General features: G+C 47.1%; 1 long non-coding RNA gene across 1 annotated transcript; it reads right to left on the minus strand.

The window, feature by feature from the left end:
• Window positions 1–36491: 36491 nt before the first annotated feature.
• LOC143768927 (uncharacterized) lies at window positions 36492–50558 on the minus strand. Its single transcript, XR_013214124.1, has 6 exons — window positions 50427–50558; window positions 37438–37524; window positions 37248–37334; window positions 37055–37141; window positions 36796–36930; window positions 36492–36601 (listed from the first exon to the last, which is right to left on the minus strand). It is a non-coding gene; the product is annotated as an uncharacterized LOC143768927 (long non-coding RNA).
• Between the last annotated feature and the right edge of the window lie 21531 nt (window positions 50559–72089).

Raw genomic sequence — 72089 nt, forward strand, 5'->3', positions numbered from 1 at the left:
GGAATTTTAAAAAAATTTTAAGACGTTCGGAGTTACAAAGATATTGACTATATTAAGATTTTTTTTATTTTGTCAGATATTGATGTTTCACTACTTCCACGCCCTTCACCCTCTTTTTTACTTCTCCCACACTTTCTTCATCATCATCAGCATCTTTGACATCAAGTTCTTCTTCACCTTATTCATCTTCTTCTTCATCTTCTACCTATAATTTTTTTTTGTTACATTGTTCATATTCTTTTTATTTAACAATTATTCTTCTTCATATTCAACTTCTTCATCATATTCTTATTTGTGACAGGCATTCCCGTAGTTGTTATCTATAAAAGTTATTATTATTATTATTTATTGTTATAGCGCCATTTATTCCATGGCGCTTTACAAGTGAGGAGGGGTATACATAATAAAAACAAGTACAATAATCTTGAACAATACAAGTCATAACTGGTACAGGAGGAGTGAGGACCCTGCCCGCGAGGGCTCACAATCTACAAGGGATGGGTGAGAATACAGTAGGTGAGGATAGAGCTGATCGTGCAGCGGTTGGTTACACCTTTGAAGATTACACCTTCCGTTCTGCCTGTCACAAAACAGATTTGTCCGCGTTCTGTTTGGCCTGCAGCATCAGGCTTTATCCAGGGGCACCACGAGGAGGAACGGACTCACCCCCATACACTGCTTAGTCTTCTTCTGCTTATAATTTAGATAATATCTTTTGCTCTGATGTTTAGTGTTATGCTTAATGTTCTTCTGCTCTTTGTTCTGCAGCCTCTTGTTCTTCTGCTTCTCAGTCTCCCATGTCGTCGTCGTCTCCAGGGTCGTCGTCTCCGGGGTCGTCGTCATCGGGTTGGTCTTCAGGGTCATCGTCTCCAGGATCGTAGTCATCTCAGTGGTTGTCGTCTCTGGTGTCGTCGTCATCTTAGGGGTGGTCTTCCGGGTCATCGTCTTTAGGGTCTTGAACTTGGAAATGTAGCAGAAGGTACAAGAAGGCTGAGAAAATGCTGAGAAACAGCTGATGGAACTGGAACTCAGATGGCTACCCGAAGGTCCACGAGCCAATGGAACTACCGAGGACCAGCTGACGTTACTTAAACCCGGTTACTAAGCAGGAGGTACCCGTGCCTGAAAGCACTACCAAGGACCACCTGACGTTGGTGGAACTTGGATACCCAGAGGGAGGCACCTAAGCCAAAGGCTCTGCCCGGAACCAGCTGACGGTACTGGAACCAGGATGGGGAGCAGAAGGTAAAAGAGCAAAAGACACTGCCAAGAACCAGCTGACGGTACTGGAACCCGGATGGGTAGTCAAAGGTCCAAGAGCCAATGGAACTACCGAGGACCAGCTGACGTTACTGGAACCCGGTTACTAAGCAGGAGGTACCCGTGCCTGAATGCACTACCAAGGACCACCTGACATTGGTGGAACTTGGATACCCAGAGGGAGGCACCTAAGCCAAAGGCTCTGACCGGAACCAACTGACGGTACTGGAACCAGGATGGGGACCTATTCAAGCTTGTATTCTTACAGCCCCAACTAGTGGGGTTGGAGCAAAGGGTCAGCAGGGGGAGCAGAGTGTAGGCCGAAGCCTGCACTGGAGGCATTTGGAGGTCTGTTGTGTCTGCGTGGCATTTGCAGGACACGTTGCCAGCTGCACAGCAGGGGAACAGCTGGCGGTGCTGAACCCCACTGACAGAGTGGCGGGTGTTTTGCTCTGTGCAGCTAGCACTTTCAGGCGCCAACTGGCGGTGTTAGAGCCCAGGGTCAGCAGGAGGAGAGGGAGCAGAGTGTAGGCCGAAGCCTGCACTGGTGGCAGCTTTGTGTCTGCGTGGCTTTTGCAGGACACGTTGCCGGCTACACAGCAGGGGAACAGCTGGCGGTGCTGAACCCCTGACAGAGTGGCGGGTGTTTTTCTCTGTGCAGCCAGCACTTCCGGTCACCAACTGGCAGTGTTAGAGCCCAGGGACAGCAGGAGGAGAGGGAGCAGAGTGTAGGCCGAAGCCTAATTGATCCAATTTTAAAGGTAACCTTTAACCCCCCCTCAAGTGTTACAAACTAGAAGAGCCACACCTTGGGCAGCAGTAATGCTGCCCAAGTCAAAGGTTGCTCTTTTAATTTTGTTCCTTGCACATGCTGAATGAAACACGTACCACATTTAGGCCCTTATACAGTCAAAACTGTCTTGGAGGAGGGATTTCCCTTCTTAATGAGACGCAGCACAGCTGGCAAAAATACCACCTTGGTGCTTGGCGCGGCCTCCTGAGCATCGCATTTTGCTGTACAGGAGTCTGCGCTGTTGCGTTATCCCTTGGCCATGCGCTGTCCTTCTTCTGACATCATTTGATGTCGGCTGGTGCGGTTCGCGATGCCCATGAATCCCAGCCCAGCAGTGTTTTTACATTGTTTCACACTGCGGGGCTGGGATTCATGGCCTTGCGCAGTACATATGTTCACCTCTCACTCGGGTCCTTACACCTGCTTCAGACTGTGCGGCGTCAGCTGATCCCTTATCGCATGCCACGGCCATGAAGCCGCACAATCTGAAGAAGGCGGAAGGAGATGAGTGACAGGCGAACATATGCACTGCTCATGCCCATCAATCACACCCTCGCAGTCAAAATAAATAAGACACCGAGGGGAGTTGTGTCGGGCAGGGCGGCCGCAGAGGCGCAGCCAGCCAAACAATGATGTCAGAAGACGGGCAGCGCTACCAAGGGGGGTGCAGCGTGTCATTACAAAGGAAAGTCACACCTGAGGGACGTTTTAATGGTCTCAGGGGACACATTTTAGACGTGTTCAGTTCCACGTGTGCAAGGAGAATAAGTTTATGAGCCACCTTGCACAAATGCAGCATGACTGCTGTACAAGGTGGCTGTAATACATACAAACGCCTGGGGGGGACAGGTTCCCTTCAATTTCAATTCTTGTGTCTGCGTTGCTTTTGCAGGACATGTTGCCAGCTACACAGCAGGGGAACAGCTGGCGGTGCTGAACCCCAGTGACACATTGGCTGGTGTTTTTCTCTGTGTAGCCAGCACTTCCGGGCGCCAACTGGCGGTGTTAGAGCCCAGGGTCAGCAGGAGGAGAGGGAGCAGAGTGTAGGCCGAAGCCTGCACTGTTGGCAGCTTTGTGTCTGCGTGGCTTTTGCAGGACACGTTGTCAGCTACACAGCAGGGGAACAGCTGGCGGTGCTGAACCCCAGTGACAGAGTGGCGGGTGTTTTGCTCTGTGCAGCTAGCACTTTCAGGCACCAACTGGCAGTGTTAGAGCCCAGGGTCAGCAGGAGCAGAGGGAGCAGAGTGTAGGCCGAAGCCTGCACTGGTGGCAGCTTTGTGTCTGCGTGGCTTTTGCAGGACACGTTGCCGGCTACACAGCAGGGGAACAGCTGGCGGTACTGAACCCCACTGACAGAGTGGCGGTTGTTTTGTTCTGTGCAGCCAGCACGTCCGGGCACCAACTGGCAGTGTTAGAGCCCAGGGACAGCAGGAGGAGAGGGAGCAGAGTGTAGGGCGAAGCTAAATTGAACCAATTTTAAAGGTAACCTTTAACCCCCCACAGGTGTTACAAACTAGAAGAGCCACACCTTGGGCAGCCGTAATGCTGCCCAAGTCAAAGGTTGCTCTTTTAATTTTGTTCCTTGCACACGCTGAATGAAACACGTACCACATTTAGGCCCTTGTACTGTCAAAACTGTCTTGGAGGAGGGAGTTCCCTTCTTAATGAGACGCAGCACAGCTGGCAAAAATACCACCTTGGTGCTTGGCGCGGCCTCCTGAGCATTGCATTTTGCTGTACAGGAGTCTGCGCTGTTGCGTTATCCCTTGTCCATGCGCTGTCCGTCTCCTGACATCATTTGATGTCGGCTGGTGCGGTTTGCGATGCCCATGAATCCCAGCCCAGCAGTGTCTTTACATTGTTTCACACTGCGGGGCTGGGATTCATGGCCTTGCGCAGTACATATGTTCGCCTCTCACTCGGGTCCTTACACCTGCTTCAGACTGTGCAGCGTCAGCTGATCCCTTATCGCATGCCACGGCCATGAAGCCGCACAGTCTAAAGAAGGCGGAAGGAGATGAGTGACAGGCGAACATATGCACTGCTCATGCCCATCAATCACACCCTCGCAGTCAAAATAAATAAGACACCGAGGGGAGTTGTGTCGGGCAGGGCGGCCGCAGAGGCGCAGCCAGCCAAACAATGATGTCAGAAGACGGGCAGCGCTACCAAGGGGGGTGCAGCGTGTCATTACAAAGGAAAGTCAAACCTGAGGGACGTTTTAATTGTCTCAGGGGACACATTTTAGATGTGTTCAGTTCCACGTGTGCAAGGAGAATAAGTTTATGAGCCACCTTGCACTTCCGGGCGCCAACTGGCAGTGTTAGAGCCCAGGGTCAGCAGGAGCAGAGGGAGCAGAGTGTAGGCCGAAGCCTGCACTGGTGGCAGCTTTGTGTCTGCGTGGCTTTTGCAGGACACGTTGCCGGCTACACAGCAGGGGAACAGCTGGCGGTATTGAACCCCACTGACAGAGTGGCGGGTGTTTTGCTTTGTGCAGCCAGCACGTCCGGGCACCAACTGGCAGTGTTAGAGCCCAGGGACAGCAGGAGGAGAGGGAGCAGAGTGTAGGCCGAAGCTAAATTGAACCAATTTTAAAGGTAACCTAACCTTTAACCCCCCCCCAGGTGTTACAAACTAGAAGAGCCACACCTTGGGCAGCCGTAATGCTGCCCAAGTCAAAGGTTGCTCTTTTAATTTTGTTCCTTGCACACGCTGAATGAAACACGTACCACATTTAGGCCCTTATACTGTCAAAACTGTCTTGGAGGAGGGAGTTCCCTTCTTAATGAGACGCAGCACAGCTGGCAAAAATACCACCTTGGTGCTTGGCGCGGCCTCCTGAGCATCGCATTTTGCTGTACAGGAGTCTGCGCTGTTGCGTTATCCCTTGTCCATGCGCTGTCCATCTCCTGACATCATTTGATGTCGGCTGGTGCGGTTCGCGATGCCCATGAATCCCAGCCCAGCAGTGTCTTTACATTGTTTCACACTGCGGGGCTGGGATTCATGGCCTTGCGCAGTACATATGTTCACCTCTCACTCGGGTCCTTACACCTGCTTCAGACTGTGCGGCGTCAGCTGATCCCTTATCGCATGCCACGGCCATGAAGCCGCACAGTCTGAAGAAGGCGGAAGGAGATGAGTGACAGGCGAACATATGCACTGCTCATGCCCATCAATCACACCCTCGCAGTCAAAATAAATAAGACACCGAGGGGAGTTGTGTCGGGCAGGGCGGCCGCAGAGGCGCAGCCAGCCAAACAATGATGTCAGAAGACGGGCAGCGCTACCAAGGGGGGTGCAGCGTGTCATTACAAAGGAAAGTCACACCTGAGGGACGTTTTAATGGTCTCAGGGGACACATTTTAGATGTGTTCAGTTCCACGTGTGCAAGGAGAATAAGTTTATGAGCCACCTTGCACTTCCGGGCGCCAACTGGCAGTGTTAGAGCCCAGGGTCAGCAGGAGGAGAGGGAGCAGAGTGTAGGCCGAAGCCTGCACTGGCGGCAGCTTTGTGTCTGCGTGGCGTTTGCAGGACACGTTGCCGGCTACACAGCAGGGTAACAGCTGGCGGTGCTGAACCCCACTGACACCTTGGCGGGTGTTTTTCTCTGTGCAGCTAGCACTTCCGGGCGCCAACTGGCAGTGTTAGAGCCCAGGGTCAGCAGGAGGAGAAGAGGGAGCAGAGTGTAGGCCGAAGCCTGCACTGGAGGCAGTTTTAGGTCTGTTGTGTGTGCGTGGCGTTTGCAGGACATGATGCTGGCTACACAGCAGGGGAACAGCTGGCGTTGCTGAACCCCACTGACACATTCGCGAGGTGTTTGGCTCTGTGCAGCCAGCACTTCCGGGCGCCAACTGGTGGTGTTAGAGCCCGGGGTCAGCAGGAGGAGCAGAATGTAGGCTGAAGCCTGCACTGGAGAAAGTTGAAAAGGAACCTTTAACCCCCACCCCAGGCGTTTGTTGCTGAAAGAGCCATCTTGTACAGCACTAATGATGCAAAAGGAAAAGGTGGCTCTTTTAATTATGCTCCTTTCAAAGGCTGAACTACACACTTATGAAATGTGTCCCCTCACACCGTTAAACCGTCCCGGAGGTGGGACTTTCCTTTGTAATGTGACGCAGCACAGCCGTCATTCCTACCCCCTTGGCGCCGTGCGCCGCCTCCTCAGCGACACCACGCTGACACAACAACTGAAATGTAAGGGAAACCTGTCCCCCCCCAGGCGTTTCTTACTGAAATAGCCACCTTGTGCAGCAGTTATGCTGCACAAGGAAAAGGTAACTATTTTTGTTTAACTCCTTGCACACGCAGGACTTAACACTTTTAAAGTGTGTCCACTGATACCGTAAAACCATCCCAGAGGTGGGACTTTCCTTTGTAATGTGACGCAGCACACCCGTCATTCCTACCCCCTTGGCGACGTGCGCCACCTCCTCCGCGTTGTTTAATTCTGTCCCGGAGCCTGCGCTGTTATGTTATCCCTTGGCCAGGCACACTTAGCGCTGCCCATCTTCTGACATCATTTGGTGTCAGGCTGGCTGCGCCTGTGCGGCTGCGCTGGCCGAGATCCCGCCTCGCAGTGTCGTCTAATGTAATCCCACCGCGGGCCTGGGATCCGTGGCCATGCGCAGTGCATATCCTCGCCTCTCACTCCCCTCCCTCCGGCTTCTTCAGACTGTGCGGTGTCACGGCCGTGGCATGCTATTAGGGATCAGCTGACGGCGCACAGTGTTGTGAATTTGCTTTTTGCTCCCTCTAGTGGTTACTAGTTTTTTGACTCTGGTTTTTCTGTCATTCCTTTTATCCGCACCTGGGTCGTTAGTTAGGGGTGTTGCTATATAAGCTCCCTGGACCTTCAGTTCTATGCCTGGCAACGTAGTTATCAGAGCTAGTCTGCTGTGCTCTTGTCTACTGATCCTGGTTCCAGTTATATCAGCTAAGTCTGCCTTTTGCTTTTTGCTATTTGTTTTGGTTTTGTATTTTTGTCCAGCTTGTTCCAAATCTATATCCTGACCTTTGCTGGAAGCTCTAGGGGGCTGGTGTTCTCCCCCCGGACCGTTAGACGGTTCGGGGGTTCTTGAATTTCCAGTGTGGATTTTGATAGGGTTTTTGTTGACCATATAAGTTACCTTTCTTTATTCTGCTATCAGTAAGCGGGCCTCTCTGTGCTAAACCTGGTTCATTTCTGTGTTTGTCATTTCCTCTTACCTCACCGTTATTATTTGTGGGGGGCTTCTATCCAGCTTTGGGGTCCCCTTCTCTGGAGGCAAGAAAGGTCTTTTGTTTTCCTCTACTAGGGGTAGCTAGATTCTCCGGCTGGAGCGTGTCATCTAGAATCAACGTAGGAATGATCCCCGGCTACTTCTAGTGTTGGCGTTAGGAGTAGATATATGGTCAACCCAGTTACCACTGCCCTATGAGCTGGATTTTTGTATTCTGCAGACTTCCACGTACCTCTGAGACCCTCGCCATTGGGGTCATAACAGTTTGCCAGGCCAGTATTAAATGTTTAATGCATTGCAGAAGAGGGATTATAAGAAAGAAGATTCTGAGTTTTTTTTTTTTTTTTTTTCTTCTTCCCCTTTACCTCAGAGTGGCTATGCTTGCTGCAGACATGAATGTCCAGACCTTGATTACAAGTGTGGACCAGCTGGCTACTCGTGTGCAGGGCATACAAGACTATGTTATCAGAAATCCTAGGTCAGAACCTAAAATACCGATTCCTGAACTGTTTTCCGGAGACAGGTTTAAGTTTAGGAATTTCATGAATAATTGTAAATTGTTTTTGTCCCTGAGACCCTGTTCATCTGGAGACTCTGCTCAGCAAGTAAAAATTGTTATTTCGTTCTTACGGGGCGACCCTCAGGATTGGGCTTTTTCGCTGGCGCCAGGAGATCCGGCATTGGCTGATATTAATGCGTTTTTTCTGGCGCTCGGTTTACTTTATGAGGAACCCAATCTTGAGATTCAGGCAGAAAAGGCCTTGCTGGCTATGTCTCAGGGGCAGGACGAGGCTGAAGTGTATTGCCAAAAATTTCGGAAATGGTCCGTGCTGACACATTGGAACGAGTGTGCACTGGCCGCTAATTTTAGAAATGGCCTTTCTGAAGCCATTAAGAATGTTATGGTGGGTTTTCCCATTCCCACAGGTCTGAATGATACTATGGCACTGGCTATTCAAATTGACCGGCGGTTGCGGGAGCGCAAAACCGCAAATTCCCTCATGGTGTTGTCTGAACAGACACCTAATTCGGTGCAATGTGATAGAAAAACCGCAAATTCCCTCATGGTGTTGTCTGAACAGACACCTGATTTAATGCAATGTGATAGAATCCTGACTAGAAATGAGCGGAAAATTCATAGACGCCGGAATGGCTTGTGCTACTACTGTGGTGATTCTACACATGTTATCTCAGCATGCTCTAAACGTATAGCTAAGGTTGTTAGTCCTGTCACCGTTGGTAATTTGCAACCTAAATTTATTCTGTCTGTAACTTTGATTTGCTCACTGTCGTCTTATCCTGTCATGGCGTTTGTAGATTCAGGTGCTGCCCTGAGTCTTATGGATCTGTCATTTGCTAAGCACTGTGGTTTTACTCTTGAACCATTAGAAAATCCTATTCCTCTTAGGGGTATTGATGCTACGCCATTGGCAGCAAATAAACCGCAGTATTGGACACAGGTTACCATGTGCATGACTCCTGAACACCGCGAGGTGATACGTTTCCTGGTTTTACATAAAATGCATGATTTGGTTGTTTTAGGGCTGCCATGGTTACAGACCCATAATCCAGTCCTGGACTGGAAGGCTATGTCAGTCTCAAGTTGGGGCTGTCGGGGTATTCATGGGGATTCCCTGCCTGTGTCTATTGCTTCTTCTACGCCTTCGGAAGTTCCGGAGTATTTGTCTGATTATCAGGATGTCTTCAGTGAGTCTGAGTCCAGTGCACTGCCTCCTCATAGGGACTGTGACTGTGCTATAGATTTGATCCCAGGCAGTAAATTTCCTAAGGGAAGACTGTTTAATCTGTCGGTACCTGAACATACCGCTATGCGTTCATATATCAAGGAGTCTCTGGAGAAAGGACATATTCGTCCGTCTTCTTCCCCTCTTGGTGCGGGATTCTTTTTTGTGGCAAAAAAGGACGGATCTTTGAGACCTTGTATTGATTATCGGCTTTTAAATAAGATCACTGTCAAATTTCAGTATCCTTTACCGCTGTTGTCTGACTTGTTTGCCCGGATTAAAGGTGCCAAGTGGTTCACCAAGATAGACCTTCGTGGTGCGTACAACCTTGTGCGCATTAAGCAAGGTGATGAATGGAAAACCGCATTCAATACGCCCGAAGGTCATTTTGAGTACTTGGTGATGCCTTTTGGGCTCTCCAATGCGCCTTCAGTTTTTCAGTCCTTTATGCATGACATTTTCCGGAAGTATCTGGATAAATTTTTGATTGTTTATCTGGATGATATTTTGGTTTTTTCTGATAATTGGGATTCGCATGTGGAGCAGGTCAGGTTGGTCTTTAAAATTTTGCGTGAAAATTCTTTGTTTGTCAAGGGCTCAAAGTGTCTCTTTGGTGTACAGAAGGTTCCCTTTTTGGGGTTCATTTTTTCCCCTTCTGCTGTGGAGATGGACCCAGTCAAGGTCCGAGCTATTCTTGATTGGACTCAGCCCTCGTCAGTTAAGAGTCTTCAGAAGTTCTTGGGTTTCGCTAACTTCTACCGTCGTTTTATCGCTAATTTTTCTAGCATTGTGAAACCTTTGACGGATATGACCAAGAAGGGCTCCGATGTAGCTAACTGGGCTCCTGCTGCCGTGGAGGCTTTCCAGGAGTTGAAACGCCGGTTTACTTCGGCGCCTGTTTTGTGCCAGCCCGATGTCTCACTTCCCTTTCAGGTTGAGGTGGATGCCTCAGAGATTGGAGCAGGGGCCGTTTTGTCGCAGAGAGGCCCTGGTTGCTCTGTTATGAAACCTTGTGCCTTTTTCTCTAGGAAGTTTTCGCTTGCCGAGCGAAATTATGATGTGGGCAATCGGGAGTTGTTGGCCATGAAATGGGCATTTGAGGAGTGGCGTCATTGGCTCGAGGGTGCTAAGCATCGTGTGGTGGTCTTGACTGATCACAAAAATCTGATGTATCTCGAGTCTGCTAAACGCCTTAATCCGAGACAGGCCCGCTGGTCATTGTTTTTCTCCCGCTTTGATTTTGTTGTCTCGTATTTACCAGGTTCAAAGAATGTGAAGGCCGATGCTCTTTCTAGGAGCTTTGTGCCTGATGCTCCTGGAGTCGCTGATCCTGTTGGTATTCTTAAAGATGGAGTTATCTTGTCAGCTATTTCTCCGGATCTGCGACGTGTGTTGCAGAGATTTCAGGCTGATAGGCCTGAGTCTTGTCCACCTGACAGACTGTTTGTCCCGGATAAGTGGACCAGCAGAGTCATTTCCGAGGTTCATTCCTCGGTGTTGGCAGGTCACCCGGGAATTTTTGGCACCAGAGATCTGGTGGCCAGGTCCTTTTGGTGGCCTTCCTTGTCAAGGGATGTGCGGTCATTTGTGCAGTCCTGTGGGACTTGTGCTCGAGCTAAGCCTTGCTGTTCTCGTGCAAGCGGTTTGCTCTTGCCCTTGCCTGTCCCGAAGAGACCTTGGACACATATCTCCATGGATTTCATTTCTGATCTTCCGCTATCTCAGGGCATGTCCGTTATCTGGGTGATATGTGATCGCTTCTCAAAGATGGTCCATTTGGTTCCTTTGCCTAAGCTGCCTTCCTCTTCCGATCTGGTTCCTGTGTTTTTCCAGAACGTGGTTCGTTTGCACGGCATCCCTGAGAATATTGTGTCAGACAGAGGATCCCAGTTCGTTTCCAGGTTCTGGCGATCCTTTTGTAGTAGGATGGGCATTGATTTGTCGTTTTCGTCTGCTTTCCATCCTCAGACTAATGGACAGACGGAGCGAACCAATCAGACTTTGGAGGCTTATTTGAGGTGTTTTGTCTCTGCTGATCAGGACGATTGGGTGACATTCTTGCCGTTGGCTGAGTTTGCCCTTAATAATCGGGCTAGTTCCGCCACCTTGGTTTCGCCTTTTTTCTGCAACTCTGGTTTCCATCCTCGCTTTTCTTCGGGTCATGTGGAGCCTTCTGACTGTCCTGGGGTGGATTCTGTGGTGGATAGGTTGCAGCGGATCTGGAACCATGTGGTGGACAACTTGAAGTTGTCACAGGAGAGGGCTCAGCGCTTTGCCAACCGCCGCCGCGGTGTGGGTCCCCGACTACGCGTTGGGGATTTGGTATGGCTTTCTTCCCGCTTTGTTCCTATGAAGGTCTCCTCTCCCAAATTTAAACCTCGTTTTATTGGGCCTTACAAGATATTGGAAATCCTTAATCCTGTATCTTTTCGTCTGGATCTTCCTGTGTCGTTTGCTATTCACAATGTATTTCATAGGTCCTTGTTGCGGCGGTACATTGTGCCTGTAGTTCCTTCTGCTGAGCCTCCTCCTCCGGTGTTGGTTGAGGGCGAGTTGGAGTACGTGGTGGAGAAGATCTTGGATTCTCGCCTCTCCAGGCGGAGACTTCAGTACCTGGTCAAGTGGAAGGGCTATGGTCAGGAGGATAATTCCTGGGTGGTCGCCTCTGATGTTCATGCGGCCGATTTAGTTCGTGCCTTTCATGCCGCTCATCCTGATCGCCCTGGTGGTCGTGGTGAGGGTTCGGTGACCCCTCACTAAGGGGGGGGTACTGTTGTGAATTTGCTTTTTGCTCCCTCTAGTGGTTACTAGTTTTTTGACTCTGGTTTTTCTGTCATTCCTTTTATCCGCACCTGGGTCGTTAGTTAGGGGTGTTGCTATATAAGCTCCCTGGACCTTCAGTTCTATGCCTGGCAACGTAGTTATCAGAGCTAGTCTGCTGTGCTCTTGTCTACTGATCCTGGTTCCAGTTATATCAGCTAAGTCTGCCTTTTGCTTTTTGCTATTTGTTTTGGTTTTGTATTTTTGTCCAGCTTGTTCCAAATCTATATCCTGACCTTTGCTGGAAGCTCTAGGGGGCTGGTGTTCTCCCCCCGGACCGTTAGACGGTTCGGGGGTTCTTGAATTTCCAGTGTGGATTTTGATAGGGTTTTTGTTGACCATATAAGTTACCTTTCTTTATTCTGCTATCAGTAAGCGGGCCTCTCTGTGCTAAACCTGGTTCATTTCTGTGTTTGTCATTTCCTCTTACCTCACCGTTATTATTTGTGGGGGGCTTCTATCCAGCTTTGGGGTCCCCTTCTCTGGAGGCAAGAAAGGTCTTTTGTTTTCCTCTACTAGGGGTAGCTAGATTCTCCGGCTGGAGCGTGTCATCTAGAATCAACGTAGGAATGATCCCCGGCTACTTCTAGTGTTGGCGTTAGGAGTAGATATATGGTCAACCCAGTTACCACTGCCCTATGAGCTGGATTTTTGTATTCTGCAGACTTCCACGTACCTCTGAGACCCTCGCCATTGGGGTCATAACAGCACAGTCTGAAGAAGGTGGAGGGAGATGAGTGAGAGGCGGAGGTGAAGATATGCACTGTGCATGCCCATGGATCCCAGGCCCGCAGTGTGATTAAATCAGAAGACACTGTGAGGCGGGATCTCGGCCAGCGTGGCCGCACAGGCGCAGCCAGCCTGACACGAAATTATGTCAGAAGACGGGCACCGCAAAGTGTGCCTGGCCAAGCGATAACATAACAGCGCTGGCTCCGAGACAGAATTAAACAACGCGGAGGAGGTGGCGCACGTCGCCAAGGGGGTAGGAATGACGGGTGTGCTGCGTCACATTACAAAGGAAAGTCCCACCTCTGGGATGGTTTTACGGTATCAGTGGACACACTTTAAAAGTGTTAAGTTCTGCGTGTGCAAGGAGCTAAACAAAAATAGTTACCTTTTCCTTGTGCAGCATAACTGCTGCACAAGGTGGCTATTTCAGTAAGAAACGCCTGGGGGGGGGGACAGGTTCCCTTACATTTCAGTTGTTGTGTCAGCGTGGCGGTCGCAGGACACATTGCCGGCTACGCAGCTGGGGATCAGCTGACGTTACTGACACCCAATAACACTGGGTCGTATGTTTTGACTGTGCAGATGGCACTTCTGAGCCTCAACTGGCGGTGTTGGAGCCCAGGAATTACAGTTCAGGTGGTAGAATGATGAACACAACAGGAGACCTGGATACTGTAGACAGTCACCCAATTTTTTAATCAGGAAGAGGAGTGGCAAATTCCTGCGAGATCTAGGCCTGGTTCATTTTCAGGAAAGTAAGCCGGTCAACGTTATCGGAGGATAGTCGCATGCGACGGTCAGTTAGTACACCACCTGCAGCACCAAAGACGTGTTCCGATAATACACTAGCTGCAGGGCAAGCCAGCACCTCCAATGCATACTGGCTTAGCTCTGGCCATGTATCCAGCTTAGAGACCCAGAACTTGAAAGGGGAAGAGCCGTCTGGGAGTACAGCAAGAAGGCAAGACATGTAGTCTGTCACCATCTGACGGAACCGTTGCCTCCTGCTGACTGGAGCCGTCTGTGATGGTGTAGACATTTGTGGCGGACACAAAAAACTGTGCCACCGTTGGGCCATACTGGTCTTGCCTTGGGCAGAGGCACTGCTTCTGCTCCCTCTTTGTGCAGAGCCTCCTCCACTGCCTGGACGCACTGAGCTGCTTTGTAAAGCACTAGCAGCACTTCTCTCAGTTGGACTGGAGAAGATGATGGAATTCACCAGTGTGTCTTGGTACTCCTGCATTGTACGCTCCCGGTTCAACGGTGTGATGAGGCTTTGTACGTTGTCCCGGTAGCGAGGATCGAGGAGGGTGAACACCCAATAATCAGACATGTTGAGAATGTGGGCGATGCGGCGGTCGTTTCTCAGGCACTGCAGCATGTAATCAACCATGTGCTGCAGACTGCCAACTGGCCAAGAAACGCTGTCCCCTGCTTGAGGCGTGATCTCTGCCCGCTCGTCATCACCCCACCCTCGCTGTACACACTGACTACTGGACAATTGTGTAACTCCCTCCTCTGGACGGATGTCTTCCTCCTCCATTGACTCCTCCTCATCCTCCTCACACAGTGTCCGCTGCCTACGCATTTGTGAGGAACCACGTGGCGCTGACTGTCCAGAAGATGATGGAAATGGTGAATCCTCATCCTCCACCTCTTCCACAACATCATCCCTTAGCGCTTGCAGTGATTTTTCAAGCAGGCAGATAAGGGGGACAGTCATGCTGACTAGTGCATCATCTGCACTCGCCATCCGTGTGGAATAATCGAAGGGATGCAAAACCTGGCAGACGTCCTTCATAGTGGCCCACTCTGTGGTTGTGAAGTCTGAACGGCGCGGAGTGCGACTTCTTTGCGCCTGATGCAGCTGGTACTCCATTACTGCTTGCTGCTGCTCACACAACCGCTCCAACATATGTAACGTGGATTTCCACCTGGTAGGTAGGTCACATATGATGCGATGTTCCGGAAGGCGGAATTCGGCGCTGCAGAGCCGCAATGCGCGATTTTGCCGAACTCCGCAAGTGAGCACACTCTAGGCGGACCTGGTGCAGCAGTGCATCAAGATCCGGAGAGTCCCTCAAAAAACTTTGCACGACCAAGTTGAGCAGATGTGCCAGACATGGGATGTGAGTGAGGTTGCCGAGGCCCAGAGCTGCCACCAGATTTCGGCCATTATCACACACTACCATGCCTGGCTGGAGATTCGCTGCCACAAACCACACATCGCTCTCCTGCTTGATGGCATTCCTGAGCTCCTGCGCTGTGTGGCTTCGATTCCCCAAATAAATTAATTTCAAGACGACCTGTTGACGTTTGGCCACGGCTGTGCTCATGTCGGTTGTAACAGGTAAACATTCACGGGTCCATGTGGAGGTGGACTGTGACGGCTCCTGCAGCGATGATTCTGAGGAAATTGTGTAAGAGGAGGAGTCAATGCATACAGACTGGATTCCTGCAATCCTTGGAGTGGGGAGGACACGTCCTGCGCCACTCGCATGATCTGTACCCATCTCAACAACATTAACCCAATGGGCAGTGAGGGAAAGGTATCGCCCCTGTCCATGTTGACTGGTCCACGCATCGGTGGTGAGGTGGACCTTGCTACTGACGGCATTCAGTAGCACGTGTTTTATGTGTCCCTCCACATGCTTGTGCAGGGGAAGGGACAGCTTGCCCGCTGAAATAAAAGCAGCTGGGCACATTGTACTGTGGGACTGCCAATGACATCAAGTCACGGAAGCTGTCAGTCTCCACCAGCCTGAATGACAGCATTTCCAGTGACAGAAGTTTGGCAATGCATGCAGTCAGAGCCTGTGCTCGTGGGTGGTTTGCCGAGAAAGGCCGCCTTTTCTCCCATGCCTGTACTACCGATGGCTGTAGACTGGGCTGGGAGTGTGAGGATGACTGGGAACGTGGTGCTGCGGGTGGAATTACAGTGGGTCTCTGGACAACAGTGCCAGAGGTTCTTCCATGGCGATCCTGGGAGGGAGCCGAACCAGCTGTGTGTGAGCTGGAGGAAGAGGCAACACGAGCTGAAGAGGTGGTAGCTGCCGCTGTTGGTTGGCCTAGCTCTTCAGTGTGTTTCTGTAACTCTGCCGCGTGCCTGGTCCGCACATGTTTCCACATGTTGGAGGTATTGAGGTTGCTGACATTTCTCCCTCTTTTGACCTTGTGATGACACACCTTGCATTTGACATAGCAAATGTCATCTGCAACTGTGTCAAAAAAGGACCAGGCACTGCAAGTCTTGGGAGTGCCCTTTTTGGCTTTTGGAAGAGACACGCTACTAACGGGTGCCAAAGTGGAGGCTACAGGATCCGCAGTCTTCCCCCTCCCTCTCCCTCTTTGGCCCATTCGGGGAATCTCTTCCTCAGAGCTGCTCCCACGACCTTCCTGTCCCTCACGCCACGATGGGCCAAGGACCTCATCATCTACACTACCCTCTGCCACCAACTGCTCCTCCTGGGTAGTCTCAGCAGCAGAGCACGCACCAGAAAGTGGCACCTGTGTGTCATCAGCGGATGCGTTCTGCGGTGTAGTGACCGGAGGCACTGGCCCACCCGCCTCTTCAGACTCAGAGAGAAAAAGCTGTTGGACATCACTGCACACTGCCTCTTCTTCCATTTCTCCAATGCTGCTTGGCTGGCCCCCTGTTTCCAAGCCAAGAGATTCAGAGAAGAGAAGTAGAGACGGCTCCTGTCCTGGGCTCTCTGTCTGCCTGGGCAATTTGGCAGGTGGCGAAGAGACAGATGGGTGCTCTCCAGTGCTCTGTGTCTGAGAGGATGTGGCACTAATTGAAGTCGATGCGTTAGCTGCCATTCATCCGACAACGGCTTCAATTTGGTCTTCACTCAGCAGCGGTGTACGGCGCTCTCTGACAAAGCTGCGCATGAAGGACTGTTCCCTGCTGAAACTGGGTGATGATGAGTCACTGGTGCCCGCAGCAGGCACAGAATCCCCACATCCTCTCCCTGCTCCACGCCCACGCCCACGTGCCTTACTCCCTGCCTTCTTCATCTTGGTTGACTGATAAAGATAAGCAAAAAAGTATTAACGGCTTAGTGTGCTTATTCCTGAACAGCTCCTAACAGGTATAAGAAACAGTAATTTTCTAAAGTGTGGCCTACACAACTGTAAAGTTGTGTGTTTGGTGAACTTTATTCTTTATTTATTTTTTGGGGGATGAACTGACAACAGGGAGAGCTGCACTCACACGGATACCGTGCAGACAGCCGTAAATGGCGCTGCAAGGCCCCAAAAACCTCCTCTACGTTATCCTATGTAGTGTTTTTCCACAATTTAGCTGGATACGGGTGGAAAGCCACTAATAGGAATTATTTGAAAAAATGTGCAGCGGGCTGCACTATTTGCAAAAAAGGACAATGGAATGGATAGAACTGTATGAGTCAGTGAACCACCCTGAGCTGGATACAACCGGCTGTGGCTGCATACAGACTACAGGGCGAGCTGCACTCACACGGATACCGTGCAGACAGCCGTAAACGGCGCTGCAAGGCCCAAAAAAACTACTCTAGGTTATCCTATGTAGTGTTTTTCCACAATTTAGCTGGATACGGATGGAAAGCCACTAATAGGAATTATTTGAAAAAATGTGCAGCGGGCTGCACTATTTGCAAAAAAGGACAATGGAATGGATAGAACTGTATGAGGCAGTAAACCACCCTGACCTGAATACAACCGGCTATGGCTGCACACAGACACACACAGAGACCTTGCAGATCGCTGTGAAAACAGCGCTGCAAGGCAAAAGCAAGGTGAACACACAGCGGTTGCTAAATTAGCCTGGGAAAAGCACAAAGAAGCAAATCGCTATCTCAACTGGCCCTCAGTCAGAACACAGCGTCCTGTCACTAACTGAATTCACAGCAGAGTGAGCCAGAAAGGGCGGCAGCGTTTTTTATAGTGCATCATGACATCATTTCAGCAGCCAATCACAGCCTTGCCAGTAGTTACATGCCCACCATGCTGAACAGGATGTGCCCACACTTGGAATCATTCCTCATTGGCTGAATTCGTGCAGTTTGAATCCTGGGAACTTCCGATTCCGGTATCCGATATGCGGCAAGTATCGGATCTCGGTATCGGAATTCCGATACCGCAAATATCGGCCAATACCTGATACTTGCGGTATCGGAATGCTCAACACTATTTGTGAGGGAAAGAATAACACAGAGTAGAGTCTGTGAGGGAGAGAATAACATGAAGGACAGTGTGTGAAGGAGAGAATAACATGCACAGTCTGTGAGGGAGAGACTAACATGAAGGACAGTGTGTGAAAGAGAGAATAACATGGAGGACAGTCTGTGAGGGAGAGAATAACATAAAGGACAGTCTGTGAGGGAGAGAATAATATGGACGATCTGTGAGGGTGAGAATAACATGGACAGTCTGTGAGGGAGAGAATACCATGAAGGACAGTGTGTGAAGGAGAGAATAACATGGACAGTCTGTGAGGGAGAGAATACCATGAAGGACAGTGTGTTAAGGAGTGCATAACATGGACAGTCTGTGAGGGAGAGAATAATATGGAGGATAGTGTGTGAGGGTGAGAATAACATAAAGGACAGTCTGTGAGGGAGAGAATAAAATGGAGAATAGTCTGTGGGGGAGAAAATAACATGGAGGTCAGTCGGTGAGGGTGAGAACAACATTGAGGACCGTATGTGAGGGAGAGAATAACATGAAGGACAGTGTGTGAAGGAGAGAATAACATGGATGACAGTCTGTGAGAGCGAGAATAACATGGAGGACAGTCTGTGAGGGAGAAAATAACATGAAGGACAGCGTGTGAAGGAGAGAATAACATGAAGTACAGTCTGTGAGGGAGAGAATAACATGAAGAAAAGTCTGTGAGTGAGAGGATAATATAGAGGACAGTCTGAAGGAGAGAATAACAAGGAGGACAGTCTGTGGGGAGAGTATAACATGGAGGTCAGTCTGTGAGGGCGAGAATAACATGGACAGTCTGTAAGGGAGAGAATAACATGAAGTACAGTGTGTGAAGGAGAGAATAACATGGAGGAAAGTCTGTGAGGGCGAGAATAACATGAAGGACAGTTTGTGTGGGAGAGAATAAAATGGAGGACAGTCCGTGATGGAGAGAATAACATGGCTGACAGTCTGTGAGGGAGAGAATAACATGGAGGCCAGTCTGTGAGGGATTGAATAACATGGAGGACAGTCTGTGAGGGAGAGTATAACATGGAGGTCAGTCTGTGAGGGCGAGAATAACATGGACAGTCTGTAACGGAGAGAATAACATGAAGGACAGTGTGTGAAAGAGAGAATAACATGGAGGACAGTCTGTGAGGGAGAGAATAACATAAAGGACAGTCTGTGAGGGAGAGAATAATATGGACGATCTGTGAGGGTGAGAATAACATGGACAGTCTGTGAGGGAGAGAATACCATGAAGGACAGTGTGTGAAGGAGAGAATAACATGGACAGTCTGTGAGGGAGAGAATACCATGAAGGACAGTGTGTTAAGGAGTGCATAACATGGACAGTCTGTGAGGGAGAGAATAACATGGAGGATAGTGTGTGAGGGTGAGAATAACATAAAGGACAGTCTGTGAGGGAGAGAATAAAATGGAGAATAGTCTGTGGGGGAGAAAATAACATGGAGGTCAGTCGGTGAGGGTGAGAACAACATTGAGGACCGTATGTGAGGGAGAGAATAACATGAAGGACAGTGTGTGAAGGAGAGAATAACATGGATGACAGTCTGTGAGAGCGAGAATAACATGGAGGACAGTCTGTGAGGGAGAAAATAACATGAAGGACAGCGTGTGAAGGAGAGAATAACATGAAGTACAGTCTGTGAGGGAGAGAATAACATGAAGAAAAGTCTGTGAGTGAGAGGATAATATAGAGGACAGTCTGAAGGAGAGAATAACAAGGAGGACAGTCTGTGGGGAGAGTATAACATGGAGGTCAGTCTGTGAGGGCGAGAATAACATGGACAGTCTGTAAGGGAGAGAATAACATGAAGTACAGTGTGTGAAGGAGAGAATAACATGGAGGAAAGTCTGTGAGGGCGAGAATAACATGAAGGACAGTTTGTGTGGGAGAGAATAAAATGGAGGACAGTCCGTGATGGAGAGAATAACATGGCTGACAGTCTGTGAGGGAGAGAATAACATGGAGGCCAGTCTGTGAGGGATTGAATAACATGGAGGACAGTCTGTGAGGGAGAGTATAACATGGAGGTCAGTCTGTGAGGGCGAGAATAACATGGACAGTCTGTAACGGAGAGAATAACATGAAGGACAGTGTGTGAAGGAGAGAATAACATGGAGGAAAGTCTGTGAGGGCAAGAATAACATGAAGGACAGTTTGTGTGGGAGAGAATAAAATGGAGGACAGTCTGTGACGGAGAGAATAACATGGCTGACAGTCTGTGAGGGAGAGAATAACATGGAGGACAGCGTGTGAAGGCGAGAATAACATGAAGTACAGTCTGTGAGGGAGAGAATAACATGAAGAAAAGTCTGTGAGTGAGAGGATAATATAGAGGACAGTCTGTGAAGGAGAGAATAACATGGAGGACAGTCTGTGTGGGAGAGTATAACATGGAGGTCAGTCTGTGAGGGCGAGAATAACATGGACAGTCTGTAAGGGAGAGAATAACATGAAGGACAGTGTGTGAAGGAGAGAATAACATGGAGGAAAGTCTGTGAGGGCGAGAATAACATGAAGGACAGTTTGTGTGGGAGAGAATAAAATGGAGGACAGTCTGTGACGGAGAGAATAACATGGCTGACAGTCTGTGAGGGAGAGAATAACATGGAGGCCAGTCTGTGAGGGATTGAATAACATGGAGGACAGTCTGTGAGGGAGAGTATAACATGGAGGTCAGTCTGTGAGGGCGAGAATAACATGGACAGTCTGTAAGGGAGAGAATAACATGAAGGACAGTGTGTGAAGGAGAGAATAACATGGAGGACAGTCTGTGAGGGCGAGAATAACATGAAGGGCAGTCTGTGAGGGAGAGAGTAACATAGAGGACAGTCTTTGAGGGAGATAATAACTTGGAGGTCAGTCTGTGAGGGTGAGTATAACATGGAGGACAGTCTGTGAGGGAGAGAATATCAAGGAGGGGGCAGGAATAGGCGGAGCTGAATGTAGGCCCCCCATGACTGTGCTTGGGCATGGGCTCTTTTTTAAATAAAATTGAGGGAATTTTATTGGCCGTTAGGAGGTGTGGGAGGGGTTGTGAGTGGGGGTGGTGGGGGGGCTATATTAAGAAAAGTGTGGGAAAATATGGCACACTGGCAGTTAGGAAAGTACTGGAGAGTGACAGTGCAGCACACCCCTCCATACGGCGTTACCTCAAGAGCATGGAATCGGTTGATTCATTAGTGGGTCGTCTCAGGGAGGCAGCCAGGTCCAGGAGAGGCGGTTGGCTGGAGGAGCAGCTGGCGGCGCTGCTCGGTACAGCCGGAACACAGGAGACAAGCAGCAGGAGAGGCCGGCGCATGAGGCCCCCGCAACGACTCTCACCTGAGGTCAGCGCGCGGTCGGCGCAGGCCTAGGAGACCCTCCGGGGACCCTGCGGAGGCTGGGTGCAGCGGTGCGGTGTCTACCCCGCTGCGTCCCCTCCGGCAGGAATCCTCCATGCCGGCCGGCTGGCGCTTGTAGCAGGAGTGGAGCGCAGCGTGGTAGAGCGGCGACGGATGTTGTTCCTGCAGCGGCGCGGTCCACGGCACAGAGGACCAGAAAATCAGCGGCGGCAGGACCGGAGCCCAGGAATACCATGGCGACCGGGGCAGGTGGGAGCGCTTCTGAGGCAGCAGGCTCCAGCGGTATGGAGGATCGTTCCAAGAGCAGTGGACGGGGGACGGCAGGAGCAGGACTGTCCAGAGGGCGCACAGGACGTCGGCTGGCGGTGGAAGCTGAGGTATAGGCTGCGTCTGAGCTGAGGACAACGGCAGACGAACAGCGGACAGGAAGAGCGGCAGGCAGTGGGGCCCCACTGCCTGGCAGGAGGAGCAGTCGGGTGACAGAGGGGGAGCAGAGGCCTTCAGGACAAGTACGGTCCAAGTCCGGGAGAAGGTCGGTCGAGCGCGGTGCAGCTGACGCTCCGGTCCCCCCTGGTGACGTGGAGGCCAGGGGCGCGGGCCGGGAGCAGCACGACAGTGCTGAAGAATCTCTTTCTGACGGCGAGCAGGATGTTGGGGATGAGCGGCAGGATGCAGGACGCATGGCTGGCAGGGACACAGCACCTGTGCAGCTCGGCGAGTATCACTCTATGTCTAGTTTGTAGCCCAGAGGGCTTTTGGTGGGGAGGTTATAGCTGATCAGGCGTCGGGGGGGCGGGCGTCTGATATCAGGGGGAGCGGTGGTTTGTCGGAGCCCGCACTGCGGGATGTATTGGCGAGTGTTTCGCAACTTTTGAGCAGTTTGCAGAGCGGGGCGGGAAGAGAGGCGGGGGTATTACCAGCCAGGGCATGGATCCCTGGGTCTGGGGTTTTGGGGCCATCTATAATTGATACGGGGAGTTTGTTAACGGGCGAGCAGTCGCCATTGGTGCCTGGTGTGTCCGTATCCATGCAAACGGAGAAGAATAAAGGGGACACGGTGAAGTTGGATGATAGAGCTAAAGGCGAGGTGTACATCTGTTTTGAAGGGCCATTGGGGGCTCATTTGAAGAAGGAGGTTAAAGAAAACATCTGGCGCGATGATTATGTGGAGATATTTTCATTACTCCCGCTAGAAAAATTTAATCTTGATAAAGGGAAAAAGGATGATAGTAAAAAAGAGGAAGAGGAGAAGAGGAGGTGGCGACTTACAGCGCAGACGTTTGTTAACTGGTTGCAAGCGTTTGCGATACTAGCGAGTGTAATAGGTGAGAAGGCCCCTGAGAATTTTTCCGGCTTATTTTGTTATCTGGATGTGATTGGTGAGGCGCAACGTACATATGGCGGAGAGGCATGGTTGCGCTATGATGAACAGTTCAGGCAGAGGAAGGCGGTTCGGCCTGAGATACGTTGGCATCAAAAGGACATAGGGCTCTGGTTAAAAGTGATGGCTCCAAGCAGGTACTGGCAGTCCTTTCATGGGAGCGGAAGCAATGCTGGCCAGCAGGCAGGACATAGCAGCAGTGGTCAAGGAGGACAGGGATCTAAAGAGAAAACGGGAAAGTGCTGGCAATTTAATGAGAGCCAGTGTAAATTCGGGAACACCTGCAAATTTAAACATGTGTGTTCCCATTGCAATGGAGGTTCACACGGGGCTTCCAAATGCTTCAAGAAAGCAAGAGGTAAACCGGCAGTGGGTGCCGGTCAAGGGGATGACTCCGGTGAGGTTGGAAAAGATGGCCCCCTTTCTAAGTAGGTATGCGGATCGGGAGAAGGCTAGTGTGATTACCCAGGGTTTTGCGGACGGTTTTCGTATCCCTCCCCCTGAACATGTTGTTCCGTTTGCGATTAAAAATTTGAGGTCGGCTGTGGTTCATGCAGGTGTGGTGAGTGACAAGTTGAAAAAGGAGGTGGAGTTAGGGCGAATGGCTGGGCCGTTTCCTTGTTTACCGATTGATGGGATGATCATTTCCCCGTTGGGGGTGGTCCCCAAAAAAGAGCCGAATAAATTTTGTCTGATTCATCACTTGTCATACCCAAAGGGGTTGTCTGTGAATGATGGCATTTCGCAGGAGTTGTGTTTAGTTGTTTATACGTCATTTGATATGGCAGTTCACTGGGAGCGTTTTTATGGGCCGGGAGCTCTGTTGGCAAAGACGGACGTGGAGTCTGCTTTTCGTTTGCTTCCTATTCATCCGGACAGTATATCGTTGTTGGGTATGTTTTGGAATTATGGTTATTACATGGATAGATGTCTACCGATGGGTTGTGCCATTTCGTTTTCCTTGTTCGAGACGTTCAGTACCTTTCTGGAATGGGTTGTTAGAGAGGTAGCTGGTGTTTCATCTGTCATTCATTATTTGGATGATTTTTTGTTCATAGGTCCTCCTGATTCAAATGTGTGTAAGAATTTGTTGGCGGCTATGGAGTGGGTGGCGGATCATTTTGGGGTTCCCATTGCTAGGGAAAAAACCGAGGGCCCTTGTACGGTCTTGAGTTTTCTTGGGATCTTGATAGACTCAGAAAACATGGAATGCCGGTTGCCTGATGATAAATTGTTGGCTCTGAAGCAAGAGGTGGGTCGCGTGGTCAGGCTCAAGAAGGTCACATTAAAAGAGTTGCAGTCTTTGCTTGGTCGGCTGAACTTTGCGTGTAGGATTATGCCCATGGGACGTATATTTTGTCAGAGTTTGTCCAGGGCGACGGCGGGGGTGCGTGCTCCGCATCATTTCATTCGACTTGGTCAGGAGCATAAGGATGACTTGATGGTATGGCATAATTTTTTGGTGCACTATAACGGTCGCTCTTTGATGCAGCAGCAGGTCGTTAACAATTTTGACAGCGAAATTTACACGGATGCAGCAGGCAGTGTAGGTTATGGGGCCTATTGCGCTGGTCAGTGGAGTTTTGGAGCTTGGCCGGACTTCTGGCACGTGAGCGGTTTCACAAAGAATCTTGCTTTGTTGGAGTTGTTTCCCATTGTGGTGGCAGTGTTCATTTGGGGGGACGCGTTTGCTAATCGCAGGATTAGATTCCATTGTGACAACATGAGTGTGGTGTCGGTGATCAATTCGCTATCGGCATCGTCTCCGCCGGTTATAAAGTTGGTAAGAGAACTTGTTTTAAGATGTTTGAGGATCAATACTTGGATTTCAGCGGTGCATGTTCCGGGCGTTCAAAATTCGTTAGCGGATGCATTATCTCGTTTACAGTGGGAGCGTTTCCGGGAGCTGGCACCAGAAGCGGACGCGGCAGGAGCGGTATGCCCTTCGCACTTGTGGCGGATTCCTATGGAGGAGCGGGACGGTTGATTCGGGCCTCGGTTACGAGTCAGACTTGGGCGGCATATGAAGCTTCCTGGCAGGTTTGGCGGAGTTCGGTTTTGGAAAGGTGGGACTTGGAGTCCGAGGAGGACAAGTTGTTAGCCGTTTTGTTTTTGGTCGGTAGAGCAGCTGAGGCAGGTTGGTCGGTTTCTAAAGTTACATAGTTACATAGTTACATAGTTATTAAGGTTGAAGGAAGACTGTAAGTCCATCTAGTTCAACCCATAGCCTAACCTAAAATGCCCTAACATGTTGATCCAGAGGAAGGCAAAAAAAACCCATGTGGCAAAGAGTAACCACCATGGGGAAAAAAGTTCCTTCCCGACTCCACATACGGCAATCAGACTAGTTCCCTGGATCAACGCCTTATCAAGGAATCTAGTGTATATACCCTGTAACATTATACTTTTCCAGAAAGGTATCCAGTCCCCTCTTAAATTTAATTAATGAATCACTCATTACAACATCATACGGCAGAGAGTTCCATAGTCTCACTGCTCTTACAGTAAAGAATCCGCGTCTGTTATTATGCTTAAACCTTCTTTCCTCCAGACGTAGAGGATGCCCCCTTGTCCCTGTCTCAGGTCTATGATTAAAAAGATCATCAGAAAGGTCTTTGTACTGTCCCCTCATATATTTATACATTAAAATAAGATCACCCCTTAGTCTCCGTTTTTTCAAACTAAATAGCCCCAAGTGTAATAACCTATCTTGGTATTGCAGACCCCCCAGTCCTCTAATAACCTTGGTCGCTCTTCTCTGCACCCGCTCCAGTTCAGCTATGTCTTTCTTATACACCGGAGACCAGAACTGTGCACAGTATTCTAAGTGTGGTCGAACTAGTGACTTGTATAGAGGTAAAATTATGTTCTCCTCATGAGCATCTATGCCTCTTTTAATACATCCCATTATTTTATTTGCCTTTGTAGCAGCTGCCTGACACTGGCCACTGAATATGAGTTTGTCATCCACCCATATACCCAGGTCTTTTTCATTGACGGTTTTGCCCAGAGTTTTAGAATTAAGCACATAGTTATACATCTTATTACTTCTACCCAAGTGCATGACCTTACATTTATTCCCATTAAAGCTCATTTGCCATTTATCAGCCCAAGCTTCTAGTTTACATAAATCATCCTGTAATATAAAATTGTCCTCCCCTGTATTGATTACCCTGCAGAGTTTAGTGTCATCTGCAAATATTGAAATTCTACTCTGAATTCCCCCTACAAGGTCATTAATAAATATGTTAAAAAGAAGAGGGCCCAATACTGACCCCTGTGGCACCCCACTGCTAACCGCAACCCAGTCCGAGTGTGCTCCATTAATAACCACCCTTTGTTTCCTATCCCTGAGCCAGCTCTCAACCCACTTACACATATTTTCCCCTATCCCCATTACTCTCATTTTATGTAACAACCTTTTGTGTGGCACCATATCAAAAGCTTTGGAAAAGTCCATATACACTACGTCCACTGGGTTCCCTTGGTCCAGTCCGGAACTTACCTCTTCATAGAAGCTGATCAAATTAGTCTGACATGAACGGTCCCTAGTAAACCCGTGCAGATACTGGGTCATCAGGTTATTCCTCTTCAGATACTCCAGTATAGTATCCCTTAGAATGCCCTCCAGGATTTTACCCACAGTAGAGGTTAAGCTTACTGGCCTATAATTACCGAGTTCAATTTTTGCCCCTTTTTTGAATATTGGCACCACATTTGCTATACGCCAGTCCTGTGGTACAGACCCTGTTATTATGGAGTCTTTAAAGATTAAAAATAATGGTCTATCAATGACTGTACTTAGTTCCTGCAGTACTTGGGGGTGTATCCCATCCGGGCCCGGAGATTTGTCAATTTTAGTTATTTTTAGACGCCGCTGTACTTCCTGCTGGGTTAAGCAGGTGACATTTAATGGGGAATTTTTATCACTAGTCATTTTGTCTGCCATTGGATTTTCTTTTGTAAATACTGATGAAAAAAAGTCATTTAGCATATTGGCTTTTTCCTCATCCTCATCCACCATTTCCCCCAGATTATTTTTAAGGGGGCCAACACTGTCATTTTTTAGTTTCTTACTATTTATATAGTTAAAGAATATTTTGGGATTATTTTTACTCTCTCTGGCAATGAGTCTCTCTGTCTCAATCTTTGCTGCCTTGATTTGCTTTTTACAGAATTTATTTAATTTTCTGTATTTATTTAATGCCTCCTCACTACCTACTTCCTTTAATTCTCTAAATGCTTTCTTTTTGTCCCTTATTGCGCCCCTTACAGCTCTATTTAGCCATATTGGTTTCCTCCTATTTCTAGTATGTTTATTCCCATACGGTATATACTGTGCACAGGTCCTATCCAGGATGCTAATAAACGTCTCCCAAGTTAATAAGTTTGTGACTGGGTTAGCGTTTGGTTTTAAGCTGGAGGGCTCTGTAGACGTGACGAAGAATTTTCTGGTGCGGCAAGCATTAAAAGGTTACCGTAGGGATATTAGAATGGTTGATGGGCGCAGGCCTATATCGTTTCAGGTCCTTGAACGTTTGGGTGGTGTTTTGGTTGATTTGTGCTGCTCTCATTTCGAAGCGGTGTTGTTTCGGTTGGCCTTTTCCCTGGCCTTTTTCGGGGCATTACGAGTTGGGGAGTTGGTGTCACGCAGCAGGGTTAATGCGGGTGATTTATGGGCTCAGAATGTTGATTTTTGGACGGGAGGCATCGTATTTTGGATCCGGCGTTCCAAGACGAATCAAATGGGGGTTGGTAAAAGGGTGGTGTTAGGAAAAGTTACGGGGTCAATTATGTGCCCTGAACAATGTTTACGGGTGTATTGGAGTTTATGGGCTGGTCGTGTGGGCCCACTGTTGTGCCATCAGGAAGGGGTTTTCTTGTCCCATTTCCAATTCATTGCAATTATGCATAGATGCTTGAGGGCCTTAGGTTTTTCGCGGGACGAATTTGGATCGCATTCCTTTAGGATAGGGGCTGCGTCGGAGGCTGATAGCCTAGGATTGTGGCCTGGTGTCATAAAGCGTATTGGATGCTGGAGTTCACGCCGTTATTTGTCTTATATTCGGCACTAAGGCCATGTTCACACGCTGCGGTTTTTGCTGCGGATCCGCAGCGGAATTGCAGCTGCGGATCCGCATCCTTTTTCCATGCAGGTTACAGTACAATGTAACCCAATGGAAAACAAAACCTGCTGTGCCGACGATCCTTTTTTCCCCTGGAAAATCCGCGCGGATTTTCTGCGGAAAAAAAGAAGTACCATGTCAATTCTTGCTGCGGATTCCGCTCCTGTTTTCAACATGCACCAATAGGAAAGTGCTGTTGAAAACCCGCAGAGGAATCCGCAGAAGAAACAGTTGGAAAATCAGCAGTGCAGTTTTGCACTGCGGATTTTCCAAAACAGGACCTGAAAAAAAAAGGATCCAAAAAAGGATCGTGTGAACATAGCCTAAAGGTGTGGTTTTGTCACTGGCTTTATTTTAACGGTTACTGTTATTGTATGTTGCAGGTCTGGATCTATATCTTGTCTGGATTTTTGGACATTCCTTTGTTTATTGGGGGGTGCTTCGGGCGGACGCCAGGCCTGATGGTAGGCAATTGGGTTTCAGCCGTAAGGAAGCTTTAGTTTCGGTGGCTCGGTTTTCCGGGTATGGTTTGGAACAGGGCGATGCATTATTTTTCCCGTGCTGCCCGTTTGGATAAAGCAATGGATATTGTGGTGTTTCACCTGGGAGGGAAAGATTTAGGTGCCAAAGCGGTGAAGGATTTCATACGGGATATTCGTTCCGATTTTCTCCGGTTGTGGGTGTCCTTCCCTGGGGTACTAACGGTATGGTCGGATATTGTCCCTCGTAAAAAATGGAGGGGTGCACGATCCGTAAAGGGGATCAACAGGACTCATGTGAAGTTAAATAGAGCAATTAGCAAGTTTGTATCCAGAAATGGAGGTATAAGTGTTCGGCGTTTCGATTTGGAGTCAGGCGTTGGTGAATTTTGGAAGGAAGATGGGGTGCACCTGAACGAGATTGGCATTGATTTATGGGCCTTGTCCATTCAGGAAGAAATTGAAAAAGCGTTGGTGGCTTTGGGGCACTCACAGGCCTGAGGTGTTCAGGGCTGCGAGTTTGTGGCGGGGGGTGGGGTTCTTGGAGTTTATGCGGATTCAGCGGTGAAGGAATTTGAAGGAAATTCCGGACAGTCAAACGGGTTTGGTGTTCTGGCATTTTGGTTACAGGCTCTGGACGGGGTGTTTACCCTGGGAGCTGGTGGTGGTTAATTTTTCCCAAAACAGGAATTATGGTGCCCTCGAGCTGGTGGTATGGCTGGGGGTAAAATTGAGGTGTTTTATGTTTTTTGGTTTTGCCAAAATAATTTAAGCCAGAATTTTTCCCGGTGGGCTCCAAGAACCCTCCCCTCTAATTTGCATAAATTATGCTAATGTTGAATAAAATGTTTTTGTTTGTTTGTTAATAAACTGGCTGCTGTGGCCATAATTATCCAAAAGAATTTGGTGTCACGTTTTTATTTGTATTGTGTTTGGTTTATCACAATTGGTGGGTGGGGGATGGATAATAAGGGGAGCCATATTGGCCATACACGGTCAAGGAGGGGGCAGGAATAGGCAGAGCTGAATGTAGGCCCCCCATGACTGTGCTTGGGCATGGGCTCTTTTTTAAATAAAATTGAGGGAATTTTATTGGCCGTTAGGAGGTGTGGGAGGGGTTGTGAGTGGGGGTGGTGGGGGGGCTATATAAAGAAAAGTGCAGGAAAATGTGGCACACTGGCAGTTAGGAAAGTACTGGAGAGTGACCCACCCGCCCTCCCCCTTTTTTGGGGTTTTTTGTTGTAGGCGGTTTGTTGTAGTTGGGGTTGTCGGGATAGATTTATTGAGAGCGAGGATTATTAGTTCACGTGTAAGGGTTAATATTATTTTGTCACAGTGGCTGGGGCGGGGGGTGTGGTTCTTGGAGTTTATGCGGATTCAGCGGTGAAGGAATTTGAAGGAAATTCCGGACAGTCAAACGGGTTTGGTGTTCTGGCATTTTGGTTACAGGCTCTGGACAAGGTGTTTACCTTGGGAGCTCGTGGTGGTTAAATTTTCCCTAAACGGGAATTATGGTGCCCTCGAGCTGATGGTATGGCTGGGGGTAAAATTGAGGTGTTATGTTTTTTGGTTTTGCCAAAATTATTTAAGCCAGAATTTTTCCCGGTGGGCTCCAAGAACCCTCCCCTCTAATTTGCATAAATTATGCTAATGTTGAAAAAAATGTTTTTGTTTGTTTGTTAATAAACTGGCCTCTGTGGCCATAATTATCCCAAAAAAATTTGGTGTCACGTTTTTATTTGTATTGTGTTTGGTTTATCACAATTGGTGGGTGGAGGTTGGATAATAAGGGGAGCCATATTGGCCATACACGGTCATGGAGGACATTGTGTGAGGGAAAGAATAACATGGAGGACAGTGTGTGAGGGAGAGAATAACAAGGAGTACAGTCTGGGAGGGAGAGAATAACATGAAGGACAGTGTGTGAAGGAGAGAATAACTTGGACAGTCTGTGAGGGAGAGATTAACATGAAGGATAGTGTGTGAAGGAGAGAATAACATGGTGGATAGTCTGTGAGGGCGAGAATAACATGAAGGACAGTCTGTGAGGGAGAGAATAACATGGAGGACAGTTTGTGAGGGAGAGAATAACATGGAGGTCAGTCTGTAAGTGCGAGAATAACATGGACAGTCTGTGAGGGAGAAAATAACATGAAGGACAGTGTGTGAAGGAGAGAATAACATGAAGTACAGTCTGTGAGGGAGAGAATAACATGAAGAAAAGTCTGTGAGTGAGAGAATAATATGGAGGACAGTCTGTGAAGGAGAGAATAACATGGAGGACAGTCTGTGAGGGAGAGAATAACATGAAGGACAGTGTGTGAAGGAGAGAATAACATGGAGGTCAGTCTGTGAGGTTGAGAATAACATGGACAGTCTGTGAGGGAAAGAATAACATGGAGGACAGTGTGTGAGGGACAGAATAACATGGAGTACAGTCTGGGAGGGAGAGAATAACATGAAGGACAGTGTGTGAAGGAGTGAATAACATGGACAGACTGTGAGGGAGAGAATAACATGAAGGACAGTGTGTGAAGGAGAGAATAACATGGAGGATAGTCTGTGAGGGCGAGAATAACATGGAGGACAGTCTGTGAGGGAGAGAATAACATGGAGGTCAGTCAGTGAGGGTAAGAACAACATTGAGGACAGTCTGTGAGGGAGAGAATAAAATGGAGGACAGTTTGTGAGGGAGAGAATAACACGGAGGTCAGTCTGTAAGTGCGAGAATAAGGCCGGCCTCACACTTGGCGTAAGACAATACACCACGTATTATACATCCGTACTACGGCCGTAATACAGAGAAATGTTCCCAAAATATTGATCCGTAGTCAGGGTGTGTCAGCGTATTTTGCGCATGGCATCCTCCTTATGTAATCCGTATGGCATCCGTACTGCGAGATTTTCGCGCAGGCTTGCAAAACCGACATCTAATGGATTTATGTGCTCAAATGTTCGGGAAAACATATATACAGTATATATATATATATATATATATATATATATATATGTTATTGAGACACATATATATATCTTCTGTATTTATATTTCATTCAGCGCGATATCTGTGAACAGCCGGTAATTCAATTGCCGGCTTTTCATTTCTCCTGCACAAACCCGACAGGATATGAGACATGGTTTACATATAGTAAACCATCTCATATCCCCCTTTTTTTGCATATTCCACACTACTAATGTTAGTAGTGTGTATGTGCAAAATTTCAGCGCTGTAGCTGCTGAAATAAAGGGTTAAATGGCGGAAAAAATTGGCGTGGGCTCCCGCGCAATTTTCTCCGCCAGAATGGTAAAGCCAGTGACTGAGGGCAGATATTAATAGCCAGGAGAGGGTCCATGGTTATTGGCCCCCCCCCGTGGCTAAAAACATCTGCCCCCAGCCACCCCAGAAAAGGCACATCTGGAAGATGCGCCTATTCTGGCACTTGGCCACTCTCTTCCCACTCCCTGTAGCGGTGGGATATGGGGTAATGAAGGGTTAATGCTACCTTGCTATTGGAAGGTGACATTAAGCCAGATTAATAATGGAGAGGCGTCAATTATGTCACCTATCCATTATTAATCCAATTGTTGGAAAGGGTTAAAAAACACACACACACATGATTAAAAAGTATTTTAATGCAATAAACACAGCGGTTGTTGTAATAATTTATTGTTCTCTCAATCCATCAGGAACACCCTTGGAAAAATAATAAACGCACAAGATACATACCTTCTGGTGAACCGTCTCGTCCCACGAAGTAATCCATCTGAAGGGGTTAACTAATATTACAGGCACGAGCCCTGCTAAATGCAGCGGTGCTCGTGCTTGTAATTCCCCGGCGAATGAAGGAAATGTAGGTCATTGACCTACATTTCCTTCAGTCGCGGTGATGCGCCCCCTGGTGGATGTCCTCATATGACCTGGAGCGTGGGAAAATGTTCCCAGGCTGCAGTTCATGAGAACATCCACCAGAGGGCGCCTCACCGCGACTGAAGGAAATGTAGGTCAATGACATACATTTCATTCATTCGCCGGGGATTACAGGCACGGAGCACAGCTGCATTTAGCAGGGCTCGTGCCTGTAATATTAGTTAACCCCTTCAGATGGATTACTTCGTGGGACGAGACGGTTCACCAGATGGTATGTATCTTGTGCGTTTATTATTTTTCCAAGCGAGGGTGTTCCTGATGGATTGAGAGAACAATAAATTATTACAACAACCGCTGTGTATATTGCATTAAAATACTTTTTAATCATGTGTGTGTGTGTTTTTTAACCCTTTCCAACAATTGGATTAATATTGGATAGGTGACATAATTGACGCCTCTCCATTATTAATCTGGCTTAATGTCACCTTCCAATAGCAAGGTGGCATTAACCCTTCATTACCCCATATCCCACCGCTACAGGGAGTGGGAAGAGAGTGGCCAAGTGCCAGAATAGGCGCATCTTCCAGATGTGCCTTTTCTGGGGTGGCTGGGGGCAGATGTTTTTAGCCACGGGGGGGCCAATAACCATGGACCCTCTCCTGGCTATTAATATCTGCCCTCAGTCACTGGCTTTACCAGTCTGGCGGAGAAAATTGCGCGGGAGCCCACGCCAATTTTTTCCGCCATTTAACCCTTTATTTTAACAGCTACAGCGCTGAAATTTTGCACATACACACTACTATCATTAGTAGTGTGGAATATGCAAAAAAAAAGGGGATATGAGATGGTTTACTGTATGTAAACCATGTCTCATATCCTGTCGGGTTTGTGCAGGAGAAATGAAAAGCCGGCAATTGAATTACCGACTTTTCACTAACAGCGCTGCGTATTTCTCGCAAGTCACACTGCAGGTCCGTGTGGAATCCGTATTTTTCTCGCCCCCATAGACTTTCATTAGCGATTTTTTTGCGCAATACGCTGACAAACGCAGCATGCTGCGATTATGGCCGTAGAAAGCCGTATAATACTGAACCGTAATATACGGCTAATAGGAGCAGCCCCATTAAGAATAATTGTGCCGTTTATTTTGCGAGTTTTACGGACGTAATTTCTGTGCTCTTACGTCCGTAAAACTCGCTAGTGTGAGGCCGGCCTAACATGGACAGTCTGTGAGGGAGAAAATAACATGAAGGACAGCGTGTGAAGTAGAGAATAACATGAAGTACAATCTGTGAGGGTGAGAATAACATGAAGAAAAGTCTGTGAGTGAGAGAATAATATGGAGGACAGTCTGTGAAGGAGAGAATAACATGGAGGACAGTCTGTGAGGGAGAGAATAACATGGATGACAGTCTGTGAGGGAGAGAATAACATGGAGGTCAGTCTGTGAGGGCGAGAATAAGGGTACCGTCTCACAGTGGCACTTTGGTCGCTACGACGGCACGATCCGTGACATTCCAGCGTCGCTTGATTATCGCTCCAGCGTCGTAGACTGCGGTCACACTTTGCAATGCACGGTGCCGGAGCGATAATTTCATGACGTTTTTGCGATGTAGAAGTCGTACGGGACAGTCGTACAGTCATGTCACACAGGAGGTGCTCTCACAATTCAGAGCACATTTTGCATAATCAATGCGTGACGTTGTTCATGAGGGGCGTGTTGTGCTGCTAGCTAACTACACCTGTAGTGTGCTGATTGGTCATTGGTTACTGTGCACACATTGGTTGGAAAAATTGTCACCTGAGCGCTATTGTTCCCGACGCCACCTCAGCTTTCAATTACCTTCTTCACTTTGTACTTGGACACTTGGTGGACCTGGACGTCTGATTTTGTATTTCCCAGTCTATTCCACGATTTGCACCGCTGCTTCGAGGTATGTAAAAGCGCTTGGGCGTGGTGGATGGAACGATGTATGGTCGGCATGAGTGCTTTGTGCCGCCGCTGTAGTGAAGCGGATGGTACGCTGTTGTGGGTTATGGTGGGCTGGGGCGTGGTGGATGGGATTATCCATGATTTGCACCGCTGCTTGTATGTATGTGGTGGTACGCTGTTTTGGGTTATGGTGGGCTGGGGCGTGGTAGATGGGACTAGCCACGATTTGCACCGCTGCTTCGAGGTATGTAAAGCGCTTGGGTGTGGTATATGGAACTATGTATGGTCGGCATGAGCGCTTTGTGCCGCCGCTATAGTGAAGCGGATGGTACGCTGTTTTGGGTTATGGTGGGCTAGGGAGTGGCAGATGGAACGGCATGTATGGTCGGCATGAGCGCTTTGTGCCGCCGCTGTAGTGAAACGGGTGGTACGCTGTTTTGGGTTATGGTGGGCTAGGGCGTGGCAGAATAATCTATGTATGGTTGGCATGAGCGCTTTGTGCCGCCGCTGTAGTGAAGCGGGTGGTACGCTGTTTTGGGTTATGGTGGGCTAGGGCGTGGCAGATAGAACGATGTATGGTCGGCATGAGCGATTTGTGCCGCCGCTGTAGTGAAGCGGGTGGTACACTGTTTTGGGTTATGGTGGGCTAGGGCGTGGCAGATGGAACGATGTATGGTTGGCATGAGCGCTTTGTGCCGCCGCTGTAGTGAAGCGGGTGGTACGCTGTTTTGGGTTATGGTGGGCTAGGGCGTGGCGGATGGAAAAATGACTGCTGTTTTTGGAGTGGCGTTTTTTTTTGTTTTGTTTTGTTTTTGTCCCCCTTTCGCTGTTGCTGTTTTAATGTACTCTTTGTCAAACGCCTAAATTTTTTTTTGTTGTTATTTTTCAGATGTCTAATCGTTTAGAGTTTATCCGTGAGTTCATTGAGATATACCAGTCTTTTCCCTGCCTCTGGAAGATACAATCTCCAGAGTTTTCCAACAGGGAAAAGAGGAAGGACGGATATTCTAAGCTAATTGAATTTTACCATCTCCATGCACCTGAAGAGCAAGCCACCGAAGCTGTCGGTAAGAAGAAAATTCAGGCGCTGCGCACGGTGTGGAGGAAGGAGCTCAATAAGGTCCTGCACACTTCCAAGTCCGGGGCTTCAACGGAAGAGGTATACGTGCCGAAGCTCTGGTACTTTGAGCATCTGAATTTTCTTCGGGACCAAGAGGTGCCACGGTCATCTACGTGTTTGCGCTCTTTCGCACCTGTGGAACCGACATTATCTCAGAACCTCATCGAGCTGGACTCCCAAGGGCAACAAGTAAGTACCTCTTTGCACCACTGGTTCACCAATGTGTCCTATAATTATACGTAATTTGTCTGCATTTTCTGTTTTATCCATCAGATTATACCATCAATTAGAAGTTTTAACATTTTCCTGTACAGATAAGTAACCCTGTCGCAGAAAAGTATTAAATGGCGACCTTCATAACCCATACTATCTAAACTAATTAAAAATAGTATCGCTTCCAGCTACAGATAAGTATATTTCGACCCTAAATTGGTAATCAGGTTCCCCTACTAGTCTGAACAGTGGAGTGCAAAGTAATAAATAAATGTGAATGTTAAATATTACTAATATAATAATATATAACAACATTTTCGCATGTATACAAATATATAGTTTGAATGCGGTTAGAGTGGTGTAAATCGTTTTCTTTTTTATTCTCCCCAGGAGGACAGTGCACAGGACAGTGCACAGGACAGTGCACAGGACAGTGCACAGGACAGTGCACAGGACAGTGCACAGGACTGCTCCACGAGTCAAATAGTGGAGGCTGCACCTGCCCGGACTCAATGGAGGCAAGGTTCAAGGAAGCGTAAATCCACCTCTGACGTCTCCCTTGAACTTTTGACCCTGGCCAAAAAGGCGTTGACGAACAATGTCAGCCCAGCGTTGGAGGGGTTTGGACACTACATTGTAGACAAACTTTCCAAAATGGACGAGAGGCAAAGAACTCTAACGGAGCGTCTTATTATTGATGCAGTTAATAAGGGTTCGGATGGCACTTTGGATGAGCACACGCGCTTGGTTTGTTCCCGGCCAATGGAGCGGCCAGAGTCGGCATATTTTCATGCTTGGCCACAAACACCAATACGCCCCAATGTTCCCGTGTCCCACTTCGGCCCGTCACCCCCTAACTCCTACCCGACCATTCCGTCTCACATGGCTTCGCCCATCAGGCACCTTAATGTTAGAAATGAAGATTTGGTGTATCACGAATTGTGATACTTTGGCTTCTTACAGTTTTTTATTTTGTAATCTTGTTAATAATGTGTTTTTCATAAAAACTTTTTCTTGAACTTCAATCTCGACAGCTTGATTGGTGGGTCTCGATCACAGAGACAAAATGGGTCCACAGCACAGTATGACGGCAGAAATGAACTTTACAAAGAAATGTACTATACAAAAAACAAAACATTGAGAATGGAATAAAAGTCTATCTATATATTTTTTAATTAACAACATAAACTTTACAAACAGGCACTTGTTTTTATTTTTGCCCCGCCTCCAACAGTTGGCACATGTCCCTAAGCTTCTGCAGCTCCCCCATTGCCACATTCTGCTTCTCCTGAATCCGCGCCATAGTGTCTATCAGCCTTTAAATTCCGGCTTCTAGATCCTCCATGGTCACACTGCCGGCTGCTGTGGGTCAAAAAGCATAACATTAATAACACTGTAGTCTCCCAATAGTGGGCTGGGATCACATCCCCACAATAGCGTTTAGGATGAATGAAACCTCTCTGTGGCGGGGGAGTCTCTGAAACTGCCCTTGCTGTCCCGGGTTACATAGAGAGAGGCAGTGAGTGACAATCTTAAGCGTGTTTAAAAAAACTTACGTGGCAAGACCTCTTCTGGGGACATATTCTCCGAAGGAGAGAAGACCGGAAGTGAATGAGGGGGCAAGTACTGTGTGGACTCAGGGGTGGTTCCACAGGGACTCCCATCATGCCTCCGTCCGTGACTATGTTCAGCTATAACATGAAGATGAAAAAAAAATATTATTATTATTATTTCTTATGTAATTCTTGACATTTGAAATGTTGGTAAAAAAAAATAAACTTATCATGAACAATACAATTAACATGGCAAACCTACTAGAATGTTGAGGCATTGACCCGGAGGGCACAGCTAGATCAGAGGCGGTGTGGGATGCCTCGTGGTGGCGGCACTGTGTCTTTGCCTCTTTGAATGAAAAAAAACAGGTGCTGTCAGCATACATGGCAACAGTGACTGCGGGGGGGGGGCGTACCTGAAACCAAATCCCAATCACATTATTGTGTAAACCTACTAGGATGTTGAGGCGTTGACTCGGAGGGCACAGCTGGATCAGAGGCGGTGTGGGATGCCTCGTGGTGGTGGCGCTTTGTCTTTGCCTCTTTGAATGAAAAAAAACAGGTGCTGTCAGCATACCTGGCAACAGTGACTGCAGGGGGGCATACCTGCAATCAAATCCCAATCACATTATTGTGGAAACCTACTAGGATGTTGAGGCGTTGACTCGGAGGGCACAGCTGGATCAGAGGCGGTGTGGGATGCCTCGTGGTGGCGGCGCTTTGTCTTTGCCTCTTTGAATGAAAAAAACAGGTGCTGTCACTATACCTGGCAACAGTGACTGCGGGGGGCATACCTGCAACCAAATCCCAATCACATTATTGTGGAAACCTACTAGGATGTTGAGGCGTTGACCCGGAGGGCACAGCTGGATCAGAGGCAGTGTGGGATGCCTCGTGGCCCAAAAAATAGGTATATTTAACCGTTATGTTGTGTGCTGTATTAATTAAATAGTGGAGCAGGCCAGGGCCAGCCAAGCCAAGGCAGTCACAGAAGAGTAGGTTTACCTTTCCATATAGTGTGCGCACAAAATGGCAGCCATAGCAAAAGAGTTTGGAAACCGCATCCTAAAGTGCCTCCATTTTGTGCGTCCGCTTGCCAGATGCACAAGATGGCTGCCAGAGATGTTTTATACATCATTTTACCTAGTGCATAGATAAGCATTGCTGCATAGCCATACACTATATACAGAAGAAACAAACAACAACTCAAAGATGTCATACCATTGATGAGCTACAAAACGGGAACGCTGAAGGTGCATTTCTGGAGCCGGCGGCACAACCGCGATGCTGTGCATACCTGCGTCACAACCGCGACGCTGTGCATAAACAGAGACGCTATAGCGATGCGGATCGCGCAGGAGCACGGCTGAGTCAAGGACCTCCTCTGGGCATTGTTAGGCGGTGCCATACAGCGTCTTTCCAGCTAAAATGTCGGCGAGACAATGATATGCTCCTCTGGGGCAGACCAAGCTCCGCTTTTTAGTGAGCCAAATGGATGCCCTGGATTACGAGGGCCTGGAGACTCGCCCTGCCCACCGGAACATCCACAAGCAGGAGGTGCTGCGTCGCATTGGCCACATGATGGAGAGGAGGTTCGGTGTCCGCCGCAGTGTGCTGCAGCTGTGGAGAAAATGGGCTGACCTCCGTTACAAAAATCCAAAACTTCTGGCAGAGTTGCGTGCGAAGACAAGGCGAGACAAGTACCAGTATGGGGGAATTGGGAGACGCACGCTGCCGGGAGGGGGGAATTGGGAGACTCGCGCTCATGGTTGCCAAGTTGTCCTGGAATTCCTGTAAAAACATGACACTTTTTTATAATACCAAACCAAACCACAAGGATTCCTAAAATATAACTTTTAATGTATAAAGTTAAAACCACACAGTTCTAAAATTGAGGACAAAATAATGAAAATTGAATAAATAACTACCTATTTGCGGAGGTTGGCACCCTAAGTTACTGCGGTTGGCGCCCCCGCTCCACGAAGGCTGGCCCTGATGGCCCTACAAATTCCCTATAGTCCCTAATAGGTAGTGATACAAATACCAATAGCCCAAAATCCAAAAGTAATATAAAAAATTAGCAAAACAGTTTGTATAAAGAAATAGAAAAAATTAGAAAAAACAAACTGAACAAAAAAACTCAAAAGTAGTTATATAGCCAACAGGCTGAAAACCCTAAATAGGGTACTTATAAACAGTGTACCATTTTTTGGGTATAGAAAAAGGGGAAATATCAATATCCCAATTATACAAACCAACTCAATTAAGGAGACCACTCAAATAACAAAAATACTGACATAGACTTATCCCGCAATAGTGAAGTCAGCCATAGAATCATAGAGTGGAAACCCCAGTGACACACATGATAGTTTAAGTGGCATACCAATGTACCCCCAAAAAAACAAAATTTATATAAAAAATTAGCAAAAAGAAAGTATGGACAACAAAATAGAATAAATCAGAAAAAACAAACTAAGCAAAAAAAAACTGAAAAATAGTTTGATAACCAACAGCCTGGAGACCCTTAATAGGGTACTCAAACAAATTATGTATTTTTGGGTAGACAGAGAGGGAAAATAATAGTGTCCCATTTATGCAAAGGACTCAGTTATGGGGAACCACTCAAATGACAGTAGTACTACTATAGGATTATCACACAATGGTGAAATCAGCCAAAGCTAGATACAAAAAGCCCATCTTAATATACTGGCTACTTCCTATTCACAATAAGATCATTTCATGGAGTGGAAAACCCAGAGTATAATGCAAAACTTATCCCAGGGAGATACGTATAGGACAAGTTCTGGGGATGTGGAAGCTATACTGACCGCAATCCTGATCCTATCCAAACACACTAAAGGCAGCTGTGGAGCGTTACCTGAAATCCTAGACGCCTCGTCACAGCCTGAGAAACTGACTACCCCTAGAGAGAAAGCAAAGACCTCACTTGCCTCAGAGAAATATCCCCAAAGTTTTAGATAGCCCCCACAAATAATAACGGTGAGTTAAGGGGAAAACACAAACGTAGAGATGAAACAGGTTTAGCAATTGAAGCCCGCTAATAATAGATAGGCAGATAAAGACAGGTGTCTGTGCGGTCAGTATAAAAACTATCAAAAGTAAACCACGCAAAGAATACAAGAACCCCCACACCGACTCACGATGTGAGGGGCGCACTCTGCACCCCAGAACTAACCAGCAAGCAAAAAATCACATGAAAGCAAGCTGGGCTGAACTCATAATATAATGAGAAACGTTTTCAAGGAAATAATGAGAAACTGAACAAGCAAACTTAGCTTCTCATAGCAGGAGACTGGTCACAAGGAATATTCAGGAAAGCACAGGATCCGGACTGAATACACCGACAGCAGGCGACAAGTGAAGGTCCAGGTGAGTTAAATAGGCCCAGCCTAACAGGAGATGAAAAAGCTGAGCCCAGCAATATCGCTAAAGGCCACCAGAGGGAGCCCAAGAACAAACTCACACAGTACCACTCATGACCACAGGAGGGAGCCCGAGAACGGAATTCACAACAGTATGGTAAGTGGAATTAACAATATCCCTGGGGTAACCTCTATCTTAAAAACGATTTTAAGGTCCAGGGATTTTGTTTCAAAATCACCCATCCTTGAGCAGTTTCTGCGCAATCTGAGAAACTGCCCCTTGGGGATCCCTCTCTTCAGGGGACACCGGTGATGGCTCTCCCACCTTAACAGGCTATTAGTTGCCGTTGGTTTCCTAAATATGGTGGTACTCAGGAGGCCATCACTTTGTCTCGAGATGAGAACATCAAGAAAGGTGATCTTATCAACCCCAATCTCGTATGTAAATACCATACCATTGATATTACTATTGAGGTATTGCATAAATCCTTTAAAGGACTCAGTGTCCCCTTTCCAAAAACCAAAATATCATCTATGTAACGGCCCCAGAAAATTATCCTGGGGCCCCATAGATCATCCTCATCTCGAAAAACAAATGTGTCCTCCCACCAGCCCAGGAGCAAATTAGCATAAGTGGGGGCACAAGGGCTCCCCATTGCTGTGCCCCTGAGCTGGTGGTAAAACTTACCATTAATGAGAAAGAAATTCCGCCTCAACACAAAATTCAGGAGCTCAATCAGGAACCCATTGTGTGGCCCAAAATGTGTACCCCTCTCACTCAAAAAAAATTTCACGGCTCTCAAACCGTCTTGGTGTCTGATACTGCTATACAGTGCCTCGACATCAATCGAGGCAATGATTGTATCATCATCAATTGTAATACCCTCCAATTTTGTGAGAAGGTCACTTGTATCCCTAATGTAAGAGGGTAGGGCCAACACAAAGGGACGCAGAAGCTTGTCCAAGTAAATACTACAATTCTGTGCTAGAGCACCCACCCCTGATACAATAGGGCGACCCCTCAAAGGGGTAGTGCCCTTGTGCACCTTTGGGAGCGCATAAAACTTAGCAAAGGTTGGTGATTTAGGCAAAAGAAAATCAAATTCACTCCTGGAGATTAATCTCTGTTCTAATGCTAGTGTCAAAATTCCTGAGAGTTCCTGCAGAAATACCTGAGTCGGGTCACATCTGAGGATGTCATATGAGTCCCTATCAGACACAATGGCCAAGCACATATCCACATACCCCCGGGTATCCAAAACAACCACATTACTGCCTTTATCTGAAGGCTTAATCACAATTGAGTGATTGTTTTTCAGACCATCCAACGCTCTTTTTTCCTCACCCGACAAATTAGGGGAAGTGGAGTCAAAACTTGGGTCTATCTTATTGATTTCATCAGTTACCAGTTTTTGAAAAATGTCAATACTGCCAAATTCACTTGGCGGAGGCATTCTTCTACTGATGGGCTTCAATTCTGAAAAAGGACCCTCACCCAATGGACAGGATCCCTCCTCCGCAAGATCCTCCAATGTTTCCAGGTCAGCAAGGTCAGACTGAGAGATGCCTAACTGTTGGCATTTCTGTGCATCATTCTTTTGGAAAAAACTTTTCCATTTTAATTTCCTGGTAAACAAACCAGGAGTATACGGGGGTATGTGGATATTACATTCCAGATAAAAGACTTTATAACCTGCTCAACCACAGGGGTAATATATACCATCGAATGCCCCTGTGGGAAGGTATATGTGGGGAGAACCAAACGCCAGCTGAAAATAAGAATAGGGCAACATATTAGGAATATCAAAAATCTTTTTCTGGGTCATCCACTTTCCCAACATTTCACGGAATATCACAATGGACAGGTTCAACATATGAAAGTTTCGGGCATAGCCACGGTACAGAGACATTGGAGAGGTGGCAATTAAAATAAAGCAATGTCCAGAATGGAGACAAAATGGATTTTTCTCCTGGACACTATTGCACCAAGAGGCCTGAACATGGGCACTGAACTGTTTGGATTTCAATGAAGTATTCAAATGCTGCAGAGACACACTATATAAAGAACGATAGTACGGAGCAAGGATCATCCCTGAGGAAGGAGACAGGCGTCTCCAAAACGCGTAGGTTGAATGATCCTCACTGCACTCCGTATGTATCTCACTCTCGGGCGGTCACGTGACCTGTGACATTGCGCAGGTCCTACACACAGCACGGACTCACCGCTTTTTTGCACGCGGCGTCCGATCTAAGAATCCTGACCTCACCCGGAGGAGAGTCATTGCAAGTGGTTGCTACCGGCCGGAGCAGCCACTGTTTTTGGAACTTCTCGCTCTACCAGAAGGACATTGAGATCTCTCAATGTCCTTCTGGTAGAGTGAGAAGTTCCAGCAGCACGTCTTTGGCTCGGAACTATCTAACAGGGGAGGTAGGCAGAACTGTTTTTACTTGCTATATAACCTCCCTTGCTGTTTTTTACTTGTATGAAGCTCTAAAATACACTTGGTGGGATTTAGAGTTGCTTACATTGCAGCGGCTATCTATTACTACCCCTATTTCTATACTATAACCCAGCGCGCACCAGTATACACAACCAGTGTATACTATTCTTATATTTAAGGTTAAATTGTTTTCAAACCTGTGGTGGAGGTTTGTTGGTGCTGCAGCGGGGCTATAAAGTACATTGTGACTCAGCGCCACCAAATAGAACATTACACACGTATGTGGATATGTGCTTGGCCATTGTGTCTGATAGGGACTCATATGACATCCTCAGATGTGACCCGACTCAGGTATTTCTGCAGGAACTCTCAGGAATTTTGACACTAGCATTAGAACAGAGATTAATCTCCAGGAGTGAATTTGATTTTCTTTTGCCTAAATCACCAACCATTGCTACGTTTTATGTGCTCCCAAAGGTGCACAAGGGCACTACCCCTTTGAGGGGTCGCCCTATTGTATCAGGGGTGGGTGCTCTAGCACAGAATTGTAGTATTTACTTGGACAAGCTTCTGCGTCCCTTTGTGTTGGCCCTACCCTCTTACATTAGGGATACAAGTGACCTTCTCACAAAATTGGAGGGTATTACAATTGTTGATGATACAATCATTGCCTCGATTGATGTTGAGGCACTGTATAGCAGTATCAGACACCAAGACGGTTTGAGAGCCGTGAAATTTTTTTTGAGTGAGAGGGGTACACATTTTGGGCCACACAATGGGTTCCTGATTAAGCTCCTGAATTTTGTGTTGAGGCGGAATTTCTTTCTCTTTAATGGTAAGTTTTACCACCAGCTCAGGGGCACAGCAATGGGGAGCCCTTGTGCCCCCACTTATGCTAATTTGCTCCTGGGCTGGTGGGAGGACACATTTGTTTTTCGAGATGAGGATGATCTATGGGGCCCCAGGATAATTTTCTGGGGCCGTTACATAGATGATATTTTGGTTTTTTGGAAAGGGGACACTGAGTCCTTTAAAGGATTTATGCAATACCTAAATAGTAATATCAATGGTATGGTATTTACATACGAGATTGGGGTTGATAAGATCACCTTTCTTGATGTTCTCATCTCGAGACAAAGTGATGGCCTCCTGAGTACCACCATATTTAGGAAACCAACGGCAACTAATAGCCTGTTAAGGTGGGAGAGCCATCACCCGTGTCCCCTGAAGAGAGGGATCCCCAAGGGGCAGTTTCTCAGATTGCGCAGAAACTGCTCAAGGATGGGTGATTTTGAAACAAAATCCCTGGACCTTAAACATCGGTTTGAAGATAGAAGTTACCCCGGGGATATTGTTAATTCCGCTTACCATACTGCACATAGTACTAACCAGACCTCTCTGCTAATACAGAGAAGGAATGAGGATGTGGCACCAATTACACGTCTAATTGGGACTTATGATGACCAGTCTGGTCGGATTTCTCAGATCCTGAGGAAGTACTGGCAAATTCTGAGATTGGATCCTGATATCTGCGAGCATATATCCCAATACCCCTCGGTCACATACAGACGTGGTAGGTCAATAAGGGATTTAGTGGTGCGGAGCCACTTTGAACCCCCTAAAAGATCAGGTACTTGGCTTGAGAACAGGTCCCTTGGAACTTTCAGATGTGGACACTGTTCCTTCTGTAAATACATTAGAGTCACAAATGCGTTCAGAAGTTCGGCAACTGGAAGAGTATTTCGGACAAGACAGTTTGCGAACTGTAGAACAAAGGGGGTGGTGTATCTCTGCACTTGTGGGTGTCCCAAGGATTACGGGGGAAAAACTAAACGTGAATTTCGCATACGTATTGGAGAACATTTGGGGGACATTAGGCACAAAAGAGATACCCCCCTGGCTCGACATGTGAATACAGTACATGGGGGTGACCCTGGGTCCCTGGCGTTTATGGTTATGGAGGTTATCTCCCCTTCTGTCAGATTGGGGGACTGGGATCAGAGAATTGTTCAACGTGAGACAAGGTGGATCTATTTAATGGGGTCGGTGAGTCCTTCTGGCCTCAATGAACAGTTGTCCTTCGTGAGCTTCATCTAACATGGTTTAAGTTATGCATTGCTTACTGCCTGGGTCGATTTTGGCCCCTTTAAAAATTGTTATATGCTCATAATTGTTATATTATAGTTCTTCTTTTGTTTTTATGCTTAATATTATTTTGTCCTCATTCACTTCATATAGTATGAGAGTATCTTTATTTGACTATAGGGACTGCTTAGATTGATATCTCTTTGGTGGCTTTATAATAAGTGATATATTTGTTTTGCACCAACTTTGTGTATACTGTAGATAACATGGCGGTGTGTGATCTTTTCGAGGTGCAGGTGACTTTTTATGTTCACCTCTATGCATGAACCGGCATGATTCTCATATGCCATTGAAGTATATGGGAGGCGGGGTTGGGTTGCCCGGCCCTTTTAGACATTTGGCCCCCTGGTTTTGTTGATCTATATTTGCGGTCCAACAGTGCTCTTTATTATACATCATCTCCTGTTTTTCAGGAGGGTTGGAGTACGACTATGATTTCTTTCGCCCATCTATGAGTGTTGTCTCCGGCTAGGCTGGAGCGCAGCTGCGCTTCACACTATGCATGCGCTGTTTGGTGCGTCTGTACACAGTGCTGACGTCATCTGTGCGGGCTGGAGCGCATTTGCGTTCCAGGGACTGTGATGCACATACCGGTGGGCGGAGACTAGCTCCACACGGAAATGCAGCCGGTAAGAGGTTATATATGAAGTTTGGATGAGCGGCGTGGCACCATCTTTGCGTCATTTGGACGGTAAATTCCCCCTGATGAACCCCCGGTTTTCCCACGGGGGGAAACGCGTTGGGTACTATAAGGGATGTCATCCTACATGGAGATGCTTGTCGGTGGCTGGACTGATATCCGCAGCACTACTATAGGACTTTTATGAATCAGATAAGTAAAGCGCTTGATGTGGCTCAGTGACTGTTCTAGCTGCATAGGATATGGCCATCTAAATGACTATTTGATGCATTATAAATATATCTCCCTGGGATAAGTTGTGCATTATACTCTGGGGTTTCCACTCCATGAAATGATCTTATTGTGAATAGGAAGTAGCCAGTATATTAAGATGAGCTTTTTGTATCTAGCTTTGGCTGATTTCACCATTGTGTGATAATCCTATAGTAGTACTACTGTCATTTGAGTGGTTCCCCATAACTGAGTCCTTTGCATAAATGGGACACTATTATTTTCCCTCTCTGTCTACCCAAAAAGACATAATTTGTTTGAGTACCCTATTAAGGGTCTCCAGGCTGTTGCCCAAAAATACATAATTTGTTTGAGTACCCTATTAAGGGTCTCCAGGCTGTTGGTTATCAAACTATTTTTCAGGTTTTTTTGCTTAGTATGTTTTTTCTGATTTTTTCTATTTTGTTGTCCATACTTTCTTTTTGCTAATTTTTTATATTAATTTTGGTTTTTTGGGGGGTATATTGGTATGCCACTTAAACTATCATGTGTGGCACTGGGGTTTCCACTCTATGATTCTATGGCTGACTTCACTATTGCGGGATAAGTCTATGTCAGTATTTTTGTTATTTGAGTGGTCTCCTTAATTGAGTTGGTTTGTATAATTGGGATATTGATATTTCCCCTTTTTCTATACCCAAAAAATGGTACACTGTTTATAAGTACCCTATTTAGGGTTTTCAGCCTGTTGGCTATATAACTACTTTTGAGTTTTTTTGTTCAGTTTGTTTTTTCTAATTTTTTCTATTTCTTTATACAAACTGTTTTGCTAATTTTTTTATATTACTTTTGGTTTTTGGGCTATTGGTATTTGTGTCACTACCTATTAGGGACTATAGGGAATTTGTAGGGCCATCAGGGCCAGCCTTTGTGGAGCGGGGGCGCCAACCGCAGTAACTTAGGGTGCCAACCTCCGCAAATAGGTAGTGGACAGGAGTAGGGTATTTGATAGGGGTCAGTTATTCCCCATGCTGGTTATTTATTCAATTTTCATTATTTTGTCCTCAATTTTAGAACTGTGTGGTTTTAACTTTATACATTAAAAGTTATATTTTAGGAATCCTTGTGGTTTGGTTTGGTTTTGTAGTCTAGGATTCCGTTGGTATCTGCTTTTGGTTTTTTTCACTTTTTTATAATGGACGTATTGTCCGAGCGGAAAATGCGGTGTCCGTGACAAAAATGGTCAGGTCATGGGTTCCAGAATCTCCACCCCCATATTTCAATGTTTTTGATGTCCAAAATTTTTATCTAGATTGTCCAGAAATCATTTAGGAGGAGGTTGGCAACCCTGCGCGCTCTGCCAGGAGGGGTAATCAGGAGACGCGCGCTGCCGTGATGCGCTTCCTAGTGATGAAATAATATGTGTCCCAGGCCTGGCAGACCATTGAACACCAGAGCCCCCAGACAATGCAGAGTATAGCATCACTGGGAAGTGTGATCTCTATTTTCTATATATGTACGTACATTAGGCGACTCAAAATTTCATTTTACTCCTTGCCGTCAATGGCCTAGGTTTTTTTTTTTTTTTTTGTCTGGAGCCCTGTACTTTGGTGTCTAAACATTGCGTTTCTTTCATTTATGTGTAGAGAGAAGGCGCCGGCAACAGGCACCTGCCATTGCCACCAGCACTACTTCTTCCGCCACCAGCGGCAGCCCACAGCCCGGGATGTCACGTAAGTTTACCATCATTCATTGCAATTTTATTACTGCATACGGGACATAAGAGGGTAGCGGAAATATTGTATACATTACAGGCGCAGTAATGACCAGGCTCCCTACCACCCCTCCACCATCACTTAGGACCAGGCGCCCTCGCACCCCTCCACCATCCTCTACACCTCCCTTCCGCCACTCATCTTCCTCCCCTGAGTCGGCAGCCTTCTCCCCAGAAGCGACCATTCGTAAGTGACCAAAACTGCGAGCGCTTCCCAACAGCGTGTTCCATTGTTAAGCAGATATTTTATTGCTTCCTTTTAGCTGCGGCATCTGTGGCCAGATCGAGGGGCTGGGAAATGAGCAGCTCTAGTTCCGGCGATGAAGAACCGGCGCCCCTTCTCCGTAAGTATGCAGACAGTGGTAGGGGTTATCGGTGGGATGTCACATTTGACAACAACAAAAACAAAAAAAAATAAAAAGAATTCTCGCCCTCTGGGACAGGACCAAATTGAGTGTGTAGTAATTGTCAGGGTATGTTCACACATGCTGTATTTGCAGCGTAATCACCGTCCATTCTCCAACCTCTTCTATCCACAGAACCGGCCACCGTGAGAGAGCTCCTGGCAAAGCAAAAGCGCCTGGAGTGGACAGCATCGCTCCTGCTGGCTCAAGTACAGCAGCATGGCCGCACGCTGCGACACCTGTTGGGCCGTGGGAGGAGATAATTTCAATGTGTTTTTTTTATTGTTTGTTAATTAGTTTGTTAATTGTTTAAAAAAAAAATAAATATAAAAAAAAGTAATTTGTATATCAGAGGCGGTGTGGGATGCCACGTGGCGGCGGCGCTGTGTCTTTGGCTCTTCGAATGTTAAAAAAAAAAAAACATTCAGCGTATGTCGTACCGATCCCACGAAGACAGGCTAATAAAAATGCCCTATAAAAGTCCCTGCAGCGTACCCCACATTCACATGAATCACCCAATTCACCCTTCGGTGTACCATACTCTCCGGTACCTGCGTACTCACCTCTGCGTATCTCGCGGCGAAGGTCCTGCAGGCGCCCAGGGCATTTCGACTTCAGATCGCCCCATTTTTTAATGATCTGGGCCTTGCTTCGGGTTATTCCAAACTGCTTCCTGAGGCCCTCAGACACTGCACGCACGACTTCCTCCTTGTGCTGGTTGCGGTGCAGCTCCAGCCCAGTGGTATTGTACTGCAGCTGATCCATTGTGCCAATCAAGAACTTCAGCTCCGGGATGCCCATTGGTGGATCACGTCGTCTGGCAGCCATGTTCAGCATGTCTGGAACCAAAGCAAGGTAGCGCAGGAACGCACGCACGCACGCTGTACCGTACGTTCGTCATCACGCAGTCATAGACAACAAGCATACATTACGTGCTGCTCCGGCGTTATGTAGACATCCATCGAACGGCATTGACTATGTGCGTTCCTTCCGTGCCGCTCAGGCGTAATAAAATGTACACGGACCGGCATATACAATTAGCGTTCAGACCGTGTAATTCTGGCGAGTTGAAATTAACACCTAGGCCCCGAGGATGGTTTGCACGTCAATGACTGGGCCAATTTTTATAATTCTGACCACTGTCCCTTTATGAGGCTATAACTCTGGAAGGCTTCAACATTAGTGGTTAAATTTATTCGATATGTTTATTTGTGACAAAAACGGAAATGTGGCAAAAATTTAGAAAAGTTCACAATTTTCCTACTTTGAATTTTTATGCCCTCACTGAGATACGTCTCACAAAACACTTAATTAGTAACATTTCCCACATGTCTACTTTACATCAGCACAGTTTTGGAACCAATTTTTTTTTTTGTTATGGAGTTATAAGGGTTAAAAGTTGACCAGCCATTTCTCATTTTTACAACACCATTTTTTTAGGGACCACATCTCATTTGAAGTCATTTTGAGGGGTCTATATGAGAGAAAATACCCAAGTGTGACACCATTCTAAAAACTGCACCCCTCAAGGTGCTCTAAACCACATTCAACAAGTTTGTTAACCCTTCAGGTGTGTCACTGTAATTTTTGGAATGTTTAAATAAAAATGAACATTGACCCTTTTTTCACACAAAATTTTATGTCTGCTCCAATTTGTTTTATTTTACCATGGGTAACAGGAGAAATTGGACCCCAAAATATGTTGTACAATTGTCCTGAGTACGCCGATACCCCATATGTGGGGGTAAACCATTGTTTGGGTGAATGGCAGAGCTCGGAAGGGAAGGAGCGCCATTTGACTTTTAAATGCAAAATTGATCGATCGCCATGACGTACTATCCCGTCACTGGGAATTAAGTCCCAGGTCACTTTGACGGGATAGTACGTCATATGGGATTAAGGAGTTAACCACTTTATATAAAAACAACAACCGTGAATAACGGGAGTAATGCAATACAATTTTATTAAACAAAAGAGAGTTGCCTATTCAAACAATGCCATTGTGGAAACCAATGAGACCTTGCACTCAACTTGGATGCTCAAGTGAAGAATTTAATGTAGTACACCACAAAACGTTTCGGTCCAAAACGCAGGACCTTCATCAGTTACTACAACATAAGGTGAGACACCACCAATAAATATATACAGAGAAACGAAAGAATGTAAACAAAAAAATAAAATAAAGTATATACAACATCTGGGTAAGAATTATAGTGTCTCTGAGCAAAGAGATAACATGTCATGGTTCGATTCTATAGGATATACAGACAAATTGTCAACATGAGAAGAGAGGACCCTCAATATCTGGCACCAATATAGACAAAGGGTGAGTATGTGATAAATAGCATACCGTACTTGAAGAACAGTGGAGGGTAGACACGCCTGGCGTGTCAGTAGGCACAAGCGACTGTAGTGTCTGCGTGAGTAAGAAGAGCGTTTGTGACCCCCTTAATAGGTCTATCATAAATGTGCATAATAAATGTGCATAGACATGAAATCAGTAGGGGGGCATACCTGTATGCGAATAATAGGTAGAAGAAACCAGACCTACTGAGAGGGGACGGATAGTGCTTGTTAGAAACAATATATCATGGTGGCACATGCTGCTAGTGGGGTGCTCCTCCTGAAACATCATACCTGGTATCTGTTGTAGCTGGTGAGCGTGCCCGGTTCAGACGCGGTGTCCACCGCTAGTCTGTGGTGAGTGGAGGGCGTGCGCGCTAAAAATAGAGATGGGGGGCGTTCCTCCAGCGGCAGAGGACGTGTGGGCAATGAGGTGGAAATGACGTCACAGGACGTCTCTGTGTCCGTTGCTAAGGACGCTGTGTAGCCGCTGAACTGACCTCACCAGCGGTGATGTCAGGTCCCAACAGTCACAGGGTCCGTGAGGAACCTGAGTACGGCAGTAAAGGTTCCGCTTATGAGGCGGTCTAGATACCCGGAGGTGGATAAGAGGGGAGGTGCACAGCAGTAACATAAAAAGAGTGCGTGAGGCACGGACGTAGTGGGTGGACCATGCCTGTGGACCAGAGTTCATGCAGATAGGAGATGGCAAATACGGTGTGTAGAGAGACTTCAATAGAGATGACTCTAGAATAAAGAGAGCAATATGTTAATACAGTTTACACAAAGTCCATCGCATGGAAAACAAAGGAGATGCAAAGATGTAAATCTTGTAGATGACAGACTGAGTGGGTATGACACAAGCTAGAAACTTGCAGATATTGTTGTTGCCATTGTGGTAAAATACACAGAACAGTTTAAGGTAATGCTAATGGGTATGTCACAATCTGAGGACCAACTGAATAAAATGTACGATGTGAGATAGACATCGTCATAGACCCGAACATTGCAGGTGACATGGTTAAAGGGCAGGAAATACAGACAAAATATACGTTAAAACAGAAAGCACGTATTTACAGAAAGGCCGCCAAATCGTAATCCCTGTTGAGGCCCTTAGGGTGGAGTGTTTCTAAGGTGTGGATCCAGAAGGCCTCCCTGCGCTTCAGTCGGGCTAACCTATTGCCACCCCTTCTAGGTGGGGGTATGTGTTCTATGACCTGGAATTTTAGTTGTGAAATGCTGTGACCTAAAGTAGCGAAGTGTGAAGGAACGGGCAGCAGCAACTGTTTACAGCGTATAGTGGATTTGTGTTTGGAGACTCGATCGCGGATGGCCTGCGTCGTCTCTCCCACGTACAGTAGGCCACATGGGCATTTTAATAGATAGATAACCCAAGACGAGTCACAGGTGAAAAAATCGGGGACATGAAAAATTTTACCGGAATGAGGATGATGGAAAGTGGGGCCTTTGAGGACATTGTGGCATTGGGAACAATGGAGACAAGGAAAAGTTCCCTTTCGTGGGTTTTGCAGGAAACGTTGGCGAGGTACAGATTTATTGGTGCCTATATCAGCTCTAACCAGGGAATCCTTAAGGTTGGGGGCTCTTCTGAAACAGGGGAGAAAAGGCTCCCGAAATTCAGGGACCTCTGGATGGCCGTTGGAGAGTAAATGCCAGTGTTTACGTATCGACTTGTGCAGGATATAAGCAAAAGGGTGAAAGGAATGGACAAAGGGGACCCGATTTGAACTTCTGTTGGGTCTAGGAGGTGACGGTGCCAGCGCGTTCTGAAGTACTGCCGAAGGATAGCCTCGTTGGGAAAACTTGGACGCCATTTCTTGTAGTCTGCTTGGGCGGAGATCCGGGTCAGAGACTATCCTATTGACTCTGTGGAATTGAGATTTGGGTATAGATCTTAAGGTGGAAGGAGGGTGGAAACTGGAAAAATGAAGTAAACTGTTGCGGTCAGTACTTTTGGTGTACAAATCCGTGGCAACCGTGCCGTCTGGTCTGAGTATAACCAAGGTGTCCAGGAAATTTATCTTGTGTGAGTCATGTGACATCGTGAAAGAGATGCCCGGCCAGGCCGTGTTAAGCCACTCAAAAAAGGAAGCGAGGGCATCCAATGTGCCCCCCCATATGCAGAAGATGTCGTCTATGTAGCGTCTCCAAAGGAGAACGTTGGAGACAAAGAGTGGGTTTATGTAGATGGTACTCTCTTCAAAATCTGCCATGTAGCAATTTGCATAGGGGGGCGCTACATTGGAGCCCATCGCGGTGCCACGGACCTGGAGATAAAAATCATCTTGAAAAATGAAATGGTTATATGTGAGGATGATGGTTAAGAGTTCTACACACAGGTTGACCTGATCAACCAGTAGCCCGGACTGAGTAAGAAGCTTGTGTACAGAATTTATCCCCTCAACATGTGGGATAGACGTATAAAGGTCTTTAACGTCCATGGTGACAAGGAATGCATTAGGTGGTAAAGAGGGCAGATCTTTAAGGATCCCAAGGAATGCCCCTGTGTCGAGAATGAAGGATCTGGATTGTTGAATGATAGGTGTGAGGATTTTTTCCAGGTACACGGCCAAGGGGGAAAGGATAGAGTCTGTGGAAGCCACTATGGGCCTCCCCGGGGGTTTATCCAGGTTTTTGTGTATCTTGGGGATGGTATAAAATACAGGGATGACTGGAGTCGAGTTGGTGAGGAAATCACAAGTCTTGGTGTCCAGAACACCAAGAGATGTATATCTCAGTAGAACTTCGGAAATTTTGAGGCGTATAGATGCTGTGGGGTCCCTTGGGAGTTTGTGGTAGATAGAAATGTCACTCAACTGTCGGGAAATCTCACTTAGGTAATCAGTCCTATTCATAACCACAAGGGCACCCCCCTTGTCGGCCGGTTTGATAACTATACTATTGTCCTCCTGGAGGCCTCGAAGGGCTTGTCGTTCGGTGTTAGTCAGATTCTGAGGGTAGAATAGTCTACCTCTGTCAATGTCATCCCTCAATTGGTGGAAGGAGTCTTGAACAAACCCAATGAATGTTTCCATGGCGTGTGAACCCTGCGGGGGTCTAAAGTGGCTTTTCTTGTGTAACCCCAGGCTTTGTAAGGACAGAACATTAGGGGAGGTAGTTGTCAAAGTAAGAGAAGGGGAAGGGTCTGGGATGTGGGAGAAATAAGCTTTCAATCTGAGAGAACGAAAGAAGCGTTGGAGGTCCATCTCCAGATCAAAGGTGTGACATCTGTATGTAGGACAAAAAGACAACCCCTTCTGTAGGACCTTATATTCAGCCACCCCCAAGGGTCTGTCAGAAATGTTAATCACCAGTAAGTCGGTACCTGGGATCTCGTGATCCTCATGGGGTCTGGGATTCGTCCTGTGTCCATGGCCCGCCTCGTTGTCTTCTTCTTGGGGGACGTGGTCGTAGGCCTAAAAACGAGGAGCGCCTGTGGAGGATGTGGTCTGCTCCTGTTCTGAACCTGAAGTAGAATAATCATCGTCAGTTCAGCGGCTACACAGCGTCCTTAGCAACGGACACAGAGACGTCCTGTGACGTCATTTCCACCTCATTGCCCACACGTCCTCTGCCGCTGGAGGAACGCCCCCCATCTCTATTTTTAGCGCGCACGCCCTCCACTCACCACAGACTAGCGGTGGACACCGCGTCTGAACCGGGCACGCTCACCAGCTACAACAGATACCAGGTATGATGTTTCAGGAGGAGCACCCCACTAGCAGCATGTGCCACCATGATATATTGTTTCTAACAAGCACTATCCGTCCCCTCTCAGTAGGTCTGGTTTCTTCTACCTATTATTCGCATACAGGTATGCCCCCCTACTGATTTCATGTCTATGCACATTTATTATGCACATTTATGATAGACCTATTAAGGGGGTCACAAACGCTCTTCTTACTCACGCAGACACTACAGTCGCTTGTGCCTACTGACACGCCAGGCGTGTCTACCCTCCACTGTTCTTCAAGTACGGTATGCTATTTATCACATACTCACCCTTTGTCTATATTGGTGCCAGATATTGAGGGTCCTCTCTTCTCATGTTGACAATTTGTCTGTATATCCTATAGAATCGAACCATGACATGTTATCTCTTTGCTCAGAGACACTATAATTCTTACCCAGATGTTGTATATACTTTATTTTATTTTTTTGTTTACATTCTTTCGTTTCTCTGTATATATTTATTGGTGGTGTCTCACCTTATGTTGTAGTAACTGATGAAGGTCCTGCGTTTTGGACCGAAACGTTTTGTGGTGTACTACATTAAATTCTTCACTTGAGCATCCAAGTTGAGTGCAAGGTCTCATTTTTTCCATTGTAAGGTGTGGGAACCTACCTTTGCACCTCCGTACAGTAGTGCACGCGCTCTTGTTTATTATATGGTATCCCCTTACGCGTAGCACACTGTTTTGTCATGACCACCTTTTCATACAATGCAGAAGAGACCTCCAATATTTTGGCACGATCCACTTTGAACTGTGACTTTCTTAAGGCACCGCCTAGGGAGACACGGGGACGTGACCTGGAACGTGAACTTCGTCATTTTACTAACATAGAGCTACACTTTGCCACACTCACGGAATATCTTCGGGTCCAACGGATCCCAAGGGGTCTTCGGGTGCCACTTCGTCCCACACTCTTTCGGGACTGTCTAGACTATTGTACAAAGTATGAACAGATACTTAATAAATTGTTGTGAATTTGGATTCTGGGCTCCCCCGGTGGCCGCTTGTGGAATTGGACTTGTCATCCTCTTTCCTGTTTCACCTGGTTCCATCAGTAGTGGGTGTCGCTATTTAAGCTCATTTCTCTGGTGGTTTCTTGCCGGTCAACAATGTTATCTGATGCCTCTCAGTGCTTGTTCCTGCTTCTAGACTACTACTAGATAAGTTGGACTTTTGTCCATGTTTTGTTTTGCCTATTTGTTCCAGTTCACAGCTGAAGTTTTGTTACTGTGTCTGGAAAGCTCTCGTTGATCAGGGATTGCTACTCTGGCGTTATGAGTTAATGCCAGAGTTTAAGGTAATCTCTGGATGGTGTTTTGTTAGTGTTTTTCTGCTGACCATGAAAGTATACTATCTGTCTTCTGCTATCTAGTAAGCGGACCTCAAATTTGCTAAGACTATTTTCCTGCTGCGTTTGTTGTTTCATCTGAACTCACCGTCATTATATGTGGGGGGCTACTGTCTTCTTTGGAATATTTCTCTAGAGGTGAGCCAGGTCTTATATTTCCCTCTGCTAGCTATTTAGGTCTTAGGCCAGAGCTGGGCATCTAGCGATAAATAGGAAATGCTACCTGGCTATTTCTAGTTGCGCGGCAGGCTTAGTTCATGGTCAGTATAGTTCCATCTTCCGAGAGCTTGTCCCTCTATAGGCTTGCTATGATCTCTGCCTGCAGAGATCATGACAGTTTGACCGGCCAGTAAAGTGTTAAAGACCCAGGTTGAGAAAGGAGAGTTATAAGAAGTCTGCTGGAATTTTTTTTTTTTTTTTTTTTTTCCTCCAGTCTGCCTTGCTGCAGTCTTTTTTCTCTCTCTCCTCCTAATCTCTGTATGGCTCTGTGTGCACCTGACAATAATGGATCTCCAGAGTGTAACTGCGGGTTTGAATAATCTCATCACGAAAGTACAAAATTTACAAGATTTTGTGGTACATGCTCCGGTATCTGAGCCGAGAATTCCTTTGCCGGAGTTCTTCACAGGGAATAGAGCTAGCTTCCAGAATTTCCGAAATAATTGTAAGCTTTATTTGTCCCTGAAGTCTCGTTCAGCTGGAGACCCTGCTCAGCAGGTTAGGATTGTGATTTCCTTGCTCAGGGGTGACCCTCAAGATTGGGCCTTCTCATTGCCAGCAGGGGATCCTGCGTTACGCGATGTGGATGCGTTTTTTCTGGCCTTGGGCTTGCTTTATGAGGAACCTCATTTGGAACTTCAGGCAGAAAAAACTTTGATGGCACTATCTCAGGGGCAAGACGAAGCTGAAGTTTTCTGCCAAAAATTCCGTAAATGGTCTGTGCTTACTCAGTGGAATGAGTGCGCCTTGGCGGCAACTTTCAGAGAAGGTCTCTCTGATGCCGTTAAGGATGTTATGGTGGGGTTCCCTGTGCCTGCAGGTCTGAATGAGTCCATGACAATGGCTATTCAGATTGATAGGCGTCTGCGGGAGCGCAAACCGGTGCACCATCTGGCGGTGTCTATGGAAAAGACGCCAGAAAGTATGCAGTGTGATAGAATTCTGTCCAGGAGCGAGCGACAGAATTTTAGACGGAAGAATGGATTGTGTTTCTATTGTGGGGATTCTACTCATGTTATATCAGCATGCTCTAGGCGTACAAAGAAGCTTGATAAGTCTGTTTCCATTGGCACCATTCAGTCTAAGTTTATTTTGTCTGTAACCCTGATTTGCTCTTTGTCATCCATTGCCACGGACGCCTATGTTGACTCTGGCGCCGCTCTGAGTCTTATGGATTGGTCCTTTGCCAATCGTTGTGGTTTTGATTTAGAGCCTTTGGAGACTCTTATTCCTCTGAAGGGGATTGACTCCACCCCATTGGCTAATAATAAACCACAATACTGGACACAAGTAACCATGCGTATCAATCCGGATCACCAGGAGATTATTCGTTTCCTGGTGCTGTATAATTTACATGACGATTTGGTACTGGGATTGCCATGGTTGCAGTCTCACAACCCAGTCTTGGACTGGAGAGCAATGTCTGTGTTGAGCTGGGGATGTAAGGGTATTCATGGGGACTTACCTTTGGTTTCTATTTCGTCGTCCATTCCCTCTGAAGTCCCTGAGTTCCTCTCTGATTATCAAGACGTCTTTGACGAACCCAAGCTTGGGTCGTTACCTCCGCACCGTGAGTGCGATTGTGCCATAGATTTGATACCGGGTTGTAAATATCCAAAGGGTCGTTTGTTTAATCTGTCTGTGCCGGAACATGCTGCTATGCGGGAATATATAAAGGAGTCTTTGGAAAAGGGACATATTCGTCCATCTTCTTCTCCCTTGGGAGCTGGGTTTTTCTTTGTCTCAAAAAAAGACGGCTCTTTGAGACCATGTATTGATTATCGGCTTCTGAATAAGATCACTGTTAAGTATCAATACCCATTGCCATTGCTTACTGATTTGTTTGCTCGTATAGAGGGTGCTAAGTGGTTCTCTAAAATTGATCTTCGTGGGGCGTATAATTTGGTGCGGATCAGGCAGGGGGATGAGTGGAAGACCGCATTTAATACGCCCGAGGGCCACTTTGAGTATTTGGTCATGCCTTTTGGTCTTTCTAATGCCCCTTCAGTTTTCCAGTCTTTTATGCATGATATTTTCCGCGATTTTCTGGATAAATTTATGATAATATATCTGGATGATATTCTGATTTTTTCTGATGACTGGGACTCTCATGTCCAGCAGGTCAGGAGAGTTTTTCAGGTTCTGCGGTCTAATTCTTTATGTGTGAAGGGGTCTAAGTGCGTTTTTGGGGTCCAGAGAATTTCCTTTTTGGGGTATATTTTTTCTCCCTCTTCCATTGAGATGGATCCCGTCAAGGTGCAAGCTATTTGTGACTGGACTCAGCCCTCCTCTCTTAAGGGTCTTCAGAGATTTTTGGGCTTTGCCAACTTTTACCGCCGATTTATTGCTGGTTTTTCGGATGTCGTTAAACCACTGACTGATTTGACCAGACAAGGCGCTGATGTTGCTAATTGGTCCCCTCATGCTGTAGAGGCCTTTCAGGAGCTTAAGCGCCGTTTTGCCTCTGCCCCTGTGTTGCGTCAGCCTGATGTGAATCTGCCTTTTCAGGTTGAGGTTGACGCTTCGGAGATCGGAGCTGGGGCAGTGTTGTCGCAGAAAGGTTCCGACTGCTCCGTCATTAGGCCTTGTGCCTTCTTTTCTCGCAAATTTTCGCCCGCAGAGCGGAATTATGATGTTGGGAATCGGGAGCTTTTGGCCATGAAGTGGGCGTTTGAGGAGTGGCGCCATTGGCTCGAGGGGGCTAGGCATCAGGTGGTGGTATTGACTGACCACAAAAATTTGATTTATCTTGAGACTGCCAGACGCCTGAATCCTAGACAGGCGCGCTGGTCTTTATTTTTTTCTCGCTTTAATTTTGTGGTGTCATACCTACCGGGTTCTAAGAATGTTAAGGCAGATGCCCTTTCTAGGAGTTTTGACCCGGACTCTCCTGGTAATTCTGAACCCACAGGTATCCTTAGGGAGGGAGTAATTTTGTCGGCCGTTTCTCCTGATCTGCGGCGGTCCTTGCAAGAGTTTCAGGCGGATAGACCGGATCGTTGTCCGCCTGATAGACTGTTTGTTCCGGATGATTGGACCAGCAGAGTCATCTCTGAGGTACATTCTTCTGCATTGGCAGGTCATCCCGGAATTTTTGGTACCAGGGATTTGGTGGCAAGATCCTTCTGGTGGCCTTCCCTGTCACGAGATGTGCGAGTCTTTGTGCAGTCATGTGACGTTTGTGCTCGGGCCAAGTCTTGTAGTTCTCGGGCTAGCGGACTGCTGTTGCCCTTGCCTATTCCTAAGAGGCCTTGGACACACATCTCGATGGATTTTATTTCAGATCTGCCTGTTTCCCAGAAGATGTCTGTCATCTGGGTGGTCTGTGACCGTTTCTCTAAAATGGTCCATTTGGTTCCTCTGCCCAAGTTGCCTTCTTCTTCTGAGTTGGTTCCTCTGTTTTTTCAGAATGTTGTCCGATTGCACGGTATTCCTGAGAATATTGTTTCTGACAGAGGTACCCAATTTGTGTCTAGATTTTGGCGGGCATTCTGTGCTAGGATGGGCATAGATTTGTCTTTTTCATCTGCTTTTCACCCTCAGACTAATGGCCAGACCGAGCGGACTAATCAGACCCTGGAGACATATCTGAGGTGTTTTGTCTCTGCTGACCAGGATGATTGGGTTGCTTTTTTGCCATTGGCAGAGTTCGCCCTCAATAATCGGGCCAGCTCTTCCACCTTGGTGTCCCCGTTTTTCTGTAATTCGGGGTTTCACCCTCGATTTTCCTCCGGTCAGGTGGAATCCTCGGATTGTCCTGGAGTGGATGCGGTGGTGGAGAGATTGCATCACATCTGGGGGCAGGTTATGGACAATTTGAAGTTGTCCCAGGAGAAGACTCAGCGTTTTGCCAACCGTCATCGTCGTGTTGGTTCTCGGCTTTGTGTTGGAGATTTGGTGTGGTTGTCTTCTCGTTTTGTCCCTATGAGGGTCTCTTCTCCTAAGTTTAAACCTCGGTTCATCGGCCCTTATAGAATATTGGAGATTCTTAATCCTGTTTCTTTCCGTTTGGACCTCCCTGCGTCCTTTTCCATTCATAACGTTTTTCATCGGTCGTTATTGCGCAGGTATGAGGTACCTGTGGTACCTTCAGTTGAGCCTCCTGTTCCGGTGTTGGTTGAGGGTGAGTTGGAGTACGTTGTGGAGAAAATTTTGGACTCTCGTGTTTCCAGACGGAGACTCCAGTATCTGGTCAACTGGAAGGGTTACGGCCAGGAGGATAATTCTTGGGTCAATGCATCTGATGTTCATGCTTCTGATCTTGTTCGTGCCTTCCATAGGGCTCATCCTGGTCGCCCTGGTGGATCTGGTGAGGGTTCGGTGCCCCCTCCTTGAGGGGGGGGTACTGTTGTGAATTTGGATTCTGGGCTCCCCCGGTGGCCGCTTGTGGAATTGGACTTGTCATCCTCTTTCCTGTTTCACCTGGTTCCATCAGTAGTGGGTGTCGCTATTTAAGCTCATTTCTCTGGTGGTTTCTTGCCGGTCAACAATGTTATCTGATGCCTCTCAGTGCTTGTTCCTGCTTCTAGACTACTACTAGATAAGTTGGACTTTTGTCCATGTTTTGTTTTGCCTATTTGTTCCAGTTCACAGCTGAAGTTTTGTTACTGTGTCTGGAAAGCTCTCGTTGATCAGGGATTGCTACTCTGGCGTTATGAGTTAATGCCAGAGTTTAAGGTAATCTCTGGATGGTGTTTTGTTAGTGTTTTTCTGCTGACCATGAAAGTATACTATCTGTCTTCTGCTATCTAGTAAGCGGACCTCAAATTTGCTAAGACTATTTTCCTGCTGCGTTTGTTGTTTCATCTGAACTCACCGTCATTATATGTGGGGGGCTACTGTCTTCTTTGGAATATTTCTCTAGAGGTGAGCCAGGTCTTATATTTCCCTCTGCTAGCTATTTAGGTCTTAGGCCAGAGCTGGGCATCTAGCGATAAATAGGAAATGCTACCTGGCTATTTCTAGTTGCGCGGCAGGCTTAGTTCATGGTCAGTATAGTTCCATCTTCCGAGAGCTTGTCCCTCTATAGGCTTGCTATGATCTCTGCCTGCAGAGATCATGACAATAAATGTTCTTTCGATATAATCACTCTGACTATTGAGCACCTACAGAGAGCCATCGCCACGAGTACGGATCAAATCAAAACCATTGAGGCCCAGCTAGCATCAACCGGCTCTCCAGAGGAACTTCGCTCACTTAAAGATCAGATCTCCAAGAATATTGACAAGCATCGCCGAGAGACAGAGGAGAGGAAACGGGCCAAGTTCAACAGAGACTTTGAGGACTACGAAACCAAACAAGTCTACAGATGGCAGGACAGCTCCTCTACTCGAAGACAGCCATCTCGCCCCATGCCCCGCTCCTCCCTCGATTATTCTACTTCAGGTTCAGAACAGGAGCAGACCACATCCTCCACAGGCGCTCCTCGTTTTTTAGGCCTACGACCACGTCCCCCAAGAAGAAGACAACGAGGCGGGGCCATGGACACAGGACGAATCCCAGACCCCATGAGGATCACGAGATCCCAGGTACCGACTTACTGGTGATTAACATTTCTGACAGACCCTTGGGGGTGGCTGAATATAAGGTCCTACAGAAGGGGTTGTCTTTTTGTCCTACATACAGATGTCACACCTTTGATCTGGAGATGGACCTCCAACGCTTCTTTCGTTCTCTCAGATTGAAAGCTTATTTCTCCCACATCCCAGACCCTTCCCCTTCTCTTACTTTGACAACTACCTCCCCTAATGTTCTGTCCTTACAAAGCCTGGGGTTACACAAGAAAAGCCACTTTAGACCCCCGCAGGGTTCACACGCCATGGAAACATTCATTGGGTTTGTTCAAGACTCCTTCCACCAATTGAGGGATGACATTGACAGAGGTAGACTATTCTACCCTCAGAATCTGACTAACACCGAACGACAAGCCCTTCGAGGCCTCCAGGAGGACAATAGTATAGTTATCAAACCGGCCGACAAGGGGGGTGCCCTTGTGGTTATGAATAGGACTGATTACCTAAGTGAGATTTCCCGACAGTTGAGTGACATTTCTATCTACCACAAACTCCCAAGGGACCCCACAGCATCTATACGCCTCAAAATTTCCGAAGTTCTACTGAGATATACATCTCTTGGTGTTCTGGACACCAAGACTTGTGATTTCCTCACCAACTCGACTCCAGTCATCCCTGTATTTTATACCATCCCCAAGATACACAAAAACCTGGATAAACCCCCGGGGAGGCCCATAGTGGCTTCCACAGACTCTATCCTTTCCCCCTTGGCCGTGTACCTGGAAAAAATCCTCACACCTATCATTCAACAATCCAGATCCTTCATTCTCGACACAGGGGCATTCCTTGGGATCCTTAAAGATCTGCCCTCTTTACCACCTAATGCATTCCTTGTCACCATGGACGTTAAAGACCTTTATATGTCTATCCCACATGTTGAGGGGATAAATTCTGTACACAAGCTTCTTACTCAGTCCGGGCTACTGGTTGATCAGGTCAACCTGTGTGTAGAACTCTTAACCATCATCCTCACATATAACCATTTCATTTTTCAAGATGATTTTTATCTCCAGGTCCGTGGCACCGCGATGGGCTCCAATGTAGCGCCCCCCTATGCAAATTGCTACATGGCAGATTTTGAAGAGAGTACCATCTACATAAACCCACTCTTTGTCTCCAACGTTCTCCTTTGGAGACGCTACATAGACGACATCTTCTGCATATGGGGGGGCACATTGGATGCCCTCGCTTCCTTTTTTGAGTGGCTTAACACGGCCTGGCCGGGCATCTCTTTCACGATGTCACATGACTCACACAAGATAAATTTCCTGGACACCTTGGTTATACTCAGACCAGACGGCACGGTTGCCACGGATTTGTACACCAAAAGTACTGACCGCAACAGTTTACTTCATTTTTCCAGTTTCCACCCTCCTTCCACCTTAAGATCTATACCCAAATCTCAATTCCACAGAGTCAATAGGATAGTCTCTGACCCGGATCTCCGCCCAAGCAGACTACAAGAAATGGCGTCCAAGTTTTCCCAACGAGGCTATCCTTCGGCAGTACTTCAGAACGCGCTGGCACCGTCACCTCCTAGACCCAACAGAAGTTCAAATCGGGTCCCCTTTGTCCATTCCTTTCACCCTTTTGCTTATATCCTGCACAAGTCGATACGTAAACACTGGCATTTACTCTCCAACGGCCATCCAGAGGTCCCTGAATTTCGGGAGCCTTTTCTCCCCTGTTTCAGAAGAGCCCCCAACCTTAAGGATTCCCTGGTTAGAGCTGATATAGGCACCAATAAATCTGTACCTCGCCAACGTTTCCTGCAAAACCCACGAAAGGGAACTTTTCCTTGTCTCCATTGTTCCCAATGCCACAATGTCCTCAAAGGCCCCACTTTCCATCATCCTCATTCCGGTAAAATTTTTCATGTCCCCGATTTTTTCACCTGTGACTCGTCTTGGGTTATCTATCTATTAAAATGCCCATGTGGCCTACTGTACGTGGGAGAGACGACGCAGGCCATCCGCGATCGAGTCTCCAAACACAAATCCACTATACGCTGTAAACAGTTGCTGCTGCCCGTTCCTTCACACTTCGCTACTTTAGGTCACAGCATTTCACAACTAAAATTCCAGGTCATAGAACACATACCCCCACCTAGAAGGGGTGGCAATAGGTTAGCCCGACTGAAGCGCAGGGAGGCCTTCTGGATCCACACCTTAGAAACACTCCACCCTAAGGGCCTCAACAGGGATTACGATTTGGCGGCCTTTCTGTAAATACGTGCTTTCTGTTTTAACGTATATTTTGTCTGTATTTCCTGCCCTTTAACCATGTCACCTGCAATGTTCGGGTCTATGACGATGTCTATCTCACATCGTACATTTTATTCAGTTGGTCCTCAGATTGTGACATACCCATTAGCATTACCTTAAACTGTTCTGTGTATTTTACCACAATGGCAACAACAATATCTGCAAGTTTCTAGCTTGTGTCATACCCACTCAGTCTGTCATCTACAAGATTTACATCTTTGCATCTCCTTTGTTTTCCATGCGATGGACTTTGTGTAAACTGTATTAACATATTGCTCTCTTTATTCTAGAGTCATCTCTATTGAAGTCTCTCTACACACCGTATTTGCCATCTCCTATCTGCATGAACTCTGGTCCACAGGCATGGTCCACCCACTACGTCCGTGCCTCACGCACTCTTTTTATGTTACTGCTGTGCACCTCCCCTCTTATCCACCTCCGGGTATCTAGACCGCCTCATAAGCGGAACCTTTACCGCCGTACTCAGGTTCCTCACGGACCCTGTGACTGTTGGGACCTGACATCACCGCTGGTGAGGTCAGTTCAGCGGCTACACAGCGTCCTTAGCAACGGACACAGAGACGTCCTGTGACGTCATTTCCACCTCATTGCCCACACGTCCTCTGCCGCTGGAGGAACGCCCCCCATCTCTATTTTTAGCGCGCACGCCCTCCACTCACCACAGACTAGCGGTGGACACCGCGTCTGAACCGGGCACGCTCACCAGCTACAACAGATACCAGGTATGATGTTTCAGGAGGAGCACCCCACTAGCAGCATGTGCCACCATGATATATTGTTTCTAACAAGCACTATCCGTCCCCTCTCAGTAGGTCTGGTTTCTTCTACCTATTATTCGCATACAGGTATGCCCCCCTACTGATTTCATGTCTATGCACATTTATTATGCACATTTATGATAGACCTATTAAGGGGGTCACAATCGCTCTTCTTACTCACGCAGACACTACAGTCGCTTGTGCCTACTGACACGCCAGGCGTGTCTACCCTCCACTGTTCTTCAAGTACGGTATGCTATTTATCACATACTCACCCTTTGTCTATATTGGTGCCAGATATTGAGGGTCCTCTCTTCTCATGTTGACAATTTGTCTGTATATCCTATAGAATCGAACCATGACATGTTATCTCTTTGCTCAGAGACACTATAATTCTTACCCAGATGTTGTATATACTTTATTTTATTTTTTTGTTTACATTCTTTCGTTTCTCTGTATATATTTATTGGTGGTGTCTCACCTTATGTTGTAGTAACTGATGAAGGTCCTGCGTTTTGGACCGAAACGTTTTGTGGTGTACTACATTAAATTCTTCACTTGAGCATCCAAGTTGAGTGCAAGGTCTCATTTTTTCCATTGTAAGGTGTGGGAACCTACCTTTGCACCTCCGTACAGTAGTGCACGCGCTCTTGTTTATTATTGTGGAAACCAAAGCATAAAATATAGATTGTTGAGTTTACGCTAAACATACAAGTTTGTTTTTATACGGCGTGATCCTGCCAGGGCACAGCTCCAGAACCATTAAATACAGGCAGTATTTTTCTCTACAGTCCCTTGCATCGTCTGCCTGTCTGCCAGATCCCAGCGCTTGAAGACCTGCTAAATTTTCTTCTTGTGTCCGCCATTCCCCGGGCACAATATCTCCGGTTATTGGGTCCACAGAATCAATAAATGAAGGAGGAGAGTAGGAGCTGGTATCGTGGCATCTCAGGAAGTTATGCAGCACACAGCATGCCAAAACCACTAAGTCTATAGACGGCAGCTTCAAGTTGATAGCTGTGTGGAAAACTCTAAACCGATTCGCCATAATCCCAAAGGCATTTTCGACCACACGACGGGCCCTAGACAACCGGTAGTTATAGATTCTCCGCTCCGCTTTGAGTGTTCTCTGCGCAAATGGCTTCAGCAGATGTGGATGAAGAGGGAAAGCTTCATCAGCGATGAAAACAAAATTGAGGTTTCCTTTTGTGTCTTCATTTTGTGGCAACTGCAGTTGATTGTTCCTCAAGCCTTCCCCAAATGAAGTGTGGTCAAAAACACCACCATCGGAGACTTGACCATTCATGCCAACATCCACATCCATGAACTCATAGTTCGCATTGACAAGGGCCATGAGGATCACACTGAAATATCCTTTGTAGTTGTAGAAAAAGGATCCCGAGTTGGCTGGTTGCGTGATGCGCCCATGCTTTCCATCCAAGGCGCCACCGCAGTTTGGAAACTGCCACAGCTGCTCAAAATCGGAAGCAATCTTCTTCCAGTCATCCGCCGTCTTGGGAAACTGCAAGATGGAAAGGAAACATGTACAAATTAGGAAAAATATATTAATAAATAGAGTGATTGACGCGCAGTATGGAGTAGTCAAACAAAGTGAACAATCCAGAGTATGCAGGCAGCCATTTTATCAGACTGCTTCACTGACTGAGAGGGTTGCTGAACACTATATCGACTGTTATGATGACCTGGTGGTTAGGAGCACTAGGAATGACCTGATGAGCAAACTAGTAATACAGGACAAGCTCTGGGAAGTGGGAGCTCTGCTGACCGCAACCCCTAATCCTATCACAACAACTAGAAATAGCTGTGGAGCGTACCTGACTCTGCCTAGACGCCTCTTCACAGCCTAAGAGCTAACTACCCCTAAAGATAGAAAATAAAGCCTAGCTTGCCTCAGAGAAATTCCCCAAAGAAAAAGGCAGCCCCCCACACATATTGACTGTGAGTTAAGATGGAAGTCACAAACACAGGAATGAAATAGGTTTCAGCAAAGGAGGCCAGACTTAACTAAACAGACTGAGGATAGAAAAGGTATCTTTGCGGTCAGCATAAAAAAAACTACCAAAAAACCACGCAGAGTGTGCAAAAGAGACCCCCGCACCGACTCACGGCGCGGAGGTGCCACTCTGCATCTCAGAGCTTCCAGCTAGCAAGGCAAAATCATGATAGCAAGCTGGACAAGAAAACAGTGGTAAACAAATAAGCTAGCAGGGAATTAGCTTTTGCTGGAGTAGACAGGTCATCTGAAAGATCCAAGAGAGAACTGAACCAGTACTAGGACATGGACAGCTGGCATCAAGTAACAATCTGAGTGGAGTTAAATAGAGCAGCCAGCCTAGGACTAAACGAGGTCAGCTGAGGAAGGAACCTCAGAACCAGCAGCTCCACTCACAGCCACCAGAGGGAGTCCATGGACAGAACTCGCCGAAGTACCATTCATCACCACAGGAGGGAGTTCGAGAACAGAATTCACAACAGTACCCCCCCTTGAGGAGGGGTCACCGAACCCTCACCAGAGCCCCCAGGCCGATCAGGATGAGCCAAATGAAAGGCACGAACAAGATCGGCAGCATGAACATCAGAGGCAACCACCCAGGAATTATCCTCCTGACCATAACCTTTCCACTTTACTAGGTACTGAATTTTCCATCTCGAAATACGAGAATCTAAAATCTTCTCCACCACATACTCCAACTCCCCCTCAACCAACACCGGGGCAGGAGGGTCAACGGAGGGAACCATAGGAGCCACATATCTCCGCAATAACGACCTATGGAACACATTATGGATGGCGAAAGAAGCTGGAAGGTCCAAACGAAATGACACAGGATTAAGAATTTCAGAAATCTTATAAGGACCAATGAAACGAGGCTTAAACTTAGGAGACGAAACCTTCTTAGGAACATAACGAGACGACAACCAAACCAAATCCCCAACACGAAGTCGGGGACCAACACAGCGACGGCGGTTAGCGAAACGTTGAGCCTTCTCCTGGGACAATGTCAAATTGTCCACCACATGAGTCCAAATTTGTTGCAACCTGTCCACCACAGAATCCACACCAGGACAGTCTGAAGGCTCAACCTGCCCTGAAGAAAAATGAGGGTGGAAACCAGAATTACAGAAAAAAGGCAAAACCAAAGTGGCCGAGCTGGCCTGATTATTAAGGGCGAACTCAGCCAAAGGCAAGAAGGACACCCAATCATCCTGATCAGCAGAAACAAAGCATCTCAGATATGTTTCCAAAGTCTGATTGGTTTGTTTGGTTTGGCCATTTGTCTGAGGATGGAAAGCTGAAGAAAAAGACAAATCAATGCCCATCTTAGCACAAAAGGACCGCCAAAACCTTGAAACAAACTGGGAACCTCTGTCCGACATGATGTTCTCCGGAATGCCATGTAAACGAACCATGTGCTGGAAAAATAATGGAACCAAATTAGAGGAGGAAGGCAATTTAGGCAAAGGTACCAAATGGACCATCTTAGAGAAGCGATCACAAACCACCCAGATAACCGACATCCTTTGAGAGACAGGGAGATCTGAAATAAAATCCATGGAAATATGCGCCCAGGGCCTTTTCGGGACTGGCAAGGGCAAAAGCAACCCACTGGCACGAGAACAGCAGGGCTTAGCCCGAGCACAAGTCCCACAGGACTGCACAAAAGACCACACATCCCGTGACAAGGAAGGCCACCAAAAGGATCTAGCCACCAAATCTCTGGTACCAAAGATTCTAGGATGACCAGCCAACACCGAACAATGAACCTCAGAGATAACTCTACTAGTCCATCTATCAGGGACAAACAGTTTCTCCGCTGGGCAACAGTCAGGTCTATCAGCCTGAAACTCCTGCAGCACCCGCCGTAAATCAGGGGAGATGGCAGACAAAATTACCCCCTCTTTGAGAATACCAGCCGACTCAGGAACTCCCGGAGAATCAGGCACAAAACTCCTTGAAAGGGCATCAGCCTTCACATTCTTAGAACCCGGAAGGTACGAAACCACAAAATCGAAGCGGGAGAAAAACAGCGACCATCGAGCCTGTCTAGGATTTAACCGCTTGGCAGACTCGAGATAAGTCAGATTCTTGTGATCAGTCAAGACCACCACGCGATACTTGGCTTCCTCAAGCCAATGTCGCCACTCCTCGAACGCCCACTTCATAGCCAACAACTCTCGATTGCCCACATCATAATTGCGCTCAGCAGGCGAAAACTTTCTAGAAAAGAAAGCACATGGTTTCATCACCAAGCCATCAGAACTTCTTTGAGATAGAACAGCCCCTGCTCCAATCTCAGAAGCATCCACCTCGACCTGAAACGGGAGCAAAACATCTGGCTGACACAACACAGGGGCAGAAGAAAAACGACGCTTCAACTCCTGAAAAGCCTCAACGGCCGCAGAGGACCAATTGACCACATCCGCACCTTTCTTGGTCAAATCAGTCAATGTTTAACAACACTAGAAAAATTAGCGATGAAGCGACAGTAAAAATTAGCAAAGCCCAAGAATTTCTGAAGGCTCTTCACAGAAGTAGGCTGAGTCCAATCATAAATAGCCTGAACTTTAACACAGTCCATCTCGATAGTAGAAGAGGAAAAAATGAAGCCCAAAAATGAAACCTTCTGAACTCCAAAGAGACATTTATACCCCTTCACAAACAAGGAATTAGCACGAAGGACCTGGAACACCATTCTGACCTGCTTCACATGAGACTCCCAATCGTCCGAAAAGACCAAAATATCATCCAAATATACAATCATGAATCTATCCAGGTACTTTCGGAAGATGTCATGCATAAAGGACTGAAACACAGATGGAGCATTAGAAAGCCCGAATGGCATCACCAGGTACTCAAAATGGCCCTCGGGCGTATTAAATGCTGTTTTCCATTCGTCGCCCTGTTTAATACGCACAAGATTATACGCCCCTCGAAGATCTATCTTGGTGAACCAGCTAGCCCCCTTAATCCGAGCAAACAAATCAGACAGTAGCGGCAAAGGGTACTGAAATTTGACGGTGATTTTATTGAGAAGGCGGTAATCTATACAAGGTCTCAGAGAACCATCCTTCTTGGCCACAAAAAAGAACCCTGCTCCCAACGGTGACGACGACGGGCGAATATGCCATTTCTCCAAGGACTCTTTTATATAACTCCGCATAGCGGCGTGTTCTGGCACAGATAAATTGAACAGTCGGCCCTTCGGAAACTTACTACCAGGAATCAAATTAATAGCACAATCGCAATCCCTATGAGGTGGTAAGGCACTGAATTTAGGCTCATCAAATACATCCCGGTAATCTGACAAGAACTCAGGGACTTCAGAAGGATGGGAAGACAAAATTGACAACAATGGGACATCCCCATGTACCCCTTGACAACCCCAACTGGATACAGACATTGATTTCCAATCCAATACTGGATTATGGACCTGTAGCCATGGCAAACCCAAAACGACCACATCATGCAGATTATGCAACACCAAAAAGCGAATATCCTCCTGATGTGCAGGAGCCATGCACATGGTCAATTGAGTCCAGTACTGAGGCTTATTCTTGGCCAAAGGCGTAGCATCAATTCCTCTCAATGGAATAGGATACTGTAAGGGCTCCAAGAAAAAACCACAGCGCCTGGCAAACTCCAAGTCCATCAAATTCAGGGCAGCGCCTGAATCCACAAAAGCCATAACAGAATAGGACGACAAAGAGCAAATCAGAGTAACGGACAAAAGAAATTTTGGCTGTACAGTACCAATGGTGGCAGACCTAGCGAACCTCTTAGTGCGCTTAGGACAATCAGAGATAGCATGAGTGGAGTCACCACAGTAAAAACACAGCCCATTCTGACGTCTGTATTCTTGCCGTTCAGCTCTGGTCAAGGTCCTATCACATTGCACAGGCTCAGGCCTCTGCTCAGAAGATACCGCCAAATGGTGCACAGTTTTGCGCTCACATAAGCGTCGATCGATCTGAATGGCCAAGGACATAGACTCATTCAGACCAGCAGGCGTGGGGAATCCCACCATAACATCCTTAAGGGCTTCAGAAAGACCCTTTCTGAAAATTGCCACCAGGGCACACTCATTCCACTGAGTAAGCACAGACCACTTTCTAAACTTCTGACAATATACCTCCGCTTCATCCTGACCCTGACACAAAGCCAGCAAGATTTTCTCTGCCTGATCCACTGAATCTGGTTCATCATAAAGCAATCCAAGCGCCAGAAAAACGCATCTACATTACGCAATGCAGGATCTCCTGGCGCAAGGGAAAATGCCCAGTCTTGAGGGTCGCCACGTAGCAAAGAAATAATGATTTTTACTTTCTGAATGGGGTCACCAGAGGAGCGGGGTTTCAAAGCAAAAAACAGTCTACAATTATTTTTGAAATTCAGGAACTTAGATCTATCCCCAGAAAACAAATCAGGAATTGGAATTCTGGGTTCTAACATCGGGTTCTGAACTACATAATCTTGAATGCCTTGTACCCTTGCAGTGAGTTGATCCACACAAGAGGACAGACCTTGAATGTCCATATCTACACCTGTGTCCTGAACCACCCAGAGATTTAGGGGAAAATAAAAACAAAACACGCTGCAGAGGAAAAAAAAAATGGTCTCAAAACTTCTCTTATCCCTCTATTGAGATGCATTAACATTTTACGGGCCAGCTGTACTGTTATGATGACCTGGTGGTTAGGAGCACTAGGAATGACCTGATGAGCAAACTAGTAATACAGGACAAGCTCTGGGAAGTGGGAGCTCTGCTGACCGCAACCCCTAATCCTATCACAACAACTAGAAATAGCCGTGAAGCGTACCTGACTCTGCCTAGACGCCTCTACACAGACTAAGAGCTAACTACCCCTAAAGATAGAAAATAAAGCCTAGCTTGCCTCAGAGAAATTACCCAAAGAAAAAGGCAGCCCCCCACACATATTGACTGTGAGTTAAGATGGAAGTCACAAACACAGGAATGAAATAGGTTTCAGCAAAGGAGGCCAGACTTAACTAAACAGACTGAGGATAGAAAAGGTATCTCTGCGGTCAGCATAAAAAAACTACCAAAAAACCACGCAGAGTGTGCAAAAGAGACCCCCGCACCGACTCACGGCGCGGAGGTGCCACTCTGCATCCCAGAGCTTCCAGCTAGCAAGGCAAAATCATGATAGCAAGCTGGACAAGAAAACAGTGGTAAACAAATAAGCTAGCAGGGACTTAGCTTTTGCTGGAGTAGACAGGTCATCTGAAAGATCCAAGAGAGAACTGAACCAGTACTAGGACATTGACAGCTGGCATCAAGTAACGATCTGAGTGGAGTTAAATAGAGCAGCCAGCCTAGGACTAAACGAGGTCAGCTGAGGAAGGAACCTCAGAACCAGCAGCTCCACTCACAGCCACCAGAGGGAGTCCATGGACAGAACTCGCCGAAGTACCATTCATCACCACAGGAGGGAGTTCGAGAACAGAATTCACAACAATCGACATAGCATAACACAGCAGCAAAAACCAATAGTAGGAAAAATACAGTCACCTCCATATAATGCCTTAAGCTCTGCACAATGTGCACAATGGCCTTGCATGTCTCCGGAATCATAACGCTCAGCAAAGGCCTGGAAACAGCAGCGGAAAATTGCAAATCCTGAAGAGACCTTCCTGTGGCCAGAAACCACAGTGTCACCGCCAGCCTTTCATCCACGGGCACAGCTGCACGCATCGGCGTATCCCGCCTTTGTATGAGTGGCGTAACAGCAGCAAGTATTATCTTGAAGGATTCCTCTGACATCCTAAGGTAGTTTCAGAAATCATGAGGGTTGTTATCACACAGCTCTCTTATGAGACCCATGTGTGACAATGTTGACCTTTTCAGCAGCCAGCTCCTGGTCCACATGCGACGTTTTCGTTTTGGACGTCTCTCCTCTAGGAGCCGTGCTGCCTCAAACACCAGAGCAGCAGCAACGACAGACCTCTCACCGGAAGTCAGCATACTTGCTAAAAAGAAA

The sequence above is a fragment of the Ranitomeya variabilis genome, chromosome 4, assembly GCF_051348905.1.
Source record: "Ranitomeya variabilis isolate aRanVar5 chromosome 4, aRanVar5.hap1, whole genome shotgun sequence".
NCBI lineage: Eukaryota > Metazoa > Chordata > Amphibia > Anura > Dendrobatidae > Ranitomeya > Ranitomeya variabilis.